Source organism: Triticum dicoccoides, chromosome 5A, assembly GCF_002162155.2.
Source record: "Triticum dicoccoides isolate Atlit2015 ecotype Zavitan chromosome 5A, WEW_v2.0, whole genome shotgun sequence".
Lineage (NCBI taxonomy): Eukaryota > Viridiplantae > Streptophyta > Magnoliopsida > Poales > Poaceae > Triticum > Triticum dicoccoides.
Window position 1 is genome coordinate 647,820,379 of NC_041388.1, and position 67,435 is coordinate 647,887,813.

Consider the following 67,435-nt stretch of genomic DNA (forward strand, 5'->3'; position numbering starts at 1 on the left):
CTGATACCGTCTATCAAAAGGATCAATGCTCTGTTGGGGAATGGGTTAACTGGAGTTGATCTGACCCGCTGCTGGATCTCACGGCGGGTCATCCCTTTGAGCCGTCGGTCAAAGCTGATGTATGAGTATGGCGGAGGCCCGGGTGACTCTCTTCGTCACACCCCCGTTCAATTGACAGAAGAAGATATTGTCTCAATGTCAACTCTTCTGGTGAACGGGAAATACGAAGATTGCAATGTCATCGGGTTAAACCCCTTCTGCCAGCTTAACCCGGTACCGGAAGTAAGGTTGTCGTTATTTCTCTCTTTTGTATTTTCCCAGTCGTATTGTTTTAATACTTGCCTGACTCTTTATCTTGTTTTTACCTGTCTGTAGGCCAACTCTAACTTCTAGAAAGTTAAGTATGACCACGAGGCTGCCAAGAAAGCGAAAGCCACCGCCATAAATGCCAAGAAAACGACTCGGAGGACGAAAAAGAAGAAGAGCACTGCTGAAGATTTGATGAAGCTTGATGATACATCTGACTTGGAGGTAGCCCTTGATTCCCTTGGCCAATTTTTTAACAATCTTATTGACACTGATCATTACCAGGATGACACTGGGGCCAGTCAGGCTGTGGAAGCAGAGGTAACTATCATTTCCTCCGACTCAAAGCCCTTGCCAAGACAAAAAGTTCGACGAGTGATCCATAAAGTAAGGTTTTCTAACCCTTTAGCTCACTTGGATCCCAACTTTCATTTGAAAAAGCAGCAACATGAAAGCCGTTGTCAAGCTTGGACTGAAGATGAGCCGACTGTCGTTCTTCAACAAACTCCTCAGAAGCATTCGAATGAGGTTTGCTACTGTCTTTAACTCTTTTTAATGGATCCTTCCCCTTATATTACTTTTAACTCTATTTTACCCTTTCAGGAGGTGTCTCGCTCTTCTGGCGACTCATCACAGATGCAATTTCTGGCCTTCAAGACTGCCCCTAGGTAATGAAAAATCCTCATATTTTCCGGGTTGTTCAAATTGTATCTTTATACTGATGATCTTGCAACCTTTTTCTTAGTGGCCAAGCTAAATCCAAGAAAGTGAAGGTAGCTAAACCGGTGGAAGACTTGCCAGTGCTTGCATCTGACCCGGCCAGGCCATCTTCTCCATTAACCGATGCTCCAGCAGACCCGCCTGTTGATGTAGAAGCAAATCCTCCTGAGCCGTCGTTTGATGAGACCATTGTGAACCCTTCTGCTACTGGACCATCAAGCTCAGCCAACCCGCCATCACCGTCTGCACAAGACGTTCAGATCACCGGGAGCCGCTTTATTGAACCAGGGAATCCAACCGTGTTGGCTTGGTGTACTGCAAAACAAGAGGCATTGGAGAGGCAGAAAGTTCGCTTTGACGTTGCCAACTATGACCATCTAAATGCCAATGATATTTTATCCGGCTATCTTAGCCATCTACACTCCAGTCGCGACTCTGAGATTGAAATGGTCAAACAGCTGCAGTTGAAATACGAGGTATGTTCTTCCGGCTTATCTATATTCCTTCAGCCCCCAAGTCTTCAGATTATGAGAGAACCAGAATGACATGTAGACTTTAAAATATAGGCCAAGACCTTTACCTTTGAAACTTTTCTTGAATTCAATAGAACAAAGCTTCAACTGTAGTCCCCAAGGACCGGTTCATTTTGATCATAAATGAGCCGGTAGTTTAAATTGTTTGGTGTCGTATTCAAAGGACTTAATACTCCGGCTTAACCTTGAGAAACTTGCTGAACTGCATACATTAGCCCCCAAATGCCAAGTGTTGTTACTTTGTAAGGTACTTGGGACTTAAAGTATGTCTTTAGAGTCATAAAATTTTGATTTGGCATACATTAGCCCCCAAGTGTCAAGTGGTTTTTTGTAAAGTAATTGAGACTTGAATCTTGATTTTTGAACTTGAAAACAAAATCTTGACTCATCTGAATGTTTTGCAGAATGCCTTATCTGAGTTGAACTCGCAATTGACTGATGCGAAGACCCGGCTAGCGAGTCAGGAGGCAGAAATCAAATCTGCTAACTCCAAACTGCAAATAAGTCTCTCTGTGGCGGAAAATTTAAAGACCAGCTCCGCTGCCAAGAAGAAAACTTGGGAAGAGGAAAAAATGCTTCTGACCCAACATGCTGAGAAGGCCGAAACAGCCTTTGAAGAGATTTCAATAGAGCTGAATGGGTTAAAGGATCGGTTGTCTCAAATGGTGGCTGCCATCTTTGGTAAGCCGTCTGACTTTAACTTTGTGTTTTTTTTGCTGATCCGGAGTATAAGCCGCCAGCTGACTTTGTGTATAAAATATGTGCAGGCCCTCGAAGCAAAAATCTGAGCCAAGACCCTTTGATTAAACTGAAGGCAGTTGTCGGTGTTAAAACCGGCGGATCTCGGGTAGTGGGTCCCGAACTGTGCATCTAGGTCGGATGGTAACAGGAGGCAGGGAACACGATGTTTTACCCAGGTTCGGGCCCTCTTGATGGAGGTAAAACCCTACGTCCTGCTTGATTAATATTGATGATATGGGTAGTACAAGAGTAGATCTACCACGAGATCAAGGAGGCTAAACCCTAGAAGCTAGCCTATGGTATGATTGTTGTATATGGAGTTGATTGCCTACGGACTACAACCCTCCGGTTTATATAGACACCGGATAGGGTTAGGGCTACATAGAGTCGGTTACAATGATAGGAGATCTTGAATATCCGCATCGCCAAGCTTGCCTTCCACGCCAAGGAAAGTTCCATCCGGACACGGGACGAAGTCTTCAATCTTGTATCTTCATAGTCCAGGAGTCCAGCTGAAGGTATAGTCCAGCTACCCGAACACCCCCTAATCCAGGACTCCCTCAGTAGCCCCTGAACCAGGCTTCAATGATGACGAGTCCGGCGCGCAAATTGTCTTCGGCATTGCAAGGCGGGTTCCTCCTCCAAGTCCTTCATAGAAGATTGTAAACACCAAGAGTAGTGTCCGGCTCTGCAAAATAAGCTTCCACATATTGCCATAGAGTTAATAATATTAACACAAATCAAATCTGCTGACGTATCCCGCAGTGCGTCATCACACTACAGCCAAGTCCTTCACTCGAATCGTTTTCACTTTTCCACCTCAGCGTGTTTTGCGAGGCGGTTTCCTTGGCACGTCTTGTCAAAACAGAGATCGTGTACCCCCCTTTTACGGGATTCTCATCAATACGGACGTGGGTAACCCAAACGCGCCACTTATCACGGTGCTTGGGAGGCAAGCGAGTTTTACTAGGCAGGTGGGGATGCACAACCGCATCCGCCCATATAAGGGGACAAGGATCCGCCTTTTTACCTATGCCTTCTTCCTCCTTTGCCTATCCATCTCCTGCGCACCCGAGCTTCAGCGCCCAAGCCCGCACTTCCCACCTCAACCTTCTCCAGCAATGTCCGGAGCGGGAGGCAAGTGGATGGTCTCCTCCGCCACGGAGGGCAAAGTCAAGAAGCTAAGGAAGGCCGGATACCTGTCCAAGGACATCGCGCACCGGCTTCCCGAAGAGGGGCAGCTTCTCCCCACCCCAAGGCCCCATGAGAGGGTAGTATTTCTCCCCCACTTCCTCCGCGGACTGGGTTTTCCACTCCACCCATTTGTCCAGGGGCTCATGTTCTACTACGGCCTGGATTTCCACGATCTGGCTCCGAACTTCATCCTCAACATCTCGGCGTTTATCGTCGTGTGCGAGGCTTTTCTCCGTGTCCGCCCCCATTTCGGCCTCTGGCTCAAGACCTTCAACGTCAAGCCCAAGGTGGTGCGCGGTAGCCAGGCGGAGTGCGGAGGCTCCATGGTGGGCAAGATGGCCAACGTCCTATGGTTTGAGGGCTCTTTCATGGAGACCCTAAAGGGATGGCAATCCGGGTGTTTTTATATCACCGAGCCGCGCGATCCAAAATGGACCGCAGCCCCCGAGTTCCGATCCGGACCCCCCACGCGGCTTATGTCCTGGAAAGAGACGGGCCTGTCATGGGGTGACGATGTGACCGGATTGCAAACATGCATCCAGTCCCTGGTGAACAAGCCAGTCCGGCTTGTTAATGTAATCCAGGTTATGCTCGTCCGCCGGATCCTCCCGTGCCAACAACGGGATTTTAATCTGTGGGAGTTCGACCCGGCGCAGCATCAAACCCTCAGCAGGCTCTTCGACACGACGTACGAAGACGCTTGGAAGATGCTATTCAAGGGCGCCGAGGCTCCCGCATCCGCTTCCGAGGACCGCGGATACAGCTCGCAGCGTCACGCTAGCGAGGTATGCCATCTACACCTTTTACAGGATGTTAAGCTTTTTTCATAGTTTGACTCTATGCGGGATCTAAACTCCCTTACCTTTGACAGGCTTGGCGGGCGATATCCGGACTGATTAACTGTCCGGCTCCGCTGCCCGAAGACCCAGCCCCAGCTCTATTAGCGAAGCTGCTGGTTCCGGCGCCTTATGCGGTGCCGGAGAAGAAGGCCAAGAAGAAGAAGACCACGGGGACTCGAAAGAGTGCCCGCAATGTGGTGGTGTCGGACTCGTCATCTGACGAGTCCGAGACGCCCTCCTCCCGCGAAAATGAGGAGGAGGAAGAAGAAAACTCTCCCCCCCCCAGCGGAGGGAGGAGAGAAGAGGAAGGCCGCCCCAACGGGGGAGGCCGAGGGGTCTAGGAAAAGGAAGACCCCTCCGCTGGACTACGCCCCCAACACCGAAGAGGGAAAAGAGGAGTGGCCAAACAGGGCCAAGCGTCCGGCGAAATCGTAAGTTCGGATATCAGAGTAACTCATGGTGTTCCTTTGTTGCACAGCTTTCCCTAATGTCGAATGTAATTATGCAGTCCGCCCCGGGCCGAATTCGACGAATCGTCGGGCGGCTCCCTGGACTAATCGGACGTGAACTTAGTTCCGCCCGCTGTCTCCCCCCGCACTACAGACGACGCCAAAGTGGCGTCGTGACAAGCTCTAGGGCAGGAGGAGGTGGTCCCGGAGGAGCCGCAAGGCAACCTCCCGGACTCCAGGAGTGAAGGAGATAAGGCTCCCCAGGGCTCTCAGTCCGGCTTTGTGCCAGACACCGCGCCGGAATCTTCCACAGTTCCGGACCGCGGTAGGCGAACTCCTTCCAAGAGGAGCAAGCCTTCTGAGCCGGCGGCCTCTGTCCAACCGGAGGTGCCGGACAATCTGCTAGAGGTGCTTGACGATGCCTCCATCGACGAGGGGCACCGTACTATTATGAGTACGGTGATCCAGAAGGTTCAGTCCTCCAAGAGCGGACTGACTGAAGCTTGCGCTAGCCTTCTAACAGGCTTCGAGGTAAGTAAAAATATGTAAAAATATTACCGCATAGACAGTAGCCCCTGATGCTCTGTTTGGTGTTCGGAAAGAAAAGCCGGATAGAGGATCTATTAAATTTCGCAGGAGTCTAAAAAAAGAGTCAATATGTGTATGCAGGCTTCGCTGCTATCCACCGCCGCACTGACTATGGAGGTGAGTGTCCTGAAGCAGGACCTCGAGTGAACCGAGCAAGAGCTCGGCCTTACCAAGCGGCGGCTCGAGGAGGAAGAAGGTAAGAAATACCTTACAGAAAAAGTGCCTATAAAAAGGCTTGATTGCAAAAATAGTAACAGGATTGTACTGCTTATTGTAGGGGCCACGACTAAGGTGGCGACCCTTAAGCAGGCGCTGTCTGAGGCCGAAAAGAAAATGGCCGCGGAGTGCACCGAGCGAGACAGACTTGGGGCTCAGGTCGGCGAGGTGCAGCAAGAGCTTCAGGCTCTCATGAAAAAACATGAGAGTTTGGAGCTGGAGTCGAAGGCGCAAGCATCCGAGCTTGCAACGGCCCTAGAGGCTGCCAAGTCTGCCAATGCCGAAGCCCAAAAGGCCCTCCAAGAGTTGGAGGAGATGAGGAAGATAGCATCGGGTAAGGCATTCTTTATGCAAAGCAGAAATATAAAAGTGAACTACCTGTTACTTACCCGAATCCGGAGCTCTCCAGGGGCATTCGTAGATCTTCCTCGCAGCGTATCCGACGCCGCCGCATTCTACTGAGCTGAAGAGGGTAGCTCGACGGAGAAGGTGTTCTGGTCTCAGTATTCTAAGGCCGGACACCCTGTGCCCTTGAGCGACCAGCTGAAATAGCTGGTCGAGCTCCACAAGGCGGCCGAGCAGGCCATGAAGGGCTTCATAGTTCGGCTGTGGCCCGGAGAGGCCCTGCCTGGGAGCTATTTCGGGCTGGTGCAGCGGCTGGTGGAGGCCTCTCCGAGGCTTGAGGTCATCAAGCACTCCGTCTGCATCGAAGGTGCCCGTCGGGCCCTTGCCCGTGCAAAGGTGCACTGGGGTAAGCTGGACGGTGAGAAGCTTGTGAAGGACGGGCCGCCGCCGGGGAAGGAGCATTGCAAGCCCGAGAACTACTACAAGGATGTTCTTGCAGGTGCCCGCCACTATGGCGGATGAATGTACCAAGGATGTGATATTTGAATGAACTCGCTCGTGTTTATCCTGTGCGCTGAAAACTTGTTCATATGCGCTAAGCAATGCTTATTGAATTTAAAATATTACTTTCTGTGCGGCCGTTTATCAAAAATTGAGAGATGGCCAGTCGTCGGCTTTTGCCCCCGTGCCACTAGTGCTGGGGTGTTCGGGATAAACCTAAGCGCTCTTTTTCCCATAGTTGGGTCCTTCAAGGGAGGCGCTCAGCACAACGAACCAGGCAATCGGACTATAATGCGTGAACACTCTCACTTAGCCATAGAACTCTATAATTTTAAATTTTGGCGAAGCCCCTAGTTCGGAAGACCGAGTTCGGGGCGCTATCCACGCCTTGGCCGGACAAAGCCAGCTCCTCGCTCGAAGCGGCGTAAGCCTTTAGGGACTCGAAAAACCTCTCGAACAGCGATCGGTCTCTCACCACATCATGACAGTCAGTTTTAGCTTTCTCCACTGAGGTGCTTAACCCAGCTGAACCGGGGCACAATCGCAGTGGTTCTCCTAGTGCTACCTTAGCCGATAGAGCGGAACGTAAGGCACCAAAACATAGGAGCCGGGCAAACCCAACTATTGACCCAAATCATGATTCGGAGCCGATGCATATAGTGCTATAAGTTCGGGGTGCCGCACTTGTGAAAGTGTACGGACTTCTCACACCATTATGAGGGGTACTGAAGGCCCTGGCGTGTTTGCCGTACCATGGTGTACGGGTGCAATCATGTCATTTAATAAACATAAATGTGAAAAGAAGATAATGCAAAAAATAGACAAGAAGCTAAGCATTGTTTATAGAGAGGCTATTTATCAAAGCCGAACGATACAAATAGTGCGGTAAGCAAAAGATATTGGACTATTCAGTATGTCCTGACCAGGGGCAGGCCGCGGAATTGTATTTAAAACAGGTATACCGCTCGTAACAGAGACCACCTGGGAGTTCCATAATGCGGCATGGCTTGTCTGCCTCCCTGGATCTTGCATCGTTTGTGCGGCAGTCGAATTGCCGAACAGGTCGTCCGAAGTATGGAGTCCTGAAAGTAAGAAAAAATTAAAAAAAGAATCCGCAGCCCCTAGTACGTTTTAAGCCGTATTTTGGGCGTACCGCTATTGTGCCCCTTCCCCTGTGCCCATGGTATTTCAAGGGCGTAGTTATGTACGCAAGGTACTGGTTTCGCTATGTCGCGAAAGCTGGGGTTGGGGCCGCATTGCTACGCTTGCTCAGAGTGTGCCAGGCGGTCCTGCTGTGGGTTACTCCGGGCGCGCTTGGCAGTGTCTGGCTTTTTAATGGCCGGACTGGAGAATTGCCTGAGAAGGCTACTTTGTACCTCCGCTGCGAGAGCCGCCGTATGCTCCTCCGTACGGAGGGAGCGTTCGGTGTTTCCGTTGGCCGTAATTACTCCTGGAGGGCCAGGCATCTTGAGCTTGATATATGCATAGTGCGGCACCGCATTGAACTTTGCGAATGCGGTTCGTCCGAGCAGGGCGTGATAGCCACTGCGAAACGAGACTATATCGAAGATTAACTCTTCGCTTCGGAAATTGTCCGGGGATCCGAAGACCACGTCAAGTGTTACTGAGCCTGTACAGTTGGCTTCTACACCTGGTATAACGCCTTTAAAGGTCGTTCTTGTGGGCTTAATCCTTGAGGGATCTATGCCCATTTTCCGCACTGTATCCTGATAAAGTAGGTTCAGGCTACTGCCGCCGTCCATGAGGACTCTTGTGAGATGAAATCCGTCGATGATTGGGTAGAGAACCAATGCGGCGAAGCCGCCATGACGGATGCTAGTGGGATGGTCCCTTCAATCAAAAGTGATCGGGCAGGAGGACCATGGGTTGAACTTTGGGGCGACTGGCTCCATCGCGTATACGTCTCGTAGCGCACGCTTCCGCTCCCGCTTGGGAATGTGGGTTGCGTATATCATGTTCACTGTCCGCACTTGTGGGGGAAAGCCCTTCTGTCCATTGTTGTTCGGCGGCTTGGGCTCCTCGTCGTCGCTATGCAGCCCCTTGTCTCTGTTTTCGGCCCTTAACTTGCCTGCCTGCTTGAACACCCAACAATCCCTGTTAGTGTGATTGGCTGGCCTTTTGGGGGTGCCATGTATCTGGCACAAGCGATCGAGTATTCGGTCCAAACTGGACGGGCCCTGAGTATTCTTTTTGAATGGCTTTTTTCCGCTGACCGGATTTATAGCCTTTGAATCCGGCATTGATTGCCGTGTCTTCATTGCTGTCGCTGCTAATGCGGCGTTTTTGCTTATTCCGACGTGTCCTGCCACTTTTGTCCTTGGTATCCGAATTACCAGGGTTCTTTGATAAGTTATTACTGCGAGCTAGCCAGTTGTCTTCTCCCGCGCAAAAGCGGGTCATGAGTGTCGTGAGGGCTGCCATGGATTTCGGCTTTTCCTGTCCCAGGTGCCGGGCAAGCCACTCGTCGCGGATGTTATGCTTGAAGGCTGCTAGGGCCTCTGCGTCCGGACAGTCGACTATCTGGTTTTTCTTTGTTAGGAACCGTGTCCAGAATTGTCTGGCCGATTCCTCTGGTTGCTGAATTATGTGGCTTAAGTCATCGGCATCCGGTGGTCGCACGTAAGTGCCCTGGAAGTTGTCGAGGAATGCGGCTTCCCGGTCCTCCCAAGAACCGATTGAGTCTGCTGGCAAGCTGTTAAGCCAATGCCGGGCCGGTCCTTTAAGTTTGAGCGGGAGGTATTTGATGGCATGTAGATCATCGCCGCGTGCCATGTGGATGTGAAGGAGATAATCCTCGATCCATACCGCTGGATCTGTTGTGCCATCGTATGATTCGATGTTTACGGGTTTGAAACCCTCTAGGATTTTATGATCCATTACTTCATTCGTGAAGCATAGCGGGTGTGCGGCGCCTCTGTACTGGGCTATATCACGATGCAGCTTGGAAGAGCTATGTCTGTTGTGTTCGGCCCGGCCGGATTTGTTGTATCCGGAGTAAAGATCATTGTCACATGTCGTAGGGCGCCTGCGCGATCCATAGATCGATCTTGTTTGTCTTGCCTTATCCTCCAGTATGTCTCGCAGGTCGGGCGCATTTTCTCGTGCCTTAGTTGAGCGGCGGCGGGGCATGGCTTGGGTGGAGGGCCGAGAGGCCTCTCTGTCGCGGCCGCGAGGTGGCCGGTCTGCCATGTCATGCGCTGGTGATGTAGGTGCTTCCTCCTCTGATCGGGGTAGCGGCCTGCGCTTCGGGTAACTCTTGGAGGGGCGTTCGAGTTCATACTCTTCGGCCGCAAGGACTTCAGTCCATCTGTCAGCTAGCAAATCTTGGGCAGCTCTAAGCTATTGCTGCTTTTTCTTGAGGCTGCTTGCCATGGCTAAAAGCCTGCGTTTAAAACGCTCTTGTTCGGCGGGGTCTGATGGTATGACGAATTCGTCGTCATCGAGGCTTGCCTCGTCTTCGGAGGGAGGCGTATAGTTATCATCCTCGACCTCTCGGTCTGCCGCTCTCTCATGAGGGCTGGCTTCTCCATCTTCCTGTGCCGAATCTTGCTGAGGTGGGTGTTCTTCGGCACTATCCGGGGTAGTATTATCTCCCGTGCCGGAATCACCGCTTTTGCTTTGGCGGGATTTAGAGCGGCGCCGCTGACGCCGGCGCTTTGGCTATTTCTTGGGGGCGTCATCCCCCACTGTTCCATCGCCATCTCCATCTTTTGGAGCATCCACCATATATATGTCATATGAAGAGGTGGCCTTCCAGCGCCCTACAGGTGCTGGTTCCTGTTCGTCTCTGACATCGTCGTCCATGCCGTCGATGTCTTCGGAGCTGAAGTCAAGCATCTCGGTTAGATCGTCGACAGTGGCTACAAAGTGGGTGGTGGGTGGGCTTTGAATTTCCTCATCGTCCGTATCCCACCCTCGCTGACCGTAGTCCGTCCAGGGATCTCCTGATAAATAGAGAGACTTAAGAGAATTCAGGATGTCGCCAAAAGGCGAATGCTGAAAGATGTCTGCGGCGGTGAACTCCATTATCGGCGCCCAATCTTTGGTAAGCCGTCCGACTTTAACTTTGTGTTTTTTTTGCTGATCCGGAGTATAAGCCGCCAGCTGACTTTGTGTATAAAATATGTGCAGGCCCTCGAAGCAAAAATCTGAGCCAAGACCCTTTGATTAAACTGAAGGCAGTTGTCGGTGTCAAAACTGACGGATCTCGGGTAGTGGGTCCCGAACTGTGCGTCTAGGCCGGATGGTAACAGGAGGCAGGGAACACGATGTTTTACCCAGGTTCGGGCCCTCTTGATGGAGGTAAAACCCTACGTCCTGCTTGATTAATATTGATGATGTGGGTAGTACAAGAGTAGATCTACCACGAGATCAAGGAGGCTAAACCCTAGAAGCTAGCCTATGGTATGATTGTTGTATATGGAGTTGATTGCATATGGACTACAACCCTCCGGTTTATATAGACACCGGATAGGGTTAGGGTTACATAGAGTCGGTTACAATGATAGGAGATCTTGAACATCCGCATCGCCAAGCTTGCCTTCCACGCCAAGGAAAGTCCCATCCGGACACAGGACGAAGTCTTCAATCTTGTTTCTTCATAGTCCAGGAGTCCGGCTGAAGGTATAGTCCGGCTACCCGAACACCCCCTAATCCAGGACTCCCTCAGCAGTGTATACTTTGGTAGAACAACTGTATATTGGGGCACAGCGGGCTCTTGCCGCCATCTCTCCTGCCAATCAAGGACCCAACCGGCTCAGCGACGTCCTGAAGAAACTGTCAATCCTGCCTGTCAGGTTTCAAGAAGTGAAACGCTCCTATGCACGACCCGGGGATTTGACTGCCCTGAGCCGCTCCAAGGCTTGGGTGCCAGACCTAGACCCGGTGGACGTGGCCAGAGGCTATCCCACTATGAAGGAAGACGGATCTCCCTTTGAGCAGGATGACTTCATGGCTTGCGTGCGCGGAGTCCGGCCTCAGGCAACTACCCTTGGAGATGATACCAATATTGACAAATATCAGCCGGGTTTTGATAGTGAGAATAAGAAGATGGACACTCCCTCGTACAAGGTAACAGATTTGATTCCACGGTAAGAGAAGACACATTTGCCCGGGAAGTTGACCCGGTCGGCCTGATCAACGATGAAGCCGAATTTGTTGCCGTGAATGGTTTTGATTGGTCAAAACCTAACTTCCAGCCAACAGAAGGTGGTGAACCGGCGAGGGAGGAACAATGATCATCTTCGTGGGCTTATAAAGCCTTGTAATAGCTTAGCTATGAAAACACTGTATGCTTTGCTTATGCCATCGCCCATAAAACACTTCTATGTGATTCTGTGTTTCCTGATGCCAATGTATGCATCGTATTTAATGTTTGTTTCTGCAACATTTGAACTCTGTTCCTATAGATACAAAGAAAAGACTGGCTTGGCGGCTTAGAACCAAATGGGTTAAAACACCCGGTTTATAGCCAATATGTTTACCACAGTAGGAACCAGAAACAGATATAAATAAAGGACAAGGGCTGAGACTAACTCTTTTAGTTAATGCAGTAGGTAATTGCGTATAAGTAATGACCATACCTTGTACCTTTTGATCCTTAGACCGCCGGCTTGAATAACCCGGGTGATGAAATTGATAATTCAAACTTTATGAGAAGTCAATGCTTTTGAATACTCAATGACCATTATACCTTGGTAGCTGTGTTGTCAAATAGTCGAGCCGGTGAAGAAGACCAGGCTACTTATTTGTAATATTGAGACAACAAAAAACTAAAAGGCAAACAACAGATAATAAGCATAATTTAACCTTGTATTCAAAAGGTTGGGGGCTTCTGATTCGAATACGATCAATAAACCGGACCAAAGGGGTTAAGCTAAGGTTCGAATACGACCATATAGCCCCCAGTGGTTTTGGCGTTGCGCCGATCAAGAGGGTACCGACAGCTATGTTCTCTTTGGTTCGAATACGACCTATGTTTGAACAGGAAGCCCCCAAATAACCTTGAGAGGTTTTTAACGACCCTGATTCAAATACGATCCAAGTCAGACCCAAAAGGGGTTAAGCTATGATTCGGATACGATCAAGAAGCCCCCAAGTGAGTTTGGCCTTGAGCCGATCAAGAGGGTTATGACAGCTATGTTCTCTTTGGTTCGAATACAACCTATGTTTGAACAGGAAGCCCCCAAGTGACCATCAGATTTGCAGCTAGATTAGGATACGATCATAAGCCGGACCAAAAAAGGTTAAACTTGATTCAAATATGATCAGCTCCTTAATAGTCATTTGAAAATAAGAAATAACACAGATGCATAATCTTTAAAAAGAAAAGAAACCGATGGTCTTACTTTATTACTTATCATGGTATATACAATGTCAAAGTATGTACATGATGAGAGCCGGTGGCTCAGGTGTAGTATGACCAAAGTTGAGCAATGTTCCACGGCCAGCGGGTCTCCTCCTCCGACTTACGTGAGTCTTTGTGCTCTCGAACGTCAATGAGGTAATATGACCCGTTGTTTAAGTTCTTACTGACCACAAAGGGTCCTTCCCAAGGTGGGGATAACTTGTGTGCATATGACAGATCCTAGATGAGCCGGAGCACCAGGCCGCCTTCCTGAAAAGTCTTGGACTTAACCCGGCGGCTGTGATAACGGCGCAGGTCCTATTGATAAATTGTTGACCGGGACGCTGCTAAGTCTCTTTCTTCATCCAACAAGTCAAGTGCATCCTGTCTGGCTTGTTCATTATTAGCTTCAACATAAGCCGCCACACGGGGTGAATCATGACGGATGTCACTAGGCAACACTGCTTCTGCTCCATAAACCATGAAGAAAGGTGTGTAATCTATCAACCTGTTAGGTGTGGTGTTGATACTCCACAACACCGAGGGTAATTCCTCTACCCAACAACCCGATGTTCGATGTAAGGGAACCATAAGCCGGGGTTTGAGACCTTTCAAAATTTCCTGATTGGCTCTCTCAGCTTGGCCAATGGATTGAGGATGAGCTACAGAAGAAACATCAAGCCGGATGTGCTCACGTTGACAAAACTCCTCCATAGCCCCTTGGGATAGATTAGTGCCATTGTGAGTGATAATGTTGTGTGGAAAACCAAAACGGAAGATCACCTTTTTCATGAACTGAACCGCCGTGGCCGCGTCACACTTACTCAATGGCTCTGCCTCAACCCACTTAGTGAATTTATCAACTGCCACCAAGAGATGTGTCTTTTTATCCTTAGACCTTTTGAAAGGTCCCACCATGTCAAGCCCCCAGACCGCAAACGGCCAAGTGATTGGAATCATCCGGAGCTCCTGAGCCGGCACATGCGCCCGTCATGCAAACTTTTGACATCCATCACATCTGCTGACCAGATCTTCTGCATCAGCGTGAGCCGTCAACCAGTAAAAACCATGACAAAAAGCCTTGGCCACCAGAGATTTTGACCCAGCGTGATGACCACAATCGCCTTCATGGATCTCACGAAGTATTTCTTGACCTTCTTTGGGGGAAACACACCGCTAAAACGCTCCAGAGACACTGCGATGATATAATTCTCCATCCAAAATCGTCATTGACTTAGACCGCCGGGTTATCTGTCGAGCCAGGGTCTCATCCACTGGCAACTCTCCCCGGGTCATGTAAGCCAAGAACGATACTGTCCAATCTGGGATGACCTGAAGAGCCGCCACCAACTATGCCTCCGGGTCAGGAATAGCTAAATCTTCTTCTGTGGGCAATTTGACAGACGGGTTATGTAAAACATCCAAAAAGGTGTTAGGTGGTATCGGCTTAAGCTAAGACCCCAACCGGCTTAAAGCATCAGCCGCTTCGTTCTTTTGACGGTCAATGTGCTCCACCTGATAACCTTTAAAATGCCCTGCAACAGCATCAACCTCCCGGCGATAAGCCGCCATGAGAGGGTCCTTGGAATCTCACTTGCCTGATGCCTGTTGAGCCACTAGATCTGAGTCGCCAAGACATCTGACCCAGCTCAAACTCATCTCTTTTGCCACTCGAAGACCATGGAGCAAGGCTTCATACTCTGTTGCGTTGTTAGTGCAAGGAAATATCAACCGTAACACATAATAAAATTTGTCACCTCACGGAGAGGTTAACACAACTCCAACCCCCGAGCCTTCCAACTGTCTGGACCCATCAAAATGAATAGTCCAATATGTGTTGTCTGGTTTCTCTTCTGGCATATGCATCTCTGTCCAGTCATTAATGAAGTCAACCAGTGCTTGCGATTTGATCGCGATACGTGGCACATACTTCAACCCATGAGACCCAAGCTCAATTGCCCACTTGGCGACTCGCCCAGTGGCTTCTCTGTTTTGAATGATGTCTCCCAAAGGAGCAGAGCTAACCACGGTGATTGGATGTCCCTGAAAATAATGCTTAAGCTTCCGGCTTGCCATGAACACCCCATATATGAGCTTCTGCCAATGTGAATATTGTTGCTTGGATTCAATTAACACCTCACTGACGTAGTAAACCGGCCGTTGAACCGGATGCTCCTTGCCAGCCTCCTTGCGCTCCACCACAATAGCCACACTAACAGCTCATGAGTTAGCGGCCACGTATAACAGCAGCGGCTCTTTCTCAACTGGAGCAGCCAGGACCTGCGGCTCAGCAAGCTGTGTCTTCAAATCTTCAAAAGCAAAGTTTGCAGCATCGCTCCAAATAAAATCATCTGTTTTCTTCATCATCTCATATAGAGGCATTGCTTTCTCCCCTAACTGGCTTATGAACCGGCTCAAAGCAGCAACACGGCCCGCCAGTCGTTGAACGTCATTGATGCATGTTGGCTTGGCCAGGGATGTAATTGCCTTGATTTTCTCCGGGTTAGCCTCAATACCTCGGTTAGACACCAAAAAACCCAAGAGCTTGCCTGCTGGGACTCCAAAAACACACTTGGCCAGGTTAAGCATCATTTTGTAGACCCGGATATCATCAAAAGTCTCTTTCAGATCTGTGACCAAGGTTTCCTCTTTCCTGGATTTTACCACTATATCATCCACATAAGCATGAACATTACGCCCAATTTGATTGTGAAGACAATTCTGCACACACCGTTGGTAAGTTGCCTGGGCACTCTTAAGCCCAAAAGGCATAGACACATAGAGAAAGCTCCAAAAGGAGTGATAAAAGTCGTCTTCTCCTGATCCTTGACTGCCATCTTGATCTGATGATAACCAGAATAAGCATCCAAGAGAACTCAAGCGTGTGCAACCCGCTGTAGCATCAATGATCTGATCGATACGGGGGAGGGCAAAAGGATCAGTCGGACAAGCCTTGTTCAGATTGGTGTAATCCACACACATACGCTAGGTGCCATTCTTTTTGAGTACAAGCACCAGGTTGGCTAACCACTCAGGGTGAAAGACTTCTACAATGAACCCAGCTGCCAAAAGTCGGGCCACCTCTTCTCCAATGGCCTTGCGCCTTTCTTCATTGAACCATCGGAGAAATTGTCTGACAGGTTTAAACTTTGGATCAATATTGAGAGTGTGCTCAGCGAGTTCCCTCGGGACACCCGACATGTCTGAAGGTTTCCATGCGAAGATGTCCCGGTTCTCATGGATGAACTCGCTGAGCGCGCTTTCCTATTTTGGATCCAAGTTAGCACTGATGATGAACTGCTTGGATGAGTCGCCAGGCACAAAGTCAACCATCTTGGTGTCATCAGCTGATTTGAACTTCAACACCCGCTCATGCTCTATTATTGGTTTCTTTAATGATGTCATGTCTGCCGGGTCAATATGATCTTTGTAAAATTTTAACTCCTCTGTTGCACAGATAGATTCAGCATAGGTAGCATCACCTTCTTCACACTCCAAAGCTATTTCCCGGCTCCCGTGTACTGTAATGGTGCCCTTATAACCCGGCATCTTAAGCTGCAGATACACATAACATGGCCGAGCCATGAATTTGTCATAAGCCGGCCGTCCAAACAGAGCATGATATGGGCTTTTGATCTTAACCACCTCAAAGGTTAATTTTTCTGCTCTGGAGTCATACTCATCTCCAAAGGCTACTTCCAGTTCAATCTTACCCACTGGGTATGTCGACTTGCCAGGAACCACACCGTGAAAACAATGTTGGATTGTTTAAGACTCTTATCAGTCAATCCCATCCGGCGAAACGTCTCATAGTAGAGGATGTTGATGCTACTGCCCCCATCCATGAGTACTTTAGTGAATTTGTATCCACCAACCTGAGGTGCCACCACCAAAGCCAAGTGACCTGGATTATCGATCCAGGGTGGGTGATCCTCTCTGCTCCACTGAATAGGCTGCTCTGACCAACGTAAGTAACGTGGAACCGCCGGCTCAACGGCATTGACGACCCTCTTGTGAGGTTTCTGGTCTCTCTTACATAAGCTAGTGGTGAATACATGGTATTGCCCACTATTCAGCTGCTTCGGATTGCTCTGATATCCGGACTGTTGTTGCTAATTACCTTGGCCGGGTTGTGGATTATACCCTCCTTGGTTACCAGGATGACCCTGACCGTGGAATCCTCCTCCACCTAAGCCGGCGCCCGGGCCTTGGAAACCGCATCCACCTGAGCCGCCACCTGGGTCGTGACCTCCATAAAACGCGTTTGAATTTTTAAACGCCTTCATGATTGTACAATCTTTCCATAGGTGGGTGGCTGGCTTCTCCCGGGTGTCGTGTTTTGGACAAGGCTCATTCAATAATTGCTCAAGGGTGGGACCTGGCCCGCCCGACCGAGGGGGATGTCTTCCCTTGCGCCGTTGATTTCCGCCCTGTGCATTGGTGTTAGCAACAAACTCATCAACCTTACGTTATTACCTCCTTGATTTGCCTGGTTATGCTGGTGACCCTTGCCGTTGCCGTTCCTCTTTCCCTTTGTTGCCTTTTCTTTGTCAGACACCGGGTCCTTGGTAGTATCAGAATCAGCATACTTGACGAGAGCCGCCATTAACGTTTCCATGTCATTACAGTCATGTTTGAGTCGCCCCAGCTTCTGCTTCAGAGGTTCAAAACGGCAATTTTTCTCCAACATCAAGACCGCTGAGCCGGCATCCATATTATCAGATGAATGTATTATCTCCTTGACCTGGTGCACCCAATGGGTTGTGGATTCACCATCCTCTTGCTTGCAATTGGTCAGGTCCACAATCGACATAGGCTGCTTACACGTGTCTTTAAAGTTCTGGATGAACCGGGCCTTCAACTCCGCCCATGAGCCGATAGAATTGGGTGGCAATCCCTTCAACCAAGTACGAGCCGTTCCATCTAACATCATAGTGAAATACTTGGCCATTGCTGCATTGCTCACCTCCAATAACTCCATAGCCATCTCATAACTCTCAATACAAGCCCTGGGCTGTAAGTCAGACGTGTAATTAGGTACCTTACGAGGCCCCTTAAAGTCCTTTGGCAAACGCTCATTACGTATGGTCGGCACCAAGCAAGGAACGCCTTCGGTTCTTGTGGCCGCTCCTGCCTCGACCGAGGTTGCGGGATAAGCCAGAAAAGTTTGATGAGCCGCCTGGTCTGCTGCGATTTGAACTGCTCGTTGTGCCTCTTGACGAATCCTCTCCTGATCCGCCAAGTTAAGGGCTCCAGTCCGCACCGGCTCATGCATGTATGGTCGGTTGTGGCGTTGAGCATTGCTTGACATTTTTGCGGATTCCATATGCCTACTGTAACTCAGGCTCCGGCTTGGGCGAGGAGTTGAATGGATCCTGTCTCGACTATAGGAGTATGCATCCTGCTGCGCCAGAGCTGTTTGAAAAAGCTCTCTTACCCTCCATGTTTCAATTGCCGCCAGTGAGTCACCTTCCATCGGAAGAGCCGCCAGACGAGCCGATGCTGCGATGAGGTTTTCCAAAGGGTTGGAGAAGTGACCCGGCGGCGTTGGGACGTAATGAGGCGGAGCGGTAATTATACGAGGCGGATCCATGGCGCGCGGCTGGACCGGTGCGCTGGGTGTTGTAATTCGAGGTGCCTTCGGCGGGTTACTTCCCCCGGCTCCGGGTGTGTGAAAAAGATTCCTAGGATCGAGCGTCAGAGGCAGACGTGATTGGGTTTTCTGATGCCTCCTCCTCATGACCTCGTTCGACACATTTAGATCCACCGAGAGCCGGAAGGTCTCCGCTTGAAGCTATTGAGCACGAACGTCCAAAGCCGCCCGCTCTGTTGCCATCCTGACTTCCTCCGCGGCTAGATTTTCTTTAGCTTGCACCATCTCTTCATGTACGCGTGCCACCTCTGCGTCATGCTGGACTTTATCCACCGGCTCTACCACGGCAGTCAACAGAGTCGTCAGTTTATTCATGAGGTCCATCAAGATCTGAGCCGGGGGGCGCGCGGGGTCTCTTGACCCGGCTGCGGACGACCCGGTAGATGTTGTTGCCGCTGCTGTAGAGTTATGCCCGGGTTGTGTCCCCGCCATGAAGACTCCGGCCCAATTCGGCGGCTCAAGAGGGTCCGGAATACTGCTGCCATCGGAACAGCCCCCGAGCATGCCATCCTGCAGTTGGTACAAAGAGATTGTCTCGCCCGTTGATGAAGCAGTATCAGAACAGACGGCCGTCTCACCGCCCTCCATCGATCCTTTTGAGTATTCACTATCGTGGACGCAGCCTACAAAGGCATGCTTCACGGCAAATTGAACACGGGCGGTCCTCGTGCGCCGAGCCGTTTCGATGAGGTTGGTGTGGACATACGGCTCAGGACCTGACTCGCCGATCTGGCCTATGAAGAAGTGAATTCCGCCGAAGGGGGCCCGGTATCCGTACTCAATTGAGCCGGCCTCTGGGCCCAGCCTTCGTCGTCGATGTAGAGCTTGCCGCGACGACTCTTGGTCATCCGGCCCACAGCGTATCCCTTGAGCCCTTCGAAGTTGCCCTTCAAGAACTCAAATCCACCGTGCGCTGGCCCCACTGTGGGCGCCAACTGTCGTGGAATTGTCACGACAGATGTCCTAGAGCAAGGACTTAGTCGTAGGGCCATCGCACTAGGAAGCTTAAAGGGGTTAATCGGGACAAAGGACACGAGAGGGTTTTATACTAGTTCGGCCACTTACGATGAAGGTAAAAGCCTACGTCTAGTTGGGATTGGTATTGCTGGGGTTTCGATCACCAAGAGGCTCAACTCGTCGGCTTGGTTATCGACTTGTTGTTTCTTGCCCTAAGCCGCCACCGGGTCGTCCCCTTATATACATGGGTTGACGCCTGGTGGCCTACAGAGTCCCGGCCGGCTCATAATCGTATCCGACTCGGTGACTTCCTTTACATGCCTTTCTTTACAAGTCTTTCCTTACATACGGCAGTTCACAATATCAGGCCTTAAACCGCCTTCAGGCCTTTGGGCCTTCTATAAGACTTAATAAACTACAATCTTGAATGTTTACTGGGCTTCTTGTGTAACCCTCCATTGGGGCTGACCCGGCCCCTCCTGGGCGGGTCATAACCGATAGTAATATCCCCAACAATTATGCTTGTATTATCATGATATTTACATAGAAATTATCGGGGTATGTTTTTCAACAATTCTCACCACATGGTGAAAAGTGGATGTGGTATTTGTACGTGAGTTTTTTTGGGGGATATTTGTACGTGAGTTATCACCTCAGATGTCTGTATATAGCCGGACGCGAACTAGGAGCACTTGGCGACGATGCTTACCGGAATCTCACCCCCTGCTCTGTTGTCTAGGGATCAGTGCATAATTAGATTAAATGAATAGCTGTTGTTGAATACACCGCTCCATCATAGATTGGCACAGTGCGTTCCTGTTTGCCCGCATTATGTTAGGGCCAAAGCCGGACTGAAAGCACAAAGTATAGCTCATCATTTATTGGACTGCAAGGACTATTGAGCCACCTATACTTTATATCCACCTTACTAATAACACCAATTGTATTGTTCAAGAGGAAGACTATCGTGGCATGAGTTCTGTGAGACCGCATTTAATAAGAACAAGTATAACAGAGCTGAATCAGCCGGCTATAAGAAATAAAATACTCCCTCCATTCCCTTATACAAAGCCACTATGAAAAATACAATTTGCATCTATACAAGGCCACTAATAGTAATCGAGGCAAAAAATAATGATGTTTCCTCGTACTACCAACTTTTTTAATACTTGCATGCATGTAATCATAATGACAATGTGCTACTTTCTTCCATTCCTTCTTTGCATGTATGTGGGCGTATTAATGAACCCCGTTAACAAAAAGAATAATTGACTTGCAATTTGAGTTTGTGGCCTTGTATAAGGGAATGGAGGGAGTAGTATATTTCTGCTTAGTTTGAAGAAAGAGAAAAGGAGAGAGAAGGTAAGTGAGCTCTTCGTGAAGAGCCAGCTCTAGTACATACTCCTAGACACTTTGTGAGAATGAAAGATGAGACATATAATAAAAAAAATAGTACACTTTTTGATCTACTATTATACATGTTGGCTATAAGATGAGTTGTAGATGACATGACACTGGCTTATAGCCAGCAGCTAACTATACTATTAACCATGCTTTAAAAGAAAAACCAGGTATTGTTATCTAATGAAAATAAAGCTATATGCTCATCCAAGCAGATCGTATGTTATTAACACAAGTGTGTCTTTCACTATCTTATTTTCCTCCAAGGAAATCAATACGCAAGCGAGACACATGCATGGTTGTGATTCCTGGTCTAATTTCTTTGAATATGGTAGCACCAAGCAAAGGGGACCCACGCCTAGGCATGCAGGGTCTGTTGGTTCAGACGTAGAGCATTAACTAACGAGTGTCGTGTGGAACGCGCCCTAATAATGCCTTGGACACGAAAGTCTGTACCAAGAATTCTAGCGCCAGATTTATTGTCAACCTAATTTTTATAGAAGTACTTTATATCACCTGACCAGATGTAAAAATTCAAAAAGGTGTGTACTCGTTGTAAAAAACCCAAACTACAGTCCTCTGTTCAAGAGGTGAAACCCCTGCACCGCTGATAAATGAATTTGCTGTCCAGACAGGTAATATAAACCCAAACAGATCAACTAGGATGGCTAGAACCAAAAAATACATTATTATCAGCGTGGTTGTGCAAAACAGAGGAACGACGAAAAGATATCAGTCAGGTGACCTTGACACAGACGAACAACAGAGCAAGGAGATTAAGCACTAAAAGAGCAATGACGGGGGAAATTTCCAATCTTCACGAGATGAGTGGAAGCGGTGGTTCTTCACCTAGGCCAACGGGAGCAAGAACCATCTAGAGAAACTAGGAAATGGATGGGCTCTCGAGTTGTGGGCGTCAAATGGATATAAAATAGTGTGAAAGAAGAAAAATATGAGGGAGAAGTGAGGAGGGGCCAGTTGGAAGGACGAGGAGCGTCTTCGCATTTAGTTTAGATGGATGGTTGGTGGTTTGTAGTTGAGTTCAGCTCGCGTAGCCGAATTGAAGAATCTGTACCGAACTGTGTGGACTTTAAGGCCTACACAAGTGAAAAGCAAATGAGAATACCAGAGGATAAAGTTAGTAATACAATGTGGCTAATATAGTGGTTGCGGATCTCAAGATGACTGGGTGGGTAGGATTCTGGTGGGCAGCGTCGCCGAGTGCTCCTATGCAATTTCGGTATATAGCCATGCTATTTACACCAAATTACCAGTGGTATATTTTTTTGAACAACTTTTATCTCGAGGGTGAAAAGTTACCGCGGTGTTTGTACATGACTTATTAGTTCTGATGTGCGTATATTACCATGTTATTTATAATGAAGTTTCTGGGGTATATTTTTCAAATGTCTCGGAACCATATCGTGGTGTTTCTGTTTGTCTGTTTTTAATTCAACGACCAAGTCGGCAAGGCACCACACTGTTCACCGGTGCCTTGGCTCGGTCAAGGCACCGGATCTCAGTCCCAGCCAAACAGCCCAACTGGGCAAGGCTATGAGAGCAACTTTAAGGGAAAGACCCATTTTATCTGTTTGGATCATCCGGACACAAAACTTGACCCAACGGGACGACACAAACGAACGCGGGTGTCCGCCTGCTGTCCTCCCTGACCCAAACTTGACCCAAATATAGGAAAAATTGGATACGAAGCGGATAGAAGCGGACGCTCTCGTCGACCGCTGTCGTCCGCTCGTGTCCGCTCCTGGTCCCACCTAGCAGTGCCCCGCCCACGCATCGACCGAGCCGGCTCCCCGCTAAAGCCGCCCGTGCAGCCCACGCCTCCATCCCGTTTCTTCTCATCCGCATCCACACATCTCCAGAACAAGAAAAAAGATCTCCCCTTCCACCTCAATCCTACTCCTCGGCCTCCTCTCGCCGCCGAGCCAAGCGTAGCAACCGATCGGTCGCTGCTCCGTCCATCCATGTCGTCGCTCGCCGTCCGTTGCGGGCTGGAGTGGGAGCTCGGCTGGCTCCGGGGCCTCTTCACGGCCGCGGAGCTGGCGGCCGCCGACCTGCTCCTGCAGCTCAGCGGGGACTACGAGGCGGCCGCCGCAGCGTCGAAGGCCACGATCTTCCCCTCGCCGCGCTCGGCGAGCTCGTGCTGCGAGGTCCCCGTCAAGGAAGTGAAGGAGCGGGTCGTCGAGGAGACGGCGCCCTTGCCGCTGGGGTCGCTGGACAGGCGAGCGAGGAGGAGCTCGGCAAGCGCGTGCCTCGAGGACCTCACCGTGGTCGGCAAGAAGGAGCTGGAGCCCCCGCGGATCGCTAGGGAGACGGCGCCGGCACGGAGGAGACGGGGTGCCGGTGTAGCTGCTGTCCGCTTTTGGGTTCTTGCGTTGGATGCCTGCCGTGTTCGTCCCATGTCCGTCAGGCGGACATGACGTTTTTTGTCTGTTTGGGTTCCTGTGTTGAAGTGGCTGACGGACGAGGGAAATAGCATGCTCTCTGTTCATGCACGGAAGGCGTTTAGGCCCTGTTTGGTTCATAAGTCCTAAGACTTTTTCTAGTCCCAACTAAAAAGTTTCTGGTCTCTAAAAAGTCCCTCCATGTTTATTTCCAGAGACTAAAAAGTCCCTAGTCCCTTCCTAGAGGTTATTAAATGACCATGTTGCCCCTAGTATATAGAGAAATAACAATCAAACAACATCATGGGGTGACGGGCCAATGAATGCAGAGGGGCATTGTTGGAAAAGTCCCAAAAAGTCTCAAAAAAGACTCACCTTGAGAGTCTTCTTCATTTAGTCCCAAATGTCAAGTTTAGTCCCTAAAAAGTCCCCCCATTCGTAAAAAAGTTTCTAAAAGGTCCCTGGAAACAAACACCTCTTTAATTTCTTCGACAATCGAGGCGTCTAAAATGGTGCCAGATTACCGCATCTATTTTACTACCTTCATTTCAGTTTACAAGTCCTACGCGTATACCTAGGTGGTCAATTTTATCACCTTAATATAAATTATATAACACAAAAATTATACGGTTTGAAAATAGAACATCTAAAGTTTATATTGGTATATTTTTTGTAATATATGACTTGTATTAGGTTGGTTAAATTGACGACCTAGAGATACGCACACGCCCTGCAAACTGAGAGAGAGGTAGTAATACCCTTCACGGTTGGAACAGATCATACCAGTGACCGAAAAACTGCAAATCGTGAGTGGTTTCAAGGTTGCAATCAAAATCCAGAGCTGAAAACTACCACAGGCAACATCAGCTTCGAACGTGACACTGAAAACAAACATGCAGCATCCATCGAACGACAATATCAGAATCACCCAAACCTTAGAAAACAGCACCAAGTTGTCATCAGCCCGTGAACCGTTATCCAACAAACACACACACTGACTCAGGACCTAAGCCAGTACCCGCTACACGCTACAGAGAACTTGTACTAATTCAGGGATCAAACACACACTGATTCAAGAGTTAAAGCTAGTAAGCGCTAACGCCAACAGAGCATAATTAAGAACTTCAATTGAAAAAAACATAATTAAGAGTTTGAACTACTACTTCCTGTCATAACCATTGCATAGATTCAGGCACAACCAAACAGAGCTAGCAGCACTCTGCTCCCCGCATCCGTCAGGCCGGGGCGTGGAAGAGACGCACGTAGCGTCCCCGGGCGTCGTAGGAATGCGCGCAGTTCCAGACCTTGACGATCTGGACGGGGACGACGCTGGAGGAGTCGTCAAACATGTAGGCGATCCGGAGCTCGCGCGGGATTTCTCGAGGGTGCCCCAGCTCAAGGACGACGCGGACCGTGGAGAGGTCGGGCGCCGTGAAGCAGGCCGGGTCGATTCTCGCGCAGGAACCCGAAGCGCCGGCAGTTGTCCTCGATGTCCTCGGCGGTCCGCTGCTCCACGGGGTAGTCGTGCAGGGCGACGTGGGCCATGCAGTCGGTCTCGGGGACGGGGACGTTGGGGACGCTCTCGGTATCCCGCAGGAGCTTCACCGTGACGCCGTCGACCTCGAACGGCTGCCTGCGCATGGCCGCCTCCCGCTCGGCGGGCGTGCCGAAGCGGAGCGTGGCGTCGCCGTACCCGCAGGTCGGGAACACCTCCAAGGTGTGCGGCAGGTCGGGGGCCAGGGCGCGGAAGACGCGGCGGATGAGGGGCACCGGGTCCGTCCCCGTCCCCGGGGTGATGTACGCGTACGCGAAGCGCTTCGCGTAGAGCACCTCCTCCGGGCTGCGGCGCAGCGTAACGTACGCGAGCTCCGGACGGGACCGGGGCGTCTGCGACGGCGGGACGGCCAGGCGGACGGCGGCGGCGGCCGGGAGGACATCGTAGCCCTTGAAGACGTCGTAGAAGGCCGGGCGGTCGGTGGGAATCCGCAACGCCGTCGCCCCCTCCGGGAGCAAGGGGACGGTGGTGCGGGCAGCCATGTCGACTTTTGGAGGCAGTGGAGCGAATGGAACGGGAGGAGTGTTGCGAGGAAGACTGGAGTGCACAGGATGCTGGGTGCCTGTCCATTTTTAAGGTCCTCGGGGCATCGACCACAGACCACTGGAGGAGAGGTTGGTGCTCGTGCAGTAATGGCAGCGTGAACCGGCGAGTTGGAAGGTGGCGTGCCTTGCGGGTTTTGGGCAAGTGACTGCAGCGCGTGCGAAGTCAGGGTTGGCGTGATGCCATGCACATAGCGCGCACCTCGAGGCTTGAGTTCATGGTCAGGTCAAATCGAAGGCAGTCGGAGTTGCCGTGACAGGTCGTGCAGATAGGACATAACACTTATTATAACCTAAAGATGGTCTATATGCAGCATTCAAATAAATTAAAGGGCTCGTTAAATTTCTTTTTTAAACCCAGTACAGACGCAAGCACGCATATACATGTGCATACACTCATCATATGAAAGCACACACGCACACCTTATCTCTATGAGCATCTCCGAAAGACTGAACCAGCATATCATCTTGAAATTTACTAAGTTGCCGTAGGCACTTCGTCATTGACGGAAACATCTCCTCCCATTGAATGCGCATCGCCGGAAATCCTGAGATAAATATGAGCACAAGGACTTGAATCCTAATGGGCTGGAATAACCACCATCACTTTTTAACCATGCAACCATAGGTTGGTTCGCTCGTTAAATCTCGATTGACTAAGATTAGCAAAGTCTTGGATCATTTTCTACACCATTGGATCCTTGCTTAACGATTGATGCACTTTGAGGTGGTCTGGTTGTTGTTGTTGTGTTTGTTCGCCTAGAACAGGTGTATGTCCGTCGGACCTTTTTTCTTGTGAAAGTGCGGAGGATCTCGGTCCCCCGCCGGCGGTAGGGACCTCATTCTTGTTTTTGCTAGGTTGAACGTCTTGGTTGGGGCTGTGTGGCGGCGGCGGTAGCAATAATGTCTCGCACGTCCTATCCTCGTCCTGATGGTCCGAATAGCGTCGTCGGAGGATGTGTGGAGGTGTGTCTCTGTCGGATCTCATGGGATTCGGTCGGTGCTGGTCTTCGGTGAATCTATTTGGAGCTAGTTTTTGTTCTTCTTCGTTCGTGTGGTTCCAGTTTTGATCTTTTCAATCTACAACTATCTTCATCGGCGATGGTTGCTGCTCTGGTGTGCTGGTCCTTTGGGGCCTTAGCACGACGACTTCTCGACTGTTGTGATGGTCCTTTGGGATCTTAGCACGACGACTTCCCAACTATCTACTACAACAAGGTTTGCCCGACTCCGGTGATGGAGGGGTGATGACGGCGGCACACCTTCGGCTCGCTCCAGTGCGTGTAGTCGTCGATACGTGGTCCATAGACCTAGTTGTAATTTTTATTGCCTCCTGTGTTCTCTGTACTGCCATGATTGATAAATAGATTGGAAATTTCTCTTGCAAAAATAAATAAATACATAGTTCTTTTTTCTTTTTCTGCATGATGTACCAGTCTTTTTTTGCGAGAAGATGTACCTGTTATATGTCCGTCGAACCATTTTTCTTGTTGGGTTAGGACATCTTCAAAGCTGATCCGCAAATGTCTTTGGTATATGTCTGTTTTTATGTCTGGACGTGGTCCGCAGATATGATGCGGGAGGGAACCATTCAATACCTAATCACAAAGTATCCGTCTAGGAGGAGAAAAAGTAGGTCGGGACCGTGCATATGGTGGGATCTTTCTATTTTGGTGTCCGGTTGGCAGAAAAGAGAGAAAAGAGTGACCACCACGTGTGGTTGGCAGGAGATAGAAGAGAGGACCATGCATGTGATTGGTCAAATGCATGTCGGACTCCGGCAAAGTCCCCACGCTTGTCTCAAGGATACTGGAATCTGTACGTCCGAACTGCAAAGCAGACATATACAGATCCTCATTGAATGGCAAAAGTGGTCCGGACACTGCTGTCCGGACATATAGTCAAGATTTAAGGGTACACTTTGAAGATGCCCTTGTTAGATAGATCTCTTCCCCAATGGGCCCAACAGCCCGTTGGACCCTTGACCCACGCCCTGGTCGGGGGCGTCCAGCCCAAGCAAGGCTGGTGGGCACCAGTCGCGCAGTGCCATATAGAGGAGGTGGGGACCACGACACAAGGTACGAGGTTCGCCGTCGCCATTGTTCCCTACTCCTAACCCTAGTCCGATCGAGAGGGAGGCGTTGAAGCGATGGGAAGCTCCACCCCACCACTCACGCACTCTCTGCCATCATCGTCGTAGCCATCCACCATGGCCACTTCGGCGGATTCATCCACCTATGGAGAAGGTAAACCACCACAAACCACTGTAAACTCCAAGCCTACCCAATCCAGAGTGATATCAATGGTATCAACAAGATTAGGTTTGAGTTTTTCGGTGGAAATAAAAAGAATCAAAGCCCTCCCCACAGAACCTTAATCTACAGGGTAAAGAAAACACCTCACCGGAGAAGGGCCTCGGGCCTCCCCGGCAAAAAGCGCCACCGCAAGGCCGCACCTTTCCTCTCGATCCGGACGGGCATCGGCGCGTCGAGCCGTCCGGAAGAAGAACCACCAGAGTTAGCCCAAGGGCTCGCCAGAAAAGGAGAAGGGGGCACCGCAGCCAAACCGCTCGACGGCGGCACGCTCACCGCAAGGTGGGCGCACAGCCGGCGAGGGGGTAGGCCACGACGCCGCCGTCGGAACCTTCACCGCAGTCATCGTCCAGATCGAGAAAGAGGAGGCACTGGTGGTGGAGACAAAGAGGAGAGTACAAGAGGAAAAGGTGGAGGAGAGGGTGGCGCGCACAACGCGGTTACTATCGTTGCCGTTGCCGGCGGCCAGTGAAAACTCGCTGGTGGCCTCGAGCCCCAGCCGCATCAGAGAGAGCACCGAGCGGCGTGGATGATGAAAGGAACGGGGAATGAGAAAGAGTCGGCGGCCGGACGCGGTGCGGTGGTCTCTTGGCGCCATCGCCGGCGGCTGGGCGCAACCCCGTGCTTCCGTCGTCAAGAGAGAGAGCGTGACAAGAGAGAAACAATTGGGGGCTAGAGTTTTCGGGGCTGGAGTCGCCGCCTCATTTTGATCTAGTGAGGAGCGCGGACGTCCGTCTGATCAGATCGGACGGCTAGGAGGAAAAACCTAGCTCGTTGTCGGGCTTTAGGGCCAAAAGAAGGTGGGATTTTGGTCTGGCGGACCAGGCCAGAGAGCAGCGCCCCGCGCTGGGCCATTGGGCCGGTTACGGCCACTAGCGGCACACGCTCAATAGGACAGAGAGAAGCGCGCAGCTGTCTTCTGTTTTTTGTCTAGTTTTTGGACAAATTTCATACAGTTTTGCTATTCAAAATTATTCAAAGAAAAATTATCGTTTAGAAAATAGAAAATTAAAAGTAATGTTTCAGAAAAGAAAAAGTTTATGCTTTTTTATTCAAGTTTTCTGCTGCAAAGTAAAAGTTTTATCCTCCAATTAAATTGGAACCAACGGGAAAATTTAATTGGAAGAACTATTCTTAGCAATGTTTTTCCCCTGTGGGTGAAATCAGATTCAGATAGTTTCCGCTATGACAAAAGAAAGATATTTGTTTTAAAGTTAGAATATGGTATTGTTATTTTCTGACCAACGTTGATGATAACAGTAGTGTAATTCTATGAGTCTTATGTTGAAAGCTTGAATCTCTAATAGATTTTGTATCAAAGTGACCATTTTTTAGAGAACAGATAAAGATCAAGAAATGCTCTTGAGCTAGAGAAATGTATATTTCTTGTTCCCACTACAATAAAGTTGATGATGATTATTTCTTAGAAAAGATGTTCAATAGAAATACTATCATCACATTGTTATGGAATTAATGTAGAAGGATGATGTTTTATTCTAATTCTGCCACAACGGTGAATATAAAATGAAAGTTTTAAAAAGTTTAATGTGCATATTTTTTAACCAGACCAACGTAGGGTTATTTTTATGCTCATTATTATTGACTATTGGCTAAGTTTTCTTAGACTAAAAGTTTTTTATGCTTTCATTCGTGAAAGCGAATGGATGGGTACTTGTGACCCGAAAGATGACCAAGAAAGGTCATAACGTGAGGTAGTATGTTCTCTCTAAAGAATGGCTTAAAAAAAGAATTCTGGGATATTAATCCAAGAAAAGAAAAGAGATAGATCATTGAGAGTCTTGGTTGACAAATGTTTTTCATGTACTCTCTATGAAGATCATTTTGAGATGAAACAAGCAATATGCGTGTTTAATTTGACCAACGCCGGATCAAGCATGTGTGTCAAAGAGCATTCGGATTTATTTCTGAATTTAATGATTGAATATGCAGTCAACAGAGCCAATTCTGGCATTTATGTCCCTTACAGGGAATTACCCGCATAGCAGGAAAAGATGATTGTAATAAAACCCGTATGGCGGGAAAAGTCTGGGGAAATACCTGCGTGACTGGGTAAAGTTGACATAGTATTATGTCAAACATCCTGTATGGCAGGAGAAATTTTGGCAAAGGACTTATCCTGTATGACAGGACAAAGATATGATGACTCATGTGTGTTTAATGTGTCCCACTCTGAGAGAAAAGTATGGAGTAGCTATTATGCTTTCCTAGTATCGACCGTACACCTTATGTGTAACCGTCATTAAGCACTCAATAAATCCAAAGTGAATAAAAGTTACAGACGAACCTAAAGATAAGATTGATATGCAAGTGTGACTTGCAAAAGTACAAATGATAAAGAACACTGTTGAGTTTCTGAAATGGAATGAGGAAAAAGTACTCCCATACCAGTTAACAGATAACTTCATTTCGTATGAAGTAATCAGATAAATGAAGTAGATAATCAAAGTTTCCTCAATCCACAAGAGTTATGAATGTTTTTTCGAAATTGTGGCAGAAAAGATCTTGCCACATTTCGAGGGGGAGAAAGAAATATGAGATAAATTAAGAATGATGAACCTCCCCTATACTTTAGATAATGCGATGCACATTATGCATCTAAAGTGATCCATTAATAAAGAATGTGATCATCTCGGGAGTACGACGGTCATAATACCCCTAAAGAAGAAAAAGACAGTTGTATTCCTAGATCTTTTACAGTTCTGAAAGTAGACTAAGGAATACTAAGACGGTGCTTAAAGTGAAAAACAGAAGAAAGTATTAACAGAATAAACCCAAATGATAAAGTTTAAAGATACCCCATTTTTGGTGAAGATGAAGTAATTTGGGGGAGCATGGTATGAAAATACCTAAGACTCGAATAGAATGTATCTGGGGGAGCATGTTGTATGACCTATACAACACCTGTCGTTAGCTCTATAAGGGAGGAATGAGTAAACATGGATCTTGTGACAAAGGTCCCTGTAAAACCTATTGCCTCTTGGAAATGAAAGACTATAGAATTAATTTTGCCTCTTGGCAATGGCAGAGAAACAACAGCCCCATATGAAAGAAGTACCAGTACCTGACCTATTGTGTACCTTGCCATGAGTTTAGCAAGGGGGTACGATAGTGATCTAGGAGTGGATCACTGGACATCGGTCATAGTTATCCTTATTTACCTAAGAGGACTAAGGAAATATTTCTTGGTTATGGAGGTGATAAAGAGTTCGTCGTAAAGAGTTACGTCGATGTAAGCTTTTACACCGATCCGGATGACTCTGAGTATCAATCTGGATGCATATTGAAAGTGGGAGCAATTAGCTAGAGTAGCTCCGTGTAGAGGATTGTAGACATAGAAATTTGCAAAATACATATGGATTTGAATGTGTCAGACCCATTGACTAAAACTCTCTCGCAAGCAAAACATGATCACACCTTAGTACTCTTTGGGTGTTAATCACATGGCGATGTGAACTAGATTATTGGCTCTAGTGCAAGTGGGAGGCTGAAGAAAATATGCCCTGGAGGCAATAATAAAGTTGTTATTTATATTTCCTTATATCATGATAAATGTTTATTATTTATGCTAGAATTGTATTAAGTGGAAACTTGATACATGTGTGGATACATAGACAAAACACAGTGTCCCTAGTAAGCCTCTACTAGACTAGCTCGTTAATCAAAGATGGTTAAGTTTCCTAGCCATAGACATGTGTTATCATTTGATGAACGGGATCACATCATTAGGAGAATGATCTGATGGACAAGACCCATCCGTTAGCTTAGCATAATGATCGTAAAGTTTTATTGCTATTGCTTTCTTCATGACTTATACATATTCCTTTGACTATGAGATTATGCAACTCCCAGATACCGGAGGAATGCCTTATGTGCTATCAAACGTCACAACGTAACTGGGTGATTATAAAGATGCTCTACAGGTATCTCCAAAGGTGTTTGTTTGGTTGGCATAGTTCAAGATTAGGATTTGTCACTCCGAGTATCTGAGAGGTATCTCTGGGCCCTCTCAGTAATGGACATCACTATAAGCCTTGCAAGCAATGTGACTAATGAGTTAGTTACGGGATGATAATTGCAAGCAATGTGACTAATGAGTTAGTTACAGGATGATGCATTATGAAACGAGTAAAGGGACTTGTCGGTAACGAGATTGAACTAGGTATGAAGATACCGACGATCGAATCTCGGGCAATTAACATACCGATGACAAAGGGAATAACGTATGTTGTTGTTGTGGTTTGACCGAATAATGATCTTCATGGAATATGTAGGAACCAATATGAGCATCCAGGTTCCGCTATTGGTTATTGACTGGAGATGTGTTTCGGTCATGTCTACATAGTTCTTGAACCCGTAGGGTCCGCACGCTTAACGTTCGATGATGATTTGTATTATGAGTTATGTGTTTTGGTGACCGAAGTTTGTTCGAAGTCCCGGATGAGATCACGGATATGAAGAGGAGTCTCGAAATGGTCGAGAGGCAAAGATTGATATATTGGGAGGTAGCATACGGACACCGGAAGGGTTCCGGAGTGTATCAGGTACATACCGGAAGGGTTACCGGAACCCCCGGGGAAAGATATGAGCCATAGGAGAGAGGCTAACCAGCCCACAAGGGCCTGGTGTGCCTCCCACAAGGGAGGAGTCTGAATTGGTTTAGGGAAGGGGGCGCCACCCCCCCTTTCCTGTTGGGGAACGTAGCATGCAATTTCAAAAAAATTCCTGCGATAATGCAAGCTCTATTTAGGAGATGCATAGCAATGAGAGGGGGAGAGTGTGTCTACATACCCTCATAGACCGAAAGCGGAAGCGTTAGGTTAACACGGTTGATGTAGTCGAACGTCTTCGCGATCCAGCCACTACTGCAGGATGCTGCTAACGCGACACTACGATCAGAGACCCTTCGATAAAACTGTGTGCGATGTAATAATCGCAAACGGTGGTATAAAAAACCCATAAAAAAGGTGCAAAACGTTTGCGATGGAGGATGCATCAAACACGGTTCAGATTTTAGTTGCGTGTGCGATGCAGAGCACACGTTTTAGTTCAGTTAACTGTTTGCGATGAGGAGGAACAAAAGAAACGGGCAGCCATATGAAGGTGTGTGCGATATACATCATACAGTTCACTCGGATGTACTATTTGTGATTAGGCAACACAAAAGAAACGGTCAGCCAGATCAAGGTGTGTGCGATATATGGCATGCGGTTCACTCGGATGAACTGTTTGCGTTGAGACAAGAGAATAGAAACGGTTAAATATATTAAGATGTGTGTGATACGCGGCAAACATGTCTGTAATTAGAAATATGTGCGAAGACCGATAATAACACAGACGATTGCTTCTAATAAGATATATGTGATATGCTCTGTCTACACAACATATAGAGGAGGTGGGGACCACGACACAAGGTACGAGGTTCACTGCCGCCACTGTTCCCCACTCCTAACCCTAGTCCGATCAAGAGGGAGGCGTTGAAGCGATGGGAAGCTCCACCGCCACCACTCACGCACTCTCTGCCATCACCGCCGTAGCTATCCACCATGACCACTTCGGCGGGTTCATCCACCTATGGAAAAGGTAAACCACCACAAACCACCGTAAACTCTAAGCCTACCCGATCCAAAGTGCTATCAGCCCTTAAATCTTCTATTTTCTTGTTTTTGAGGAATATATAGATAGAACATGGTGAGCCATTCTTTTCTTTTGTTCACGCGAAGACAGTGTGTTCTGTTTAGTTCCACCGTTAAAAATTATTACGACCGAATGATGCAATCATAGTCAGTGAGCAAACACTTAAATGATAGCACAATGACCTTTTCTTAACGTGTATGGACATTATTGTAAAATCCCAACTAAGCACTAATTGTTCCTTTTTTACCAATATTTATTGGGTCCCGATAACTGCCACACGTGTGGTGTATCGGGTAGTTGTGCCACACGCCTCATGTGGCATGAACAACAACCAGCCCACACACCTACGTGTGGGCAAAACAACTAATGCCCACACACATCTTTTTTTCCCTCTTGAATCCTCTCACACGCGTGCATGTGGGCGAAGTTGATAACGCCCACACGCCCGTATGTTAGGCCACGTACCTTTCTGGCCCCGCACGCGACACGTGACGCCCACCGCGCGCCCGCAGTTGCCATGGTCCAGACCCTCGTCCATGTTCGTTTATCTGCAGTTGCCATGTCACTAAACTACGGTTGCCATGTCGGACAACTGCAGTTGCCATGGTTGCTCAACTGCAGTTGCCATGTATGGTCTGATCTAATGTAGTTGCCATGATTTCATAACTTTAGGAGTTGCCACATACTAACACTAGGCAGTTGAGAGAGTTGCCATGTGCTCACAAGCATGCTAGGGCAGTTGCCATGTAAAAAAGGAAGAGTTGCCATCTGCTTACGTGCACGTTAGGGCAGTTGCCATGTACGTGCACGTTGGGCAGTTGCCATGTACCATGCAAAAACACATGACAACTCGGTAAAAGACAGTCGCCATCTGTTTACGTGCACACTAGGCAGTTGCGTGTATCCTGCAAAAACACATGGCAATTCTGGTAAAAAAAAAGAGTTGCCACCTGCTTATAAAGCACACTAGAGGCAGTTGCCATGTGCGCTGCAAAAACACATGGCAACTAGCAGCTTACGTGCGGGAAAGAAGACGGGCGTGTAGGCGAGATGGCAAATGCCCACACACCAGCCCCTATGCGTGACTAAAAACTGGTGTGTGGGTGAACTGCTAAACGCCCACACACCGGCCCCTCCGTGTGGTAAAACAGATGTGTGGACGAACTATGTCACACACCATACACACGCCTTGTCCTACGTGGCACAGAAAATTAGCCAGATTGTGTCAAAATTCGTGCATATAGTACTGGACGGTGATGGATGCGTGTGGTCGAGATGGTCAACGTCCACACGTGTGGATGGGCGTTAACATTTCGGTACTTATTTACTCTTTTCTCCTATGATTATCCATCAAGAGGATCCAATGCAAAGGACTACTGATGAGAAACAAGCATGTATCTAGAAAATCAAACTAAACCAAACATGTCCACGACCAATCACTCCTCCAAATCACCTCAACCACTCTCTCGTTGCCATGAAGAAAATAATTGCCATTGAATGGACTGTATAATCGTGTTTCCTTGTCTTTTTGGAACCAAACAAGGAATAGTATATACTTGTTGTGACATAAAACTATCCAGGATTGGTTTTCCTAAAAATCCTCCACAAACTGGTTTTCTAAAATCTCATGTATAATCATTGATACCCAAACAACCACTAAAAACAAAGAAAGCGCACAAAAACTCCACTCCAGCTCGTGGGGTAGTGTCAACTAAAAAGCGCGCCCGCTCCGCACGACGAACAAATGATGCTGCTGCGTGTTAACAATCCAACGGTCACTAAATTTGACTTGAAGCCAAATGAAAATAATGTGGACAGATCTTTAGCAAATATGTAGATATAAAATCAAAAACAATAAGGCTATTTCAAGATAGACAAAAATATCTCAAATCACATGCGTAAATCAGAAGCTAAGGATGATGTTACCAATCAAAACATCCACTTGACAAATAACAATCCAGTTTCACAAGTATCACCATAGGTTTCTTCTTGCATAATACGAAGTCTAAAAAAGAAAGACAAATAGTAAGCAGTAATTCAACGAAACAGTGTCTAGCTAGGTGCTACTCTTTTTCTACTCAAAAGCCCACTGGTTCTCCTTGCGGATCTCCGCCTCCTCCTCGCGTGTGAATTCATTCTTGATGTTGCAAGTCTTGAGGATCTCCTCCGGAGTCTTTCCCTTGATACCCAAACAACCACTAAAGACAAAGAAAGCGCACAAAAACTCCACTCCAGCTCTTGGGCATAGTGTCAACTAAAACGCACGCCCGCTCCGCATGACAAACAAATGATGCCGCTCCGCACGACGAGCAAATGATGCCGCTGCGCGTTAACGATCCAACGCTGCCAAATGAAAATCATGTCTGACAATTTTTGACATATCTTTACTTCTTTAGCAAATATGTAGATATAAAATCGGAAACAATAAGGCTATTTCAAGATAGCCAAAAATATTTGAAATCACACGCATAAATCAGCTAAGGATGATATTACCAATCAAAATATCCACTTGACAAATAACAATTCAGTTTGACAAGTACCACGATAGGTTTCTTCTTGCATAATACGAAGTCTAAAAAAGAAAGACAAATAGTAAGTAGTAATTCAACGAAACAGTGCCTAGCTAGGTGTTACTCTTTTTTCTACTCAAAAGCCCACTGGTTCTCCTTGCGGATCTCCGCCTCCTCCTCTGGTGTGAAGTCATTCTTAATGTTGAAAGTCTTGCGGATCTCCTCCGGAGTCTTGCCCTTGATCATGTCTGCAACAGTCTGGCAAGTAAGGTCGAGCAATCCCTTGATGTTGAGGTAGTTTGCAGCCAGGATGAGGTCGAAGAGGGTGTTCTGGTCGACCTTGATGAACTCGGCGTCAAAGCTCTTGAGGTCCTCGGTGGGGGCGGCTGCTGCAGTAGAGGTGGAGGAGCTGGCGTCGACGGCGGCGCCAGAGTCAGCCGGTTTGGGGCTGGCCTGGACGTGCTTCTTGCAGTACTCGATGACCTTGGAGAGGATCTTGGAGTCGACGTTGGGGAGCGGGATGCCGTTGTCGGCGCAGTCGTCCTCTATCATGTGGCGAATGGTCTGCGATCCATGGCGACCGCCTCCTCGACCTGAAATTCCTCACCGTCGGAGCTCTTGAGCGTGATCATCTTCTTCTCGCCTTCCTCGGCCGCCATCGATCGAAGGATTGGGAGGCGAAACGAAACCCTGGTTAGTAGCGAAAAGACGCGGCGGCGGAAGAGCGAACGAAAGACACAGGAGCTTCTTTGCGTACGTGTTGGGCTAGGGTGGGGAACCGGGAGGATTTATTGGGGCGGTGAGGCGGGGTCTAGGTTAGACTCGGGGTCGTACTCGTGTCGTATTCATATTCGCCAGGGGGACGACTCGAGTAGGGGCCGGCCTCCTCTAGTAGTTTCCGTTTCCATCTTCGCTAGGGATCGAGTAGATCACGGAGTCAGCCCGTCGGACGGAGCTGCGTGGTCACCTTCGGTGAAGGAGCAGAGGCAGTCCGCGGCAGCCGCGCGAGCGAAAGGACGAGCACCAGCGTCTCTAGGTCGCCTTCGCGGTTGCCCGCTCCATCGCCGCGCGTGGAGGAGCACCGAGTTCGCTCGTCATCGTCTTGCCCGGCCTCGTATGGCGTCCGTCGGCTAGACGTACGCTTGAGTCCCTCGTTGGCCGTGACCGTGAGTGCCTCTTCTCCCTCCCGTCTCAGGTCAATTTAGTGTTGCTCGCTTTCTTGCTGCTGCTGCTGCTTTAACCAATCAATTTTAGGTCAACCAATCAATTTTGATTTGTGTCTTCTTCTTCAGGGTACATTACAGATTTTCCAAAGTTTCCATCTCACCAGAATTTCGCCATTTCAACTAAATTTGCGATGCTTCTATTTAGTTTTGCTGCTACTGTAATCAATCATTTTTTATCTGCTATGCTTGTGTTTTCTTCAGGGTACATTACACATTTCCTAATTTGGCATGTTTTCAAAGAACTAAATTTGCCTTCTCACCTAAATTTGCCTTGTGAACTAAATTCACAATGTGTTTCGGACAACTAAATCCTAGAAAAAATCTTAAATTATCCATGTAATTATTACTGATTCCCAAAGTTGTCATGTTCCCAAACATACAAATATGATCTATAATTCACGAAAAAATATGAAAAAAAAAACAGAATCATGTGTGGAGATCATTATAATCATGTTTTACTACCCATGGCAAACTTTTTTTTGCGAAATTACCCACGGCAAACTTAAAAGTATTTCTAAATTTTCACATGGCAAATTCATAACATTTTTTGTCTCCCATACGTGTGGCAAATTTAGATCTTTTTGCAACACTCCCATGGCAAGCTTTAGTATTTTTTTTCTCTCACTTAACCATAGCAAATTTACTTTATGGGTCATGGCAAATTTGCTTTCTAAAACATTGCAAATTTAGTTTATGGACAATGGCAAATATTTTAACTTCATAGTTACCATTGTAGTAGACAAATAATTGCCCTCATGTTTTGTAAAAAAAATCAGTCAGCCAACTTGTTGTAGTCTTTTCAATATAAATAATATATTGTATTCCACTAATAATCGACCAGCTTCCTTAAGCATATAACTTAAGTATATTTCAACAAGTGATAATTACATGATAATCATGTAAAGTAATTTCATGCATAAATAGATGTATAATTCCATAATAAGGTATTCCAAATATTAGTAATTTCTAGTAATTTGAATATAATTACAGGACACATAATTCCAACGGTACATGCCCAAGTGCTTTCTTTTCTCTACAAAAGGAAAAAAGAAAAACAAATGGCCACAATATTCTTAGTATGCATGAGGTGTTAGCATTAATCTTGTCATATTGATTGTATTTGCATGGAGTGAGTCATCTAGTCTTGTGTATGTGTAGTCAGCCGAATCATTAGCTAGTGAGTTATCTAGTCAATGGTTGCATGCATGGATTAGTTAGTGGGGTACCGAGTCGTGTGCATGTTGGAGTGATTCCAGGGTAGTTAGCTTAGTGTGTGGGTTCGTGAGGTAGTGGCCGAGTGTGCCGGTCAGCCTAGTTTGTGCGTGCGTGAGTTAGTGGATGGGCATGGCCTAGTCTCTTGTGTATAAGTATCACTTGAGTTAATGAGAAAAGATGTAGCCACAGCTGACCAAGAGGAAGGTGTCTTTTGGCAAAGCTATTGCCTCCTTCTTCCTTGGTCCATGCGTGGGTGTGTGTGTGTTTCCTGGAAGTTTCTTCCATGGTATGTGTTTGAGAGAAACCACAAGAGAGAAGGTTGAGCTGTGAGAGACAGCTAAGAAGAAGAAGAAGGCGTTGCGAGAAGGCGGCGCCAACATGAGGGGTCTGTATGGAGGGGGGGCAAGATAGATTCAATTGAGGAGAAGGTTCAGCAATCTCCTAAGTTACTAAGCTCCCTATAGGAATGAAGCCTTTTGGTGTATCGAGCTAGTTTTTGCAGTCATCGCCCCACATATTAGGGAGGGCCTATTCACACGTGAACGTAGCACTCTTATTTTTTGAAATGGATGATATATCCCTGGCCTCTGCATCTGGACGATGCATGCATCCATTTTATTAATTATTCATAAAGACCTTATAAAGTAATACATCAGTATGTCTGAAGCCACCACCTTGACAACACTCCTGTCAGTACTCCTAACCCCTTAATGGAGGGGTGCCAAATGTCCGACCCTAATACCAAATGGACATCGCGCCAAAGCCTAACATCTAAACCTGGATGCCCCAACCATGCCACGATGCCGAATTACCCTAGATACTTGGTAGATGAGAAGGCTGGCAAGGTCGATAGAAATATATTGGATATACATTGTGTTGATGTGTACTTTACTAGTACTCCTAGTAGCACCAGGGTATTAGATACCGGTTCGGTTGCTAAGTGTTAGTAACTCGAAATAAAAGCTACGGAATAAACGGAGACTAGCTAAAGGTGAGCTGACGATATGTGTTGGAAGTGTTTCCAATATTGATATGATCAAGCATCGCTCGCTCCCTCTACCATCGAGATTGGTGTTTGCGTTGAGCATAGACATGATTGGATTATGTCTATCGCAATACGGTTATTCATTTAAGGAGAATAACGGTTACTCTGTTTATTTGAATAATACCTTCAATGGTCTTGCACCTAAAATGAATGGTTCATTGAATCTCGATCGTAGTGATACACATGTTCATGCCAAAAGATAGTAATGATAGTACCACCTACTTGTGGCACTGCCACTTAAGTCATATCGGTATAAAACGCATGAAGAAGCTCCATGTTTATGAATCTTTGGACTCACTCATCTTTGAAAGGTTTGAGACATGCGGACCATGTCTATTGGTGTATATGCATGAAGAAACTCTATACAGATGGATCGTTTGGACTCACTTGATTTTGAATCACTTGAGACATGCAAATCATACCACATGGGCAAGATGACCGAAAGCCTCATTTTCAGTAAAATGAAACTAGAAAGCAACTTGTTGGAAGTAATATATTTTGATGTGTGCAGTCCAATGAGTGCTGAGGCGTGTAGTGGATATCGTTATGTTCTTACTTCACAGATGATTTGAGTAGATGTTGAGTATATTTACTTGATGAATCACGAGTCTGAATTATTGAAAGGTTCAAGTAATTTCAGGGTGAAGTTGAAAGATCGTCGTGACAAGAGGATAAAAGATCTATGATATGATCATAGAGATGAATATCTGAATTACGAGTTTGGCACAAAATTAAGACATTGTGGAAATTGTTTCACAACTAATACAGCCTGGAACACCATAGTGTGATGATGTGTCCGAACATCATAACTGCACCCCATTGGATATGATGCATACCATGATGTCTCTTATCGAATTACCACAATAGTTCATGGGTTAGGCATTAGAGACAACCACATTCACTTTAAATAGGGCACCACGTAATTCCGATGAGATGATACCATATGAACTATGGTTTAGAGAAACCTAAACTGTCATTTCTTAAAAGTTTGGGGCTGCGACGCTTATGTGAAAAAGTTTCAGGCTGATAAGCTCGAACCCAAAGCGGATAAATGCATTTTCATAGGACACCCAAAACAGTTGGGTATACCTCCTGTCTCAGATCCGAAAGCAATAAGGGATTGTTTCTAGAATCGGGTCCTTTCTCGAGGAAAAGTTTCTCTCGAAAGAATTGAGTGGGAGGATGGTGGAGACTTGATGAGGTTATTAAACCGTCTCTTCAACTAGTGTGTGGCAGGGCACAGGAAGTTGTTCCTGTGGCACCTACACCAATTGAAGTGGAAGCTTATGATAGTGATCATGAAACTTCAGATCAAGTCACTACCAAACCTCGTGGGATGACAAGGATGCGTACTACTTCAGAGTGGTACGTAATCCTGTCTTGGAAGTCATGTTGCTAGACAACAATGAACCTACGAGCTATGGAGAAGCGATGGTGGGCCCGGATTCCGATAAATGGCTCGAGGCCATAAAATCCGAGAGAGGATCCATGTATGAAAACAAAGTGTAGACTTTGGTAGAACAGCTCGATGGTCGTAAGGCTGTTGAGTGCAGATGGATTTTAAAAGGAAGACGGACAATGATGGTAAATGTCACCATTAAGAAAGCTCGACTTGTCGTTAAGATGTTTTCCGACAAGTTCAAGGAGTTGACTACGATGAGACTTTCTCACTCGTAGCAATGCTAAGAGTCTGTTGGAATTATATTAGCGATTACTGCATTATTTATGAAATCTTGCAGATAGGATGTCAAAACGTTGTTTCCTCGACGATTTTCTTGAGGAAAGGTTGTATGTAATACAACCGGAAGGTTTTGTTAATCCTGAAAGATGCTAATAAGTATGCAAAGCTCCAACAATCCTTCTAAGGACTGAAGTAAGCATCTCGGAGTTGGAATGTATGCTTTGATGAGATGGTCAAAGATTTTGGGTGTATACAAAGTTTATGAGAAACTTATATTTCCAAAGAAGTGAGTGGGAGCACTATAGAATTTCTGATGAATATATGTTGTTGACATATTGTTGATCAGAAATGACGTAGAATTTCTGGAAAGCATATAGGGTTATTTGGAAAGTGTTTTTCAATGGAAAGCCTGGATTAAGCTACTTGAACATTGAGCATCAAGATCTATAAGGATAGATCAAAACACTTAATGGTACTTTCAAATGAGCACATACCTTGACATGATCTTGAAGGTGTTCAAGATGGACCAGTCAAAGGAGTTCTTGCCTGAGTTGTATGGTATGAAGTTAAGACTTAAAGCTCGACCACGGCAGAAGAAAGAGGAAGGACGAAGGTCGTCCCCTATGCTTTTGTCATAGGCTCTATACGGTATGCCATGCTAAGTACCGCACCTGATGTGTGCCTTGCCACATGTCTGGCAAGAGGGTACAAAGGTAATCTAGGAGTAGATCACCAGATAGCGGTCTAAATTATCCTTAGAGGAATAAGGATATGTTTCTCGGTTATGGAGGTGATAAAGAGTTCGACGTAAAGAGTTACGTCGATGCAAGCTTAACACCTATCCGGATAGCTCTGAGTAGAGATGCCGGATACGTATAATGGAGCAACAATTTAGAATAGCTCCAAGTAGAACAGTTATTTGAAATGGCTCCAAATATAGCGTAGTAGCTGCATCTACAAGATGACATAGAGATTTGCGAAGTACATACGGATCTGAAAGATTCAGACCCGTTGACTATAACATCTCTCACAAGCATAACATGATCAAACCCAGAACTCATCGAGTGTTAATCACATGGTAATGTGAACTAGATTATTGACTCTAGTAAACTTTTTGGGTGTTGGTCACATGGGGATGTGACCTTGAGTGTTAAGCACATATCGATGTGAACTGGATTATTGACTCTAGTGCAAGTGGGAGACTGTTGGAAATATGCCCTAGAGGCAATAATAAATTAGTTATTATAATATTTCCTTGTTCATGATAATTATTTATTATCCATGCTAGAATTGTATTGATAGGAAACTCAGATACATGTGTGGATACATAGACAACACCATGTCCCTAGTAAGCCTCTAGTTGACTAGCTCGTTGATCAATAGATGGTTACGGTTTCCTGACCATGGACATTGGATGTCGTTGATAACGGGATCACATCATTAGGAGAATGATGTGATGGACAAGACCCAATCCTAAGCCTAGCACAAGATCATGTAGTTCGTATGCTAAAGCTTTTCTAAATGTCAAGTATCATTTCCTTAGACCATGAGATTGTGCAACTCCCGGATACCGTAGGAGTGCTTTGGGTGTGCCAAATGTCACAACGTAACTGGGTGGCTATAAAGGTACACTACATGTATCTCCAAAAGTGTCTGTTGGGTTGGCACGAATCGAGACTGGGATTTGTCACTCCGTGTAAACGGAGAGGTATCTCTGGGCCCACTCGGTAGGACATCATCATAATGTGCACAATGTGATCAAGGAGTTGATCACGGGATGATGTGTTACGAAACGAGTAAAGAGACTTGCCGGTAACGAGATTGAACAAGGTATCGGGATACCGACGATCGAATCTCGGGCAAGTATCGTACCGATAGACAAAGGGAATTGTATACGGGATTGATTAAGTCCTTGACATCGTGGTTCATCCGATGAGATCATCGTGGAACATGTGGGAGCCAACATGTGTATCCAGATCCCGCTGTTGGTTATTGACCGGAGAGTCATCTCGGTCATGTCTGCATGTCTCCCGAACCCGTAGGGTCTACACACTTAAGGTTCGGTGACGCTAGGGTTATAGAGATATTAGTATGCGGTAACCTGAAAGTTGTTCAGAGTCCCGGATGAGATCCCGGACATCACGAGGAGTTCCGGAATGGTCCGGAGGTAAAGAATTATATATAGGAAGTGCTATTTCGGCCATCGGGACAAGTTTCGGGGTCACCGGTATTGTACCGGGACCACCGGAAGGGTTCCGGGGGTCCACCGGGTGGGGCCACCTGCCTCGGGGGGCCACATGGGCTGTAGGGGTGTGCGCCTTGGCCTACATGGGCCAAGGGCACCAGCCCCAAGAGGCCCATGCGCCAAGAGAGCAAGAAAGGAAGAGTCCTAAAAGGGGAAGGCACCTCCTAGGTGCCTTGGGGGGGATGGACTCCTCCCTTGGCCGCACCCTTCCTTGGAGGAAGGGCCAAGGCTGCGCCCTCCCTCTCCCTTGGCCCTATATATAGTGGGGGGAAGGGAGGGCAACCATACCGAAGCCCTGGCGCCTCCCTCTCCCTCCCATGACACATCTCCCTCCTCCCGCAGCGCTTGGCGAAGCCCTGTTGGAATCCCGCTACTTCCACCACCACGCCGTCGTGCTGCTGGATCTCCATCAACCTCTCCTCCCCCCCTTGATGGATCAAGAAGGAGGAGACGTCGCTGCTCCGTACGTGTGTTGAACGCGGAGGTGCCGTCCGTTCGGCGCTAGGATCATCGGTGATTTGGATCACGACGAGTACGACTCCATCAACCCCGTTCTCTTGAACGCTTCCGCGCGCGATCTACAACGGTATGTAGATCCACTCCTCCCTCGTTGCTAGATGACTCCATAGATTGATCTTAGTGACACGTAGGAAAATTTTGAATTATTGCTACATTCCCCAACAAGAATGCCACCATCGTTCTATCCGGGAGACCTAGATCTAGGGTCCCCCCCCCCCCCGAGCATCCCTGAGCCTGATGACGCAAACTGCAACGACGATGCTTGACAAGGAAACGACATCAAAGACGCTGCCATCGTCCGTAATCACCGTAGTCAATGCAATTTTCATCGGCAGTTGCGCCACCAGGCGTGTGCCGCCGACGATGTTGGTCCCTTCAACCGAAGAAACTCCAAAACGATGCCCTAAAGAGGGACTACGACGTAAAAGCACCGCCAGCGCTCAATCCCAAAGAGGTCTAGGGTTTCCCCTGGATTTGCCTGCGCTGTCAAGGACTAAACAAGGGTGGAATCCCGCAGATCCACCCAATTGTCGACGTGTCGCACCCGCCACCGTGCCCACCGCGACCCGAAGATCAAGCCCACGCCTGGGCCCAGATCCGGCCGCGCCGCCGCCGTCCCTAGCGACCGCTACGCCCCAGACCTTGAAGCCGCCTGCCGCGGAGGTACGGGGTCGCCGAAGCCTCGCCACCACCCATCGTGACGCCCGGCCGCACGCCACACTCCAGCCCGGGGGCGCCGGCCCGCGCCAGCCCCTCACGAGCGGGAGGGTCCCGAGTCCCCACTGCCACCTTCGACGGCAAGGCTTCGCTTGGCAGCGCCATCGGGCGGCAACGAGGGAGGAGGACGAGAAGAGGGGGAGGCGGGCCGACAGGATCTGGGGGCCTCCCAGCCGCCACACGGGGGACGACTCGGGAGCGGGCAAACATAGCACTCTTACACTGATTTGTAGATAAATCTTTAAATTTTGAACATTTACATTCATGAATATTTCTAGAATTTGGAGCTTCTTTTGGAATCCACTAATATTTTATAAACTCATGATTTTTCAAGTTCGAGAACATTTTTGAATTTTCGAAATTCACAAACATTATCTATGAACATTTTCTTCAAATCCATAAACATACTTCAAATTCACAAACATTTTTATATATTTTTAGTTCGTTAACTTTTTTTATAGTTTGGCACATCTTAAATATTCTCTCTATCTTTTTTTAATGTTCCTTTCTCTTTACTTTTTTTCTCGACTTCTTCACATGGGCCTAGGCCCAATAGGGCAACTAGCCAGCCAACCAAAGTGAGCATAGGGCGTGCGCATTTGGTCCTCCTTCGACGCGGTGTGCACGGAATAGGACCTCTCTCACATCTGGGTTATTTCATTGAGAGGGAGGGGAGAACTGGTTTTCTGCTTCGTGCTTTTGTTATGGGGTGGCTCCACCTTGCTAGTTTTGCATCGAGCGGTCTGGCCACCACTTTCTCCGTCTTCCCTGTTAGGCTCCCTAGACAATGGATTCGTAGTAGAAGAACGAGGGCGTGCTAGGAAAAAGCTAGAACCGGATGGCAAGTTAAGGGTGTGAGGCGACCGGTTTTGAAGTTGGAGGTTGAATCTTAAACTGAGGCCCTGTTCGGCCATCCTCCGCGGAGCGGAGCGCGCGGAGCAGCGTTTAATCAACTCCGCAGATTATAACTGGATTGCTGCTCCGCTCCGGCGCGGAGCCGCAGAGCGGAGGGAATCCGAACGCGGCTTGAGTGTCAAGTTGAGGGCTATAATTTTCCGCAAAAAAATAAAAAAAAATGAGGGCTATAATGTGGACCAAAGGCGACTCGACCGGCGCGCTGTGCCCAAAACCCCATCCCCAATCGATCTGAGCAGAACCCCATCCCCAATCGATTTCCCCGACGGCGGCACCTGACGCGATGTGGGCGTGCCGATCGTTTCTCCGTCGACCCAACCCCCTGAGCATCCCTCGTACCCTCCGACCAGCTATCGACCGTCAGGACGCAAACCAGAGGACGACGGTTCATGGCAAGAACCATCTGACCGCATCACCACGGAGGCACGTCTCGGACGCCGCCAACAGGGATCCGCATCACCCGGCCGCGGCGACGACGACGACGAGGCGGCATCTGTACGTGGTGCTGGCAAGCACGAGTACGGCATCTACAAGCTGGACGTCGGCGGCGATCTGGACGGCGACCACGACGTCGGCTCCGACCCTGACTCTGCCCGCCGTCTTCCCGATCCCGCCGTCATCCGCGTGGAAGTGCCAACCGCCATAGAAGATCTAGCCGCACGGTTCGCCGCCCTGGGCAGCTGCATCATCACCACGGGCTCCAGCCCAAACACTTACGGCCTAAGGGAAGAGCACTACGGCGTCACCTTGGTCTACGACACCGACACGGCGGCGCTCTCGGTCGCGTGCAACGTCCCCAAAGGCCTGCGCGACGGCTTCCGCGAGGCCGTGGCCGCCGGGGGCAGGCTGTACGCGTTCGAGGACGTGACGGAGCTGCACGACGAACGCGGCTGGGAGATCGAGCCCCTTCGGCCCTGCCCGGGAGGCATGCACTGCATGACCACGGACCGCGGCAGGGACGCCGACGAGAGCCGGTGGTGCTGGCTGCCTTTCTCCGGCTCCTCGCGGTGCTTCTGGAGCGCCGACCCTGAGTCGCCCCCCTTCTTCCCCGAGGCGATGGTGGCGCACGCGGAGGCCGGGCGCGCCATCTTCGTGTCCGCAAGCGCGTTTCACAACGACGTCCGGACCTTCTCCTACGACACGGCGAGAGACGACTGGACGCGCTGCGGCGGCTGGGCGTTGCCGTTCGTAGGCCGCGCCGGCTACGACGCCGAGCTGGACGCCTGGATCGGGCTCCACCGTAAGGGCTACGACACGGACGGGCACCTCTGTGTCTGCCGCGTTCCAGTTCCGACGAGCGACCTCGACCGGACCCCGCAACCGCAGTGGAAGATCGGCGGGGAGAAGGTGATCCTCGAGCACCCGGACTGGAGGCACGTCGACGCCAAGCTCGTGCACATGGCCGAGCGCGGCCAGCACTGCCTCGTCGAGCGCCTGCGACGCGAGGGGACCGACGAGAAGGAGAGCCTGCCCGACGGCGACGAGTGTCTGCTAGTGGTGACCACGTTTCAAGTCAAGTACGGCGACGACGGGGAGCTCGTCACGAGCGCGGACCGCCGGTACGCCCGCACTTACAAGGTGTCGCGGTACCGTGATGACTTTGAGGTTGCAGCCTTCTGGATATGACTCGTTCCAAATTTCGTTGATTAGTCGGCCGCTTTAGATGGTTGATCAGTCGTTGATTAGTAGCAGTGTCGTTGAAAAGCTGGTGGAATTGCGAGGTTAAACTCTGCACGCCGGCCGCTTTCAGTGTCACGTTCTAGCTGTCGGCAGTTTTCGTTTTCAACTGTTAAAAGTTTGAATCTTGATGCAAGCTAGCTCGGACTATGACGTGCCGAGCAAGGATGTGAAGACATCCCTCAACGCGGCAAACCTGAAGAACAAGCCATGTTTAGTTTTGTAACATGAGGGCATCTTCAACGCCGATCCGTAAATTTGCTCTCGCACCCGTCCGCAGACAGGGGAGATCAATCCGCGACACTGATTTCGGAGGACGCCGTCCTATGCTGTCCGCATACATTTCAACGACTATTTGAACTAACCGAACGAAATTCATGGAAACATGGCGGAATTCATATAAACCGAACAAAATTTTCATTACATTTTGAGCATTTTTATATAAACCGGACGAAAATCATTACTTTTTAAATTTTATACAAACCGGACTAAAACCTACTCTAAACCTAATATAAATGATCGTCGGCGCCCTTCCCCCATGCCCGGTCATGAGCCTCGAGAACAGAAGCTCCGGCTATTGCCTTCACCTTCTCTAGGTCCACCACGGCGCACTCCAACTCCGCCTTCATAACCTCCATCTCCGGAGCCCCGGAAAGTGAAGATGTCCACCTCCACGTCGCCGCCAAGCGACTAATCGGTTGTCGATGTTCAGCCCACCAAGCTTGGTTTCAACAGGAGGGGAGGAGCGGTGGCCTTCTTGGGACCCATACGGCGGTGACCTACCATGCACTATTCTTCCTCGCTGCAGGCGGTGCCCGTAGACATGTTGGCTTCGTGGTAGTGGCGACGGGGCGCGGCCTTGGCGGGGTCGGGCATGTCCTCCCCGTCATCACTCTTGCCCCACACCTCGTCTGCAGCCTCGTCGAACTCCTTGTAGATGGCCTTAAGTTCCGCCTAATGCCGGCAATAACGCCAGCGAGCGAGGCAGATCTCGCGGGGGGGAGCGGTGGGACTCGAGCAGCCTCGCATGCCCCGCCATGTCCACGTCCGGCGCAATCACCCTGCTGGCGGTGAGCTGCTCCTCCGCCTGCTAATGCTCTTCGAGGAGCCGGAGGTTGTCGACTTGCGCCTCACGAAACTGCTGCTCCCCGCTTCTCCCGCACCGTGTCCATGTAATGGGCATGGGCCTCACTGATGATCATGCTGCAATGCACCGGCGAGGGTGGCGCCATCTTGTCCTCCGCCACGTCCTCCATGGTGACGACGGCGACCTCGGCCTGCGTGCCGGGAACTTGCCTATTTGTTCAGAGAACAAGCACCCCCGGCACCCCTAAGATAGACCCAGAGGTCGGCTGCTTCCCGGTGAGCCGGCGACTGTTGCACCTGCACCTCCCGCACCTCTTTCTTCCCAAATAGAAATCGACTAGCCCTAGTTTAATTTTCAGGCGTGCAGCTAAACTGGTTTCCTATACATTCATGACAATTCATGTTGATAGGACCGTGATCGAGGGAATAAACCCGGCTATAATGCTTTGCCAGGTGGAGGAAGAAACTTTTCTTGTAAAATCTTGCATTCAACAGATCGACATGTTTGAGCGTCGCGTTCTGGATATGACTTGTTGCAATTGTTGATTAGCAATAGCAATGTCGTTGAACAGTTGGCGGAATTGTGAGGTTACGCCCCGCACGCCTGCCGCTCTCGGTGTCGCGTTCTACGTGTCGGTAGTTTTCCGAATCCTGACTTCTTCCCCCCCAACGCGGCCTACCTGGAGAACAAACCAAACACAATTTTCCAATAAGAAACCGTACGTACGTGCCGGCTGCGCCGTTGCGATCCATCCATCTATTCCTGTGCTGTGATCGATGGCTCCTCCCGCGCCGCCGGCGAGCGGCGCGCAGCACCAGTTCCCCGACACGGCGCTGCCCTACGCCGACGACGTCAAGTGGCTCGTCCCCGACCACCTCGCCACGCTCGCCGAGGCCTTCCCCTCGCTCCGCCCCAGGACCGCCCTCTTCACCCACGACGACGGCCGCGCCGCGCGCCTGCTCCAGGCCGCCGGCACCATCCCGATCGCCCACGCGGGGGGCTCCTATGACCTCCCCGCCGTCGTCTGGCTACCGGAGCGCTACCCGCGGTGCCCGCCCCTCGTCTTCCTCTCGCCGGCCCGCGGCACGGTCCTCAGAACCGACCACCCCCTCGTCGACCGTTCGGGCCTCGTCGCCGCCGCCGACGCCCCGTATCTCCGCTCCTGGGCGTTCCCGTCCTCCAACCTGCGGGACCTCGTCCGGTCCCTCTCCCACGCCTTCGGCATCGACCCGCCCCTCCTCCCCGCCGAGGTCGCCTACAGGCGCGACGCCCTCGCCGCCATGGCCTGCGCCGACGTGGCCGCCCTGCACGCCGCGAGCGAGGCCGAGGTCGAAGCGCTGTTCGCCGTGCAGGCCGAGCTGCGCGGGCGGGGCAAGGCGGCGGACGGCCTGGTGCGCCGGGCCGGGGAGGAGGTGGACGCGCTGGAGCGCCGGCTGCAGGACGTGACGGTGGCCGCGTACGCCCTGGAGGCCTGGGTCGCGGCGAACCGGACGACGGTGGCCGCGCACGGCGACGCGCAGGCGGGGGCGGCAGTTCAGCCCGCGGACGCGCTCTCGGTGCAGCGGCTCGAGTGCGCGGCCATGGATCTGGCGCTGGAGGACACCATGTACGCGCTGGACGAGGCGGTGCAGCACGGGACCGTGCCGTTCAGCGGCTACCTCCGGAGCGTGCGCGCGCTGGCGCGGGAGCAGTTCTTCGAGCGTGCTCTCTGGACCAAACTTTGCTAGGTAGGAAGGTTTTTTTCTTCCATGGAATGGAAGCAAACCTTCAGTCTTAATTATCTTCAGATACAGAAAATTTCAGAGACCTGATTCTGCCGATGTACTATGTGGTTCCACGTGCGTTTGCTAGTTGTATATACTGCACCTATGATGCAAACATTTTCTACTCTTAGAACAGACATACTGAAAAAATAACCGCCGTTTTACTGTTTTCTTTTGCCTCCTTTCTATATAAAGATAAGGTACGTTATGAACGTACTAAGCGCAACTCTAACGGACACCTTAAAAGAGGCATACTGAAAAAATAACCACCCGCTTAGTGTTTGGTGCATATAAAAAACTCAAAAGTAGGAAAATATAGGTTTTGCTCACTAGAGAGGAACCCGAGAACAATAGCAAAGACATCTGAATTTGGGAGGTTTATAGAAGAAAAAAACCTAAAAACTAAAAAGTGCGCGCGCTATTTGGACATCTCGAGCGGCCGCTCTGTCACACACATGCATGTGTATTTTTTTTGTCTCATAGTGCATGTTGGTGCTGGCATTAAATGTGTTCACACTAGTCCCATCAATTAGAGAAACAGATCCATATACTTTTATTTCGGGATTTCAAATTCTTTTAAAACCGTATCTTTTAAACCACACGTCAGAATTCAGTCATGTTTTCATCGTTGGATTCATCGCGGCGAGATCTTTGAAACTAGATCCGCATGGATATGTTTCGACAAAAAAATTTTGATGCCAACTTTGGTGCTATATTGTGCAACTAAAATACTGCATTGTGCAACTTTAGCACTACATGGTGCAACTTTTTTTAGAATCAGTTGGCTTGTAATTTATTCTAATTGTACACACATTGATGTTTTAATTGGCTTATAGTGTAGTCTAGTTGCACACACATTAATGTTTAGTTGCCAGCAGAACTAGTTGCACACACATATGCTCAGTTGGTTTGTAATTTAGTCTAATTACACACATATTGATGTTTAGTTGGCAGGACACTAGTTGCACACACATATGCGTAATTGACGCCGCAATGTAGTCTAGTTGCACACACATTGATATTTAGTTGACAGGACTAGTTACACACATATATGCTCAGTTGGCGCGGCAATGTAGTCTAGTTGCACACACATTGATGTTTAGTTGGCAGGACTATTGGCACACACATATACTCAGTTGGCAAGGGAATGTAGTCTAGTTGCACACACATTGATGTTTAGTTGACAGAAATACTATTGACACACACATATGCTCAGTTGGCACGGCATGTAGTCTAGTTGCACACATATTGATGTTTAGTTGGCAGAAAGACTAGTTCGTTGAAACATACCCATGCGGGATCTAGTTTTGAAGAGCACGTCGCGAAGATTCCAACTGTGAAAACAGATCGCAATTCTGATGTGCGGATTAAAAGTTATGTATTTTTAAAATTCTGAAACCACAGATAAATGCATAGGAGAACAAAGTGCATACACCGAAAGATATGGCTGTGTTGCTATTTAATACGTTGCGGGAAAATGGATTAGACGAGAAAGATTTTCTAATTATGAGAAGGGACAAAAAATTTCCTTAAATAACCGGTTGCTCGCTAATCATACTGGGTGGCTGGACGCCGGCTAGACGCGTCCAAAAAAAAATAAGGCCGCTATCACAAAGCTAAAGCAAATGAAGATAAAGCCCTCCGGAAAGCGGGACATAAGCTGCAGGTATGCCCAAATTTTCTGCATATCCTATTGAAACAATCTGAAGATAAGGTGCATCATTCAGATGGCAAGATTCTTAAGAATTGAAGGTAACGAGTCAAAACGAAAAGGGCAACGCCTTACCGTCCAAACTATTAGAACCACCGGAAAAAATAAGCCATGGTAATACATAGAAGTCGATAGGAAATGAGAAGTATATTAGGATACGCTGCAAATTGAACAAATAAAGCAGATCAGATGTAGAGAAAGTAATGGTGGAGCTATGTGAAGCCCGAGAACCAAATCGATAGGAAATGAAAAGAACATTAGAATACATTGCAAATTGGACAAATAAAGCAGATCATATGTAGAAAAAGTACCAGTAGAACTATGTGATACATGGCGGCGACAAATAAAGCAGATCAAATTGGACAAATAAAGTGGTTGTTTCCCAACTGGGTTGCCATGCTTCTTGGTTCGAGGCGCGGCGACCAAGATCTCTTCCTCGACTATATGAAGGTTGTCATGAGATACACCAACGTCCAAGGGCTCGTAGATGCAGTGTCCATGAAGGTTGCTATGTCGCTCTGGCACAAGCTACAAGTGAAGTTAACGCAGAGTTGCACTAAGACGACGACAACGACTTACAGATCGTCTCCTGCCAGCACTGCAACCTCGCCGCTGTCCTCCTCCCATCATTGACATCGATGAAGACGAAGACAAAGACGAAGAAGATGTTCAGGAGCTGCCAAATATTGCCCAAGTCAAGCAAGAGGTACGACGCTTAGGACGCTTACTAGGGCATGTGCCTAAGTGAAACTGACTGAAACTGAAAGTTTTAGTTTCATCAGTTATCGTTAGTGTCAGTTATGTTCAGTGTTTCCAAGTTTCAGGTTCAGGTTTAGTTTCAGTGACTTGAAAACATTGTCGGACTATCTGTGTAATTCTATCTGTGGTGCCTCCTATGTGAAACAGAAACTGCCTTAATGCTATGTAATATATGTGTGTTTGGATGTTGTTTAAATTTCATGCAGGAATTGAAGATACTCAGAACTAGCTTCCAACAACAAAATTGCAAGTAGGGGATGCAACCATTTAGGATGAAAAAGACAGAAATAAACTTGTGGGATCCTACTTGTGTACAGATCATAGGACCGACACTTATATACTTCAACTAAAGGAGCGACCTGTTGGTTCACCAAACCCCGACTCAGTATCACACGTTCTCCAGGTCCAAAGGGGTCCAGTGCCCAACCACCGACTCCTCCCGGAATTGCGTTATCGGAGGCAAGCCAGGAACAGTCAGAACCTGACTTCTGAATTTGAAATCACTGCTTATGCAAGGTATTGGGCATACAAGAACAATCTGCAGTATTAGCATGATGAGGAAGGGTTATTTTGCAAACTAAGCATAGGCCAGATGGCTAGGCTCCATGTAGGGGAACATGTTCATTCAGATTGAAGTGCTCACAGTGATGATGAATTCTGTACTGTGTTTCTGAAGAATTCCCACGCACGACCAAATAACCTGTCACGGCAGAAACTTGCATCTATTTGCCGTGTTGTCTGACAAACCGGAACCTCTGCGTCCCACAATGCCGGTTCGACTCAGCAAAACCGTCAGCACTCGGCAGCAAAGGTGAAAAGCCAAGACTCCTCTGTTAAGCATTTCCCATGCTACCTTTTTACATTACACTGCAAACGATTGTACTACTTACAAGCTATCTTCTTTACAAACAACAAAGAATCGAGTGGTAGCTGCATTTACCGTGTGAAAGAAACAAAGAACCGGAGAAAGAAATGAGCCGGTGAAATCTGACGACAAAACCCCGGCACAGCGAAACAACATGACACTCCATGGTCAATATATACCCCGCCCGCGCCTCGGGGCGATCACCATCAATGGTTCTGCTCGACAGAGCACTCGGTGTGAGAAACAGAGCACCCCTTCTGTTTCTTACATCTCTGCTTGGTCTACTTCTGGTCGTCGCTGATGGACCCATCCTTGTGCAGCTTCAGGCTGAGGTTGCTGAACCTCTGCCTCGAGTACTGCCGGGATGCCTTCCTCCAGTCCGTCCCCGCCTTCATCATCGCCGCAAACTCGTCGTAGCTTATCTTCCCGTCCTGTAATGTCCAAAGATCACGATACGCACATCGATGTCAGGTTGAATTTAAGGGGGTTGAACAAGTCAAGCTTGCAGCTTTCAACCGCAAATTGTATGTTACATCATATCATTATCCTTGTGACCTGGTCTGGCTGGTAAGTCGTTTACTTTGCAATGTCTAGTACTGTACTATTCTTGACTGTCTGGTATGCCTTTGATCCTAAGGGAGGTTGAACAAGTCATATACTCCCTCCATTTCTAAATATAAGTATTTTTAGATATTTCAATACAAACTACATACGGATGTATATAGACATATTTTAGAGTGTAGATTCACTCATTTTGCTCCGTATGTATTCCCTTATTGGGATCTCTAAAAAAGACTTCTATTTAGGAACGGAGGGAGTATGTTGCTACTTTCAACTGTTATTTCCTTTATATCAAATCCTGTTAGGTTAAACGTTATCCTTGTCTGGCAGGTATGTCGCTTATTTTATAGCGTCCAGTACTACCATTGACTGTCCGGTATGACTTTGATTCTATAACATATTATTATAGATGCAATGATAGCAGCCGCCAATATTTTAGTTAGCCAGAGGGAATCCTTTAAAAGAACAAGTCTTGCAGCAACATTTGAATTCTGACCGCCGGCATGGGTCATGCATGTGGAACCATTCCAGAAACTAATATTCAAATCAGTTTTCAGTAGTAGGTTGGTTTCAGTTTTCAGTGGTAGATAAGTCATTAGCATATGTTCTGACTTCTGATAAAGATGTTGTACAGTTTAGTGGGTTGTGAAGGTATGAGAGGGCTGACCTTGTCTGTATCTACATCATGAATGATGCCATTGATAATGTCTTCATCGCAAGCTCCATCCACCTCATCAGTCAAAGCCACTCTAAGCTCTTCAATCTCTATGTACCCACTCTTATCTTGGTCGAAGTATGAGAAAGCCTTTTGGATATGCTCATCATTGCCTATTTTTCTCACATGGATAGACACCGCAACGAATTCCCCATAATCAAGGGTGCCGTTTTTATCAACATCAGCCTGCAAAAGCAAATGTAAGTAACTACCTTTAGACCTCTCAAAAACCAGACTATATTTTTATATGTAGTAGAATTTTTTGTTCAGTAACTCACAGCATCCATCAACATCTGAAGATCTGAATCATGCATTTTGTTTCCGAGTTTACGAAGTCCAGCCTTGAACTCCTCAAAGGTTAGTTGGCCCTTATTGTTTATGTCCATGCTATCAAACATTTTCTTTATGTCAGCTACTTCTTCTAAGGACAAATGCTCTGCAATCACCTGCAAGGGTTAAAGCATATGAGTTGGTTTAACTAGAGAAGCGTTCGAAATGTGACTTTTATTTTATGACATCAATTCTGATTAAATTTTTTGTTCAGTGAGGACACTGATGTACTTGGAACTTGGAGCTACCATGTAATGAGTCTTACCCTTAAGGCTTTCTTCTTTAATTTGTTCATTGCAGAAAATTGCTGCAGTCTTGCTCGGACAGTGTCGCCAAGTTGAATGTCAGGATTCTTTTTGGAATCGTGTAACCATGGATGTTCTGCACATGCAACCAACAATGTCACAAAAGAAATAGGAGAACTGTCTGATAGATGCAATTGGTATAACCATGTCAGTTCATATTCATCAACTGCTCACGGCTAGGACATAAAACAGGCATATCACCGCATAAGATACAATCACAATTCACCATTCGAATGAGAGTGAGAAAGCATTATGTATGTTATTACGCAATGGAAAAGGAAACACCATAATGCTCACCAAGTACTTGTGCTGCAGTAAGCCGTGTGATTGGATTTGGATCCAGCATCCGCCTGACAAGATCTTTAGCAGGCTCAGATACTCTGGGCCACGGGTCTCTTTTGAAATCTACCACAGAGCGTATAATTGCCTGTGCTACTCCTTGTTCAGTTTCTGCACAACATAACAGGAATTTGTAAGGTGATTTATAAGTTCCCCGCAACATACATTCAGTCTATTCCAGGAAGGTAAGTACCTGCCCAAAATGGTGGCACACCACAAAGAAGTATGTAAAGTATAACTCCTGCACTCCAGACATCGATTTCAGGGCCATAATTGCGCTTCAAAACCTCTGGGGCCATGTAGTATGGACTGCCTACGATTTCGCTAAACCGTTCACCTGCATACAGAAGCCATCATCGATGATGAGTAACCCTTCAGTTCTGCGGCAAAAATGTCATGCATATATTCTCAACAAACTGTATCAACAAAATCAGCTCCATTTTGCAGGGATGGGAAATCAAGCACTAAAATACAGTGGGAAATCTATTATATCACTTAATACGAGTTTTAATATTTGCTTTGAGAGGCTTGAAATTACTACATGGATCAGAGAAGAAAAATGGGAAGATCTACATCGCTTAAAGGACAGACCCAGTGCATAGAAGCTCCCACACAAGGTGGGGTCTGGGGAGGGATTATAGGAACCTAGTCTTACCCCTGCAAAGTGCAATGCAGAGAGGCTGGTTCGAACCCAGGACCTCTTGGCACAAGTGGGGAGGACTTCACCACTGCGCCAGGCAGATCTACATCGCTTATTTTAGCAAATCTAGATCATAAGGTGCAAAGGTATGTTACTGAGCACCAGGTGTCTGCTGAGCATACCAGGCCTGAAGAACACAGATAGCCCAAAATCAATTGCCTTCAGAGGAGAACTCTCCTTCTTGTTTGCATATAAGAAGTTTTCCGGTTTGAGGTCCCGATGGATGACACCATTTCTGTGGCACATCTGTCACCATAGAATAGCAAAGCAAGAGTACATGTCAGATACTCGGAGGTCACAAAACAATCCAATGATGCAAGAAACTGATGCAAACTCATGATGCAAAGGCTGGATGAACATATGCTTAGAAATCAGGATGCTCCTTAAAGCAATTTCACTAATTGCCAGTTCGGTTAAACGTTTAACACAAATGAAACCAATCCCCATGGTTTACCAGGTTATCGATCCGGAACAACTGAACAATTAAATTAAGTTCTGAAGCTCAGCTAAGCTGAAAGCTAACATGAGTTCCTCTTCTTTACTAATCTATGCTAAATTCATGAACACAAAGCTGCCAGTGGTAGCAACTAAAACTATTAACATAGCTTGAGCAATAGCCGACAATTCTTCTCATAACTGAACTAATATATGGCATAACAAGCAGTACTAGTGCTTAGCGAGCAAGAGAAGCAAGCTGCCTTGTTTACCTGGACGACCTCGACGATGGTGCGGGTGACGGCGGCGGCGGCGCGCTCGGTGTAGTGTCCCCGGGCGACGATCCTGTCGAAGAGCTCGCCGCCCTCGCAGAGCTCCATGACGAGGTGCACGGCGTCCTCGTCCTCGTAGGCGGCGCTGAGGCTGACGATGTTGGGGTGCGGCGGCATGTGGCGCATGATCTCCACCTCGCGGCGCACGTCCTCGACGTCGACGGGGGTGCGCAGCTTGCGCTTGGAGATGGACTTGCAGGCCATCCGCGCGCCCGTGGCGGCGTCGGTGCAGAGGTAGGTGACGCCGAACTCGCCGCGGCCGAGCTCGCCGCCCAGCACGTACTTGTCGTCCAGGTCCCGGCCCGTGGGGTCCCGCAGCACCACCAGCCCCGCCCGCGCCGGCGGCGCCCCCGCGCCGCGGTTGTACGCGACGGTGTAGGGGTTGGCCTTGGGCTTCCTCCTGTTCTTCCCCCGGTCGCCACCCTGCGTCGACGGCGCGCCGCAGCAGTTCCCCATGGCGCCTAGCTACGGCCGCGGAGCGGGCTGATTCGGGGGCGGGCGGCCGGCGGCGAGAGCTAGATTCAGCGGAGGAGGCGGCGGCGACGGCTATGGAGGAAAATAAAAGAAAATCGAGGGGGGAATTCCTGAGCGGTTTGTATGTAGCGCTGCTGCCTGGGAGGGGGCTGGCGTGTGGGCTGGGGCGGGGAGTCCGCGGACTCCGGCCGGCTGGATGCGCCCCACTTCTAGAAGAAGCCAGCCATGAACAGCAGCGCACCGCGACCTTTACCACCAAGCAAAGATGAAATCTTTGTGGCGTGGCTCACTGGAGACGGTAATGATGGTGGTATGGTATGAAGATCCAGCCTTTAGGGTCGGAGATTTTGTGCGAATTTGAGAGGGATTAAGTTAAGCAGCAGCAGCGTGGGGGGTGGTGGTGTGAGGAGGAGGAGGAGGAGGATGGGGCAGTTGGTGCCGTGGTTCTAGAAGTTGGGCAGTTGTTGTCCGGGAAACAGCACAACCGCCCTCGTTTTTGTTTCGAAAGTCCACACGCATGGAATTTCCATGCCATATTCTGAATTTCTGATGTCTTCTTCACATTATAATATGGCTAACTTTAGTGGTTTATAACTAGAAAATGTCGGCTAAAACGATACCCCTGCCTGTGGAAATCTCTCTTTTTGAAAGAGGATGTTTGTGGAATGGTGTGAGATTAGCATAGGATTAGCGAGGGAATTTGCTGGTGCTGTTTTATAGGACGACCGTTTTGTGCTAATTCGAGTGGTGGTTAGCTGGCGGAGGCGCATTGGACTTGAAAAAATAAAGTAAAGTGAAGGGGGCCTAGCATGATGGGAGTAGAAAAATGGGAGCGGGACTTTTTGTGCAGCTGGACCAGACGGCGACAAGCGGCGAAGAAAACGGGCTTGGACGTTGGGTGAGCGCGATAGCGAGATCATCCCGTCAAGTACGCAGTTGGCGGATAAAAATCTTATTACGGACGAGTCGTCTGATTATTCTACCGGTGGTTTAATCCCATCTCCGCCGGTCGTCCTCTGACCGGGAGCGGCGGCGTTGCTTGACGGGATCAACGATGGGTGAGCAGGTAGGTGTGCAGGGAAACGGAGGGTGGTGGGGTTGAGTTCAGACTTCAGACTCCACAACGGCCGCGGGAAAATCAGTTACTCCCTTCGTTCTGAATTATTTGTCGCAGTTATGGATGTATCTAGATGTATTTTAGTTCTAGATACATCCATTTCTGCGACGAGTAATTTGGAACGGAGGGAGTAGGTAGCTACAGTGAGTTTATGCTTGAGGCTCTCTCCACTCTCCGAAGAGGGAAAAAGAAAAGACTAATTCTTGGTTTTTATAAATAATATAATATGATAAAAAAGACCAGCTCGTGGTCTAGTTCACTTTGTGTTTACGTGTGCTGCATCGTTTTGATCTGAGTCCGTTCCTTCCATATACCGTAATAGTAGTACTACTACTACTGTACTAGTCCACAGCAGTTAATGACATACTGGTACTGGTCGGTGTTTTCATAATTTTCTTGAAAGGGGTCCGGTTCTTGCTTCCCCCCGTTTTCCTTCTTCGGCTACGGTACGAGCGGAACGAGCACGTCGCCCCAAACTGGCCAGGACACGGAAGATGCGAAAACGGGAAATCCCACGAACACGGGTGTCCCGGAAGTATACCTGGCCATACCCCAGGCCCGGGCCCGGCCCGGCCTGGCCATCGGGCCTGTTTTTTGGACCCGAGCCCGGCCTGAACATGTAAAAGCCTGTCGGGCTCCGGGCTGGCCCGGCCCAACCTTCAGAAAAACGCAAAAATGACGGGCCCAAGTCCGGCCCGGCCCGATCATCGGGCTTAAATCTAGGCCCGAGCCCGGCCCAGGAGCAGCGTCGGGCCGGGCCGGGTTGAGCTTTTTCGGGCCGGGCTTTCCATGGCTAGGTATACCCGGGAGTATACCTGGCCAAAACTCGGGCTGGGCCTAGCCAAGCCCGAGTCAAAAAACCTAGGCCCGAGCCCGGCCCGAACTCATAAAAGCTCGATGGGTCTCGGGCCTCGGGCCTCAGGCTAGGCCTCTTTAGGAAATTGCAAAAATGAGGGGCCCGGCCTTCGGGCTGAAAATCTAGGCCCGAGCACGGCCCGGAAGCAGCGTCGGGCCAGGTCGGGTCGAGCTTTTTCGGGCCGGGTTGGGTCGGGTTTTCCATGGCCAGGTATACCCGGGAGACACGTATGGTAGATTTGGCCGACGGGCGGCAGATCGCCGACGACGCGTACCCGTGCCTTCCTAGCCAACTCATTAGCTGCGAAACCAAGGCCCATGTTCGGTGTCGCTCCGCTCCACAATTCCGCTTCCGGAGTTGGTGAAGCTGCAGTTCAAAATGACACAGTTGCGATTTTCTCGCTCTGCATATTCCGGAAATTGGTGAATTACCGAACATGATCTAAAACTTCACGGAGAGAAAGCTACTCCCTCTATATATAGTTATAGTGTCAAAAATGATCTTATATAGTATGGAACGTAGAGAATAGCATTTTACGATCGACAACCAACATTGAGCCAGGTTCTTCTTGCATCAATCGACGCTAGCTGCAGCAGCTTCAAGGCCCACTTACACGTCATCGATCGATCTACATTGCAGCCACCAGAATGTGTATTTCCGTAACCCTATCATAAAGGAATGAAACTTGCTATGTTCTCTCATAAAAGCCCTCTCTTTTATCCAACAAAAAAATTAGGTTCTCTCGTAAAAAGGAGTGGATCAAGTGACTGAGGGGCACAAGCATTCGTGGAATCCCATAGCTTCCAAAGAATGGTAACGGTCATCGATGGCTAGATATCATTGTCAAGGCTGCACGGAGTTTGGATGTCCCAAACGTGTTCCAAACTTGGGTGGAAACAGGGCACTGAACAAACATGTGGAGAGCACCCTCGAAGGGGACATCACGCCTAGAACATGCGGTTTCAAGGACGACGGTCTTGCGGAAGAGAATGACCTTGGAGTTGAGGCGATCTTTGAACAATGTCCATATGAAATATCTGAATCTTGATGGGCACCCTCGAGGACCAAATGATAGTGGTATTGTGGTTCTCCAGAGTCTCCTTGGAGAGTAGTAGCGAGTAGGCGTACTTGGAGGAGAAGGGCAACCGTGAGTGAGGAACCTTTCTTCCTCGGCGGCATTGTGGTTGAAATCTTGCAACAAAAGAAAACATCATATCTCGTCCTGAAGAGGCACGACGTTAATGCAATTTCGCGGTTAGACAGTAAACCATTGTGCGCGATATTTGCTACTAGAACCGTTGTTTTGATGGTGTGGGAGTGTAGAATCTTTGTTTTGATGGTGTGGGAATGTTAGTAGGGAAGAGATGTAGCTAGAGGTTGACGCAAAAGTCAAGTGTCAGTTCAAATGAAAGTGAAATTGCTCTCTCGTTATGAAGTTTATAGAGCGTCGTAGGGTTGAAGCCACGGTGTGCTGAGAATACGTGGCTGAAGATTCAAGAGGTGCTCCGAGAGGCTGGGTGATGACTTTGCTTCATGTTGCTACGGTGCGACCACAGAAGTCTTTCTTTCAACTTAGCTGGCTCTGGTTTCCATTCTTAGTCCGCTCTCTCGTTATGTCAGGACTTTAGAACGCGCGTGACAAGGTTCATTACGCACGCAGATAACAATCTGAGCTACGATACTTATTATATCCGATCATAGTACGATGGCTAATCCCATGGTATGCTGCAGTTTAATCCTATGCATGAACGTCTCAATCTGCATTGAGTGGACTCCATTGTAGGTCCTTAAACTATTTCAGATGTGTCACATAGATCTTCAAACTATGAAAGGTGTCATCCAGGTTCTGAAACTATTTTACAGGTGTCATGTTGGTCCTCGAACTAGCTGCCAAATATGTACACACTTACTGCACTTCGAAGACCCGGATGACATTTTTTATAGTTCAAAAGCATATGTGACACCTCTGAAAAAGTTTGAGAACATATAATACACTTCACTCATCTGCACTATCGTATGGAAAATGGGACATGTAGTGTTGTACTACGTAACTACGCATAGGGCGCCCATAACAATCTAAATGTATAGTCGTCTGATTATTCTATTCTAGCAATAAGATGTCTAGGCGTCTGCTGACCAAGTGACCAGGAGAGGCGTTGCTTGACGAGATCAACAACTCGAAGGGGAGGAGAAGAAACATATTACAGTACCCGCGTGAAGGAAAGCGGAAGGTTCAGTTGGGTTGGGTTGGGTTCAGACTTATTTTCTTTTCATTTCTTTGCGAGAAGGGTTCAGACTTGACTCGAGAAAGCCCGATGAGTATCAACGGCCCTGGAAAACGTACAGCATTATGTGCTACTACATCAGGTTGGTGGGTAGGTAGCCACGGTAAGTCGAGACAGCTTGAGAGTGGACTTGTACTCTCCAGCCAGAGAGAGAAAAAGGAAAAAGATCATTTCGTAGTTTAGTTCACTTACTTGTGTTTGCGTGTAGTGTTTGATCTGAGTACTCCCATTCAATGCCATGACGGTCTATATTTGGAATTCCCTGAAAAAGATGCATTAATTTTTTGCTGCAACGGTGGAAGGAAGGTTCCCATCTTTGTCGCGGTGGCGAACCAACTTCGCCGGCCGGGTCGGTCGGTCGACGTGTGACGCGCTTGCATTTCCGCTTCAAGAAAGAACGAACACGGAGCAGCGACGGCGCACGTACGCAGCAGGTAGGCCGCCAACGCGCTGCCGCCGCTGTCTTTTCCGGTGTCTAGTCTGGTCTGGACGTGGCGAGTTCGCGAGCCGATGGCACGTCGACCAAACGGCCTGCCGTTGGCTGGTTTGCGCCTAGAAGAAGATGGAAAATGCCATGCCACTGGCGTACGTCTCGGGCACTTTTGGGAAACACACGTACGCTCCTGGTGCCGTTGGTAAAAAGTTGGTTCGTTTGCATCTACTCCTACTCCTAGTCCTAGTACGGTCTAGAAGAAGAAGATGCAAGGATCCCACGGGAGCCTCGGGTGCATCTTTGGGAACACGTGCGTAGGTAGCTCGGGTCGACTTGGCACTGCAGGTGGCGGGTGACACGCTAGGCAGCCTCGTGGCTCCGGCGGTACGTGCCATGAGCGCGCCGCCCGGGCGAGTTCGTCAGGAGGTCGCCGAGACGGCGACGCCTACACGTGCCCTCCTACAGCCCACTCACCAGCTAAGAAGTTAGACTCCCTAGGATGGGACGAGAACTAAATGTCATCAGCTTTTTTTTCATTTTGAGGTTCTTGCACCCACTGATGCTAGGTTAACCATCGAATCAGAATCATACCAGCGAATCAACTGTCCTTTTTTTAGTAGCGCCGCACTTTTTTGACCAACGATGTTCATAGGAATAGTTACAAGGTTAGGACATCTTCAACGGCGACCCGTAAATTCGTTTAATCCCGAAATAACATTTGTGGAGGTCAGGTCAAAAGGAAAAAAACAATTCAAAGTGCTTCCAAAAATAGCAATTTTTGGGTGTCAATTTTGTTTTTTTATCACGACTTTCATGAATGTTATTTCAAAATGAAAATATTCAAGCACTGAGAACATTTGTCAAAGATTAAGCCAAAAAAGAACTATATTTATTTACTATTTTTTATTTTACTGTACATTAGCTAGGGAGCATATGAGCTCATGACTAGTCCGCGTCCGTAAGAAAGACCATCTCGTGGTCTTAGTTCACTTGTCTTTGCATGTAGCGTTTGATCTGAGGGGGTGTTTGGTTCAGGGACTATCCCAAAGACTAGAAAAAGTTTCTAAAAAGTTCCTAGGAACCAAACAGGAAGGACTTTTTCTACAGGGAATAGAAAAAGACTCTGTTGAAGAGTCTTTTTTGATTAGTCCCTGAAACTAGAAAAAGTTCTAGGACTTCTGAACCAAACACCCCTTGAGTTGGTTCTATACCTGAATAGTCCACACACATTTAATAGCGGCAAGGATGGAAGGTTTCCGTTTTTCTTCTGTCGTACTAGTAGTGGCGAACGAACTTGCCATCCGGTCCATCGCGTGTTTGTTTTCCCGTTCTAGAAAGGGGCGTGTTGTTTTACCTGTAGTTTATGTCAGGTGTGGCAGTTTATGCCCCCAGATTTTATTTTACCTGTAGTTTCGGACGAAATCCCCTCTGGGGAAGGGTTTTTTTTTTGAAAACTACTTGGCGCACTTTATTAAACTCATATCAAAGTTACATCATCCACAATGTCCGAAAGTAAAAACCTGGAAGGATCACCATCCCAAACAAAAGTAGAATTTAAATTGCAACTATGTCTAGCAAGATTGTGCGCCAATCTATTAGCCTCCCTAGGACAATGAGTGAAGGATACCACACCAATACGATATGCTTTTTGAAAACAATCAGCCAAAATAGCAGTATAGGGGCTCCAAATCTCAATCACGCCATTGCATGCTTGAATAACTTCCAATGAGTCAGATTCAACAATGACCTGGTGACAGCCGAGTCCTTCAACCAACTCTAGTCCTCGCTGAATAGCTACTGCTTCCGCCGTTGTTGCATCAAGGAGATGATGAAGCAACCAGGATGCTCCCGCAAGAGCCTCTCCTCGGTTGTTTCGAAGAATTGCTGCAGCTGCACCCGTTCCATCTTCAAAAAAAGCGGCGTCAACATTTAATTTATAAGAATTGATTGGAGGTTTCACCCACATAACTTTATCCGGTTTCTTCTGATCCGCAGCTCGAGAAAAGTTACTTGTGATCGCTTGGATAGCGAATGCAGTACTTGAAGGATTTTGGACATTTTTGCCCTTAACAAATTCTCGTCGCTGCCACCATATATACCAAGCCCCAACGACCAAAGACTCCCGGAATCCCAACCTACCAAGAATAGGTGAATGTCTCGCCGGTTGCGTTAGTAATTCTTCAAGGATCACACTACCTGACCTGTCAATTTGAATGACTTCACCTATTATTTCATGTAACCCCAGTTTCTTCCATACTTCTTTTGCTCTTTCACATGTAAACATCAGATGTCGCATATCTTCCGCCCCTTGCTTGCATACTGGGCATTGAGGCTGTACCTTGATGTGTCTGTTTGCCAAGATCGACATCCCTGGGACAATACCATGTAAAGCACGCCAGGCGAAAATTTTCACCTTGCTTGGAATTTGTAACTTCCACAAAATATCCCATACCGGGTTTGCATGCATAGCTCCTTGGCCATCCCCCCACCTAGTTTGAGCACCAAATTGATGTTCCCATTCCACATAATAAGCTGATCGAACCGAGAACGAGAACGACTTCGTATACTGCCAAAAAAAAAAGAAAAGAAAGGGGCGTGTTGTTGCCGTCTTTTGCGGTTGTCTGGATCTGGCAAGTTGGCGAGCCGATAGCAGCACGTCTGACCAAACGGCCAGGCCCAACGGGTCCGTTTGCACCTAGAAGAAAGATTAAAGGCTGTTTTCTGGTTTTGGAATTAATTTATTTCTCACCCAAAGGTTACGACGGCAATTCACATTTCATGCGTACAGCGGAGGTGGTCTAGCAAACTGGACACCCGTGGACACTATTGGTTGGCCACCTACGCCGGTCCTCTCGATTTTGGGAACGTTCAGTTCAATTTTGTTTCCCTTTTTTACTATTGCGCCTTTATGTTTTATTTTCTAGTTCGCTTTTATATTTTATGTACTTTTAAATTTTTATTCATGAATATATTTCAAACTTATGGCTTACTTTTAAAAAACCAGGAACGCAATTAGAATTCTTGAATATTTTTCTAATTTTTTCTTCAAAACTGTGAATATTGAAAAACTTATTTTTGAATATTTTTAAAATTAAAAAACTGTTTAAATTTTTTGAACACTATTTAAATTTACAAATATTTTTTCAAATTTACGGCTATTTAAAACAAATTGTGAATTTTTTAAAAAATCATGAATAATTATGAAACTCTCGAACATTTTTTTGAAATCATGAATATATTTTTCATATTTGTGAGGTATTTTGATGATAGAAAAATTATTTAAATTCATGAATGTTTCTAATTTTTTTTAGCATTTTTTGGAAATTCTTAAAATGTATGCTGAATTTCTTTAATTTCTTTGAAAGTTTTTAATTGAAATGTTGGTTCTAATAGTGTCAAGCGGGGCGAACCAATCTGTGGTTGGATGGTTAGGTACTAGGTGAATAGTGGTATGCCCAGCCCACTAAGGTTCAAGTCCTGGTGCTCGTATTTATCCTAAATTTATTTCATGATTTTCGATGATGCACCTTCAGTGGAAAAACACGTTCCCGTCAACTACGAGGCGCCTACGGTAACTTCATAAAATCTCAAAATGATATGTCGGATCAGTCTCTCAGAGTGCTTAGAGGGGTAAGGTGTGCGTGTGTGTGTTAATAAGGGTGAGTGTATGCGTGTATATATGAGTGTTTGCGTCGGTACTATGTTAAAAAAAATAGTGTCAAGCGGGGCCAATGACCCGACCAAACCCTTACAGACCGGCTCACTTATAAAAAAAACTTTGAAACTCCTTTAGGCCTTTATTTGTAGGTAGCAAAATCGATCCCACGGGAGTCTCAGGAAACACATGTGGGACCTCCAATTTTTCGACCTACGTGAGGAATAGAGAGGAAACGTGCAACCTAGATTCAACGAGGATAATTGCTTTGATGCCAACATTTGACATTGTCAATATACTTGGCAAGCCAATAATTGGTAATACTAAAAGTTGTCAATAATTAACAACTTTTTGTGAGGTTGACAAGTAAACATGGTAGCCAAGCAAGCACTAGCCAATATTTGGCATTTTCCAAATGTTGGCATGCCAATTTTTGGCATCCAACCAATTATGCTCAACTTCTCCTGCGCTACCTTTGGGCCAGCCCATATGTGGGGCAGGGCCCCTTGTTTTTTTATCATTTTTTTCTTCTGTTGTGTTTGCTTTTGTGTTCTATTTGTTTCTTAAAAAATACTTGGGATTTCAAAAAAGTTCTGAATTTCAAAAACAATGATCATGAATTTGACAAATCTTCTTTGATTCAAAAAAAGTTCATGCTTATGTTTTTTATTTCAAAAAATGGTCACAAATTTTAAAATGCTCCTGGATTTAAGTCCTGCATGAATATGAAAAAATGTTCAGGAGTTTGAAAATTTATTATTGGATTTTATTATTTTTCCATAATTTCAATTTTTGCGAATTTTAAAAATATTTATAATTTACAAAATTGTTCACATATTTGAAAATGTTCCCGTATATTCAAAACCTGTTCGAAGTTTGTAAGTTGTTCCAGATTTGAAGAATAGTTCATGAATTTGAAAAAAATGCACGAAATTGAAAAAAACTCCCAAATTAAAAAAAATCATGGATAAATTTTCCCCATATTCTAAAAAATCTTCACAAATTTGAAAAATGTTTGAATTTCAAAACATTTTCCCATATTTCGAAAATATTTCACGAATTTGAAAAATGCCCAACATGTTATCTGATGGTGTCCGGCTAGGGGTTCTCTCACCACGTCGGCTCCCGGCCTGATGGGCCGGGCTGAGAACCCCATTTCGGTTCAGGAGTGAACCACATTGGGCGTCCTACGATGTATAAACAAATGTATATGATGCATTGTAATGTGTTTGTTCATTTGCTTCGGTTTGTATGTAGTCCATATTAAAATATTAAAAACATCTTATACGCCTCTATTCCAAAGTCTAAAACCATGACAAGAATTATGAAAGCATTAGTGAACGGAGGGAGTACCTGCGAACACCACAAATATAGAGAGGATGGAGGACAATAGAATATGCAATAGAGAGAAAAATGAAAATAGAAATGGATGAGAGAGACTGGACATGGTAAATAAACTCCACGATTTTCCAAAAACCTTTTTACTTCATTACCACATGTCTCATTTACATAATAAAGATTAAGTTACAAGCCATGTAGACGCTAACCTGACAAAATCGGAAAGACAATAAAACTCTAGACTTTACACGAAGGACCACCAGCCAAGCGGTGGAGCCCGAGGACACAAGTCCATCATAGATTGCCATTGCCGCCATCCTCACTTGAATAGACTAGCAATTAGATCCAC

At 47.8% G+C, this 67,435-nt stretch overlaps 2 protein-coding genes and 1 pseudogene across 2 annotated transcripts; 1 reads left to right on the forward strand and 2 right to left on the reverse strand.

The window, feature by feature from the left end:
• Positions 1–35,918: 35,918 nt before the first annotated feature.
• LOC119298262 lies at positions 35,919–36,448 on the reverse strand (annotated as a pseudogene).
• Positions 36,449–48,643: 12,195 nt separating this feature from the next.
• On the forward strand, positions 48,644–50,045 carry LOC119298263 (protein ELC-like). The gene has a single exon (XM_037575731.1). The coding sequence runs from the start codon at positions 48,890–48,892 to the stop codon at positions 49,838–49,840; it is 951 nt and encodes a 316-aa protein (XP_037431628.1). The 5' UTR covers positions 48,644–48,889; the 3' UTR covers positions 49,841–50,045.
• Positions 50,046–53,161: 3,116 nt separating this feature from the next.
• LOC119303720 (calcium-dependent protein kinase 8-like) lies at positions 53,162–57,858 on the reverse strand. The gene is made up of 8 exons (XM_037580856.1): positions 56,869–57,858; positions 56,284–56,407; positions 55,655–55,798; positions 55,420–55,572; positions 55,083–55,198; positions 54,766–54,933; positions 54,440–54,673; positions 53,162–53,642 (listed from the first exon to the last, which is right to left on the reverse strand). The coding sequence occupies exons 1-8, from the start codon at positions 57,382–57,384 to the stop codon at positions 53,493–53,495; spliced, it is 1,605 nt and encodes a 534-aa protein (XP_037436753.1). The 5' UTR covers positions 57,385–57,858; the 3' UTR covers positions 53,162–53,492.
• Positions 57,859–67,435: the final 9,577 nt, after the last annotated feature.

Excerpts from the sequence above, each read along its gene's own strand:
- LOC119298263 (XM_037575731.1), top strand. The coding sequence starts at position 48,890 with ATGGCTCCTCCCGCGCCGCCGGCGAGCGGCGCGCAGCACCAGTTCCCC.
- LOC119303720 (XM_037580856.1), bottom strand. The coding sequence starts at position 57,384 with ATGGGGAACTGCTGCGGCGCGCCGTCGACGCAGGGTGGCGACCGGGGG. Across the intron at positions 55,799-56,283 it reads ATCTGTGTTCTTCAGGCCTG|GTGAACGGTTTAGCGAAATC; the intron begins GTATGCTCAGCA and ends TTCTGTATGCAG. Across the intron at positions 53,643-54,439 it reads ATGATGTAGATACAGACAAG|GACGGGAAGATAAGCTACGA; the intron begins GTCAGCCCTCTC and ends TGGACATTACAG.